Source organism: Trachypithecus francoisi, unplaced genomic scaffold (genome assembly GCF_009764315.1).
Source record: "Trachypithecus francoisi isolate TF-2019V2 unplaced genomic scaffold, Tfra_2.0 Lachesis_group21, whole genome shotgun sequence".
NCBI classification, from domain to species: Eukaryota; Metazoa; Chordata; class Mammalia; order Primates; family Cercopithecidae; genus Trachypithecus; species Trachypithecus francoisi.
In genome coordinates this window covers 22451674-22523037 of record NW_022681467.1, presented here as the reverse complement: position 1 = coordinate 22523037, position 71364 = coordinate 22451674, and the positions used below count along the sequence as shown (strand labels likewise).

General features: G+C 47.7%; 1 protein-coding gene across 1 annotated transcript; it reads right to left on the bottom strand.

The window, feature by feature from the left end:
- Positions 1-10926: 10926 nt before the first annotated feature.
- ADRA1D (adrenoceptor alpha 1D) lies at positions 10927-39679 on the bottom strand. Its single transcript, XM_033185733.1, has 2 exons — positions 37948-39679; positions 10927-12375 (listed from the first exon to the last, which is right to left on the bottom strand). Exons 1-2 carry the CDS (start codon positions 39056-39058, stop codon positions 11774-11776), a joined length of 1713 nt encoding a protein of 570 aa, XP_033041624.1. The 5' UTR covers positions 39059-39679; the 3' UTR covers positions 10927-11773.
- Positions 39680-71364: the final 31685 nt, after the last annotated feature.

Sequence of the window (71364 nt, the reverse complement as noted above, 5' to 3'; positions counted from 1 at the left end):
AGAAGGTGGATCCTAGAGTGAAAGCCAAGGGGCCCAGGCCCAGAGAAGTATATAGACTGAAGAGAAGAGGTTCAGGGCCAGGTGCGGTGGCTTACACCTGTAATCCCAGCACTTTGGGAGGCCGAGGCAGGTGGATCACCTGAGGTTGGGAGTTCGAGACCAGCCTGGCGGACAAAGTGAAACACTGTCACTACTAAAAATACAACAAAATAGCTGGGTGTGGTGGCGTGCGCCTGTAGTCCCAGCTACTCAGGAGGCTGAGGAAGGAGAATCGCTTGAACCCAGGAGATGGAGGTTGCAGTGAGCCGAGATCGTACCTCTGTGTTCCAGCCTAGGCAACAGAACGAGACTCCATGTCAACAAACAAACAAACAAACAAAAAAGAGATTTAGAGACTCAGAAATGTGATGTCCAGACTGCCTGCCAGTAGTGTATCCACCCTCAGAATGTGAATCCCGCCCTCCCAGTTATACCTTGCTTGTCTACATGGGGAAGTTATCCCAGATATTATAGCAACTGTCCCTGCCTGTGGTCCACCTTAATTTAGGAACCCTTGCTTGCTGAAAGGAGGCCAACACTCATCAGTTGTAGACTCCAGGTCCCTTAGGATATTCCTGGGCTGGTCATGAGTTGCACCCTGAGGTCTCCTGGTTGGTGGCTAGAGAAGGGTAGAAGGCAATTCTGCCAGAAGAACCAGTCCTCTTGTGATGAGTTGGAAAATTTTTAGCAAATATTCAGTCACTTTCCTCTCCTTGGAGCAGAGTATATTTTCCTGCCCCATTGGCTTTGGGCTTGGCCATATGACTTGCTTTGGCCAGTGAAATGTGGATAGATATGATGTGTTAGGAACAGAAGCTTTAAAGCTTCACGTATTTGTCATTAGTCATGGGAAGAATGTGCCCCAGACAGTGGATGGTACAAGGAGAATACAGAGAAAAGGGGAACGGATTTGAGCCATAAAAGCCTAGAACCAAACCTAGAATTTGCAGACAGACACCTAAGCAAGAAAAATAAATGCTTGCTATTGTAACCTGTGAATTAAGGGGTGACTTGTTTTGTAGCATTACTGTGGCTATAGCTGACTAATACACCTTTCTTTGGGGGGAGTCATCCAGGCCAAGAGGGAGCTTTCTGGGCACTGGTGATGGAGTGAGCAATGGAGCCACAGAATGGGAAGCTATGCTTATTGTGACTCAGGTCCAGCAAAGGGGCCTGGCAGGAGTAGGTCAAGGGCTTCAGGGCCCTGGGGAGGATGCATTTCATGACTTGATTCTAGCCCAAGGGGCTGTAGGGAATAGAAGCCAGTGGGCATTCTTTTAGTTCTAATCTATGAGATTGAGGAAAGATCTTCTGTCCCCACTGCCCAATTCTTGGCTGATGAGGCAAAACTTTATTCTAAATATTCAGAGCTAGCTGGGCGCGGTAGCACGCACCTGTAGTCTCAGCTACTCAGGAGGCTGAAACAAGAGGATTGCTTGAACCCAGGAGTCCAGCCTGGCAACATAGTAAGACATAGTCTCTAAAAAATAAATAAAAAAATTAAAAATAATTCAAAGCTACTGGCTACTTCTCTTCCATCAGATTAAGATCTGAAAAGCTATGGTGTCTTACCCCGCTCTCAAGATCCCTTTTGATTCCCAACCCACAAACTGGTACAGTCCAGTGGGCATGAAATCTTCACTGGATGTAGAAAGTTCCTGAAAGGGGCTGAGCTTGGTGGCTCACACCTGCAATCCCAGCACTTTGGGAGGCTGAGGTGAGAGGATCACTTGAGGCCAGGAGTTCAAGACCAGCCTGGGGAACATAGTAAGGCCCTGTCTCTACAAAAATTTAAAAATGAGCAGGGCATGGTGGCATGCACCTGTAGTCCCAGCTACTGGGGAGCCTGAGGTGGGAGAATCACTTGAGCCCAGGAGTTCAAGGCTACTGTGAGCTATGATCACACCACTGCACTCTAGCTTGGGCAACAGAGCAAGACCCTGTCTCCCACAAACAAATAAATAAACAAACAACAAAAAAGAAAGTTCCTGAAGGGGATCAGGAGAATGGAGGATCATAACTCTGTCCTCAGCTACTCAGAAAGCAATGTGTGGGCAACAGGACAGTGGCTGGAGGTTTGATGATTGGACGGACTCTTCTTGGAGTTAAGAGTGGGTTATATGCAGTGGAGAGGGCCGAGCCTTTTCCTTCCCCACCTCTGGCCAGGGGTGACTTTGATGCACAGGGTAACACTCTGGCAAGGGCTCTGAGTCTTTTAATTCCGCTTCCTCAGCTCTGGAGTCCTAACTGTTCGCAGATGGCTGGCTGATATCCTCATATTTTTAGACCTGTTTTGAATTTTTATCCTCTTTTTAGCTCTTCATTGGTATTTTAAGGGGAGGGGTCTTATAAAGGACTTAAATACCAAGATGAGTTGGTAGTATCTGTCTTTGATTAAAAAAAAAAAAATCGACCAGGTGTGGTGGCTCACGCCTGTAATCCCAGCACTTTGGAAGGCTGAGGCGGGTGGATCATCTGAAGTTAGGAGTTCAAGACCAGCCTGACCAACATGTAGAAACCCCGTTCCTACTAAAAATACAAAAAAAAAAAAAAAAAATTAGTCACACTTGGTGGCAGGCGCCTGTAATCCCAGCTACTTGGGAGGCTAAGGCAGGAGAATCGCTTGAACCTGGGAGGCAGAGGTTGTGGTGAGCCGAGATCATGCCATTGCACTCCAGCCTGGGTAACAAGAGCGAAACTCCGTCTCAAAAAAAAAAAAAAAAAAAAATCTTTCCTGAAGGCTCCTAATAAGGCAGGCAGTTCTAGAGGGTAGCTTGGGAAGGGTGTGCTAAGCATGGGTTGAGCGCATGGGAATGCTAGCTTAGCTCTAAAATCTTCGTCTCCAGAATCTCTCTGCCTGTTCTCTTCACTCCCACTCCAATTCCTCTGGCAAAGTCACCATCATCTCTTGCCTGGACGGTTGCAGCTGCCACAGTAACTGGCATCCTTGCTAATTTTTGACTATGCCAGTTATCCTCTTATGGCAGGACTTTTGCACTTGCTGTCTCCTCTGCCTTAGATGCTCTCCTCAGGGATCTGCATGGCTCACTCCCTTACCATCTTTACACATCACCTAGCTGAGAACTTCCCTGAGTGTTGGATCTAAAAGCACAATTTCCCCATCCCCAACATTTCCTGTTATATTTGCTTATCACCTTCTAACCTACCATATATGTTGTTTATTACCTATCACCCTGTCCTAGAACAAGAACTCCATGGTGGCAGGTTTCTTTTCTTTTGCACACTGATGTATCCCCATCTACTGTGCATATAGTAGGTATGCAGTAAATACTACCAAATACATGCATTTGATGACCTCACCTGGCCATTCGTTGATGGTTGGAGAGTACTGGCTGGTTGAAGGGTGTCAGAGGGCCCCTATGCCCCACCTGTGAAGGTGCAGTGCATAGCTGGAGTCAGGGGGACACCGACTACCTAACCTATATGAAGCCCACGCGTTCGGCATTCGTAGGCTTGTCCACTAGGGTGACTGTAAGATGCTTCCTAAGAGCTTGGAAAGAAAAGTTCTTAAGATTGTCTTCTGAGAGTTCTACTCCGAAATGGACCCGCAATGGAGGAGATTAGAGACAAGCAATGTGAACTTAAAGGCACAGAGCAAAATGAAAGGCTATGAATGAAGTGTGAGTCAGATGAGAGGATGGAGAGGGATGTATTGGAAACAGAGGCAGAATGCATCAGGAGGTGGAACCCTGGCCCAGGGACCAAGTCCTGTGCTTGGTGCACTAAATAAATAACTGTTCCCTAACTCCTCAGCTTTGCCTGTGAGCTCACGAAGCAGCTTTCAGACCACAGACTGGCTTCCCATCAAGCTCATTTATTGTCATAAATACATTGGCTTGTTGATGGTTAAGTTATATATCCCACTAAAAATTAGCACATTGGCTGTGGGCTTACAAATTTTACTTCCTAGTGAGTTAGGAAGTCCATGTCAGCTTATATGAGACTGGTCACCAGATCTGCTTTCTGGACCTGTAATACTGAAGAATAGATAAATGACTGGCTGGGGGAAAGTTCACTGAGCAAATAATACTGCACAGAGTCTTTTGGGATGCAGCTAGCCAGGGATTTCCTGGTGTCCCCCTTTCCTTTTCACAGCTGTCTTTCAAAATCCTAAACATTTGACCAGGGCTGTGGCTCATGCCTGTAATGCCAGCACTTTGGGAGGATGAGGCAGGTGGATCACCTGAGGTCAGGAGTTCGAGACCAGCCTGGCCAACATGGCGAAACCCTGTTTCCATCAAAAATACAAAATTAGCCAGGTATAGTCCCAGCTACTTGGAAGGCTGAGGCAGGAGAATTGCCTGAACCCTAGAGGGGGATGTTGCAGTGAGCCGAGATTGGGCCACTGCACTCCAGTCTGGGAGACAAAGCGAGACTCCGTCTCAAAAAAAGAAAAGCACAAGCTCAAACCCAAAAACCTAAACATTTGGTTAGTCTGGGAAGATATCCTTGAGGCAGATTGCTTCTGGGATAACTTGTTTTTGCTAGGTTCTTGGTGAGAGGGGGACCTCTTAGCTTATGTTGCTTGCAAATTAGATAACTGGATACAGGCTTGAAATGTGTGATGGCATGCGTAGCAGACACCAGGAATGCCTACCTGAAATCTATTCTCTGTTTCTTCTTGCTGTCAGAATCCTGATTTTGGCAATGATCCTCAATCATCCTAAAGCGAGGGTTGACAAACTTTTTCTGTAAAGGGCAAGAGAATAAAATTTAGGCTTTGTGAGCCAAGAGGCAAACTTGAGAATATTGTGTAGTAATGTTCATTTAATTTTCGTGTGTCATGAAATATTATTCTTTTGACTTTCCCCTCCAATCATTTAAAAATGTAAAATTCAGGCCAGGTGCAGTGGCTTACGCCTGTAATCCCAGCACTTTGGGAGGCCAAGGTGGGTGGATCACGAGGTCAGCAGATTGAGACCAGCCTGCACTTCAGCCTGAGTGACAGAGTGAGACTCCATCAAAAACAAAACAAAACAAAACAAAACAAAACATGTAAAACTCAGTTGGTAGTGGGCTGAGTTTGGCCTGCAACATTTTCGCACCCCTGCTCTAAGCCAACCACACCATCCTGTTTCTCACTTTACCAGTCTCCTGGGGAGAGTGGTCATGCCAGCCAGTTCTGGCTCGTAAGACCCTGGGTGGAGGTATGCAGAGAGATGGTTCTAGGCAAGCTTTTGCTATCTTGATAAAAGGAGGTGGATGCAACAGCCCAGATTCTTCTCCTCTCTCTGCCTTGAACAAGAACATGAGGATCACGATGGGGCAACGAAGAGGTCAGAAGCCAACACACCACAGAATAAGAAGCAGTTAGGAAGAATTTGGGTCCAGCCGGGTGCGGTGACTCACGCTTGTAATCCCAGCACTTTGGGAGGCCGAGGTGGGTGGGTCACTTGAGGTCAGAAGTTCGAGACCAGCCTGGCTAACATGGTGAAACCCTGTCTCTACTAAAAATACAAAATTGGCTTGGCGCAGTGGCTCACGCCTATAATCCCAGCACTTTGGGAGGCCGAGGAGGGCAGATCACAAGGTCAGGAGATCGAGACCATCCTGGCTAACACGGTGAAACCCTGTCTCTACTAAAAACACAAAAAATTAGCTGGGCGTGGTGGTGGGCGCCTGTAGTCCCAGCCACTTGGGAGGCTGAGGCAGGAGAATGGCATGAACCTGGGAGGTGGAGCTGGCAGTGAGCTGAGATCACGCCACTGCACTCCAGCCTGGGTGACAGAGCAAGACTCTGTCTAAAAAAAAAAAAAAAAAAAATTAGCCAGGTGTGGTGGTTCATGTCTGTAATCCCAGCTACTTGAAAGGCTGAGGCAAGAGAATCGCTTGAATTTGGGGGGCAGAGGTTGCGGTGAGCCGAGATGGCGCCACTGCACTCTAGCCTGCGCAACAGAGCAAGACTCTGTCTCAAAAAAAAAAAAAAAAAGCTTTGGTTCTTGACTGGCAATACCAGCAACCACCTGTCCTATAACTTGTCAAGTGAGAAAAATAATGTCCCAGGTTTATGCAGCTATTGATCCACTTCCTTATTGCCTGCAGCTGTGCTCTTAGCTGATCTGGTGTGCTAGGGATGTCATCATTATCTGCCCCGTCCCCACCCTCAGATGCTGGTGCCCAGACGGCTGTGTTTTGCCCCACATGATCCATCTCGCTCCCATGTGCCCGCTCTCACTGTTCAGACCTGACCCAAAGTTAGCCAATCCATAGGTTGGCCAGTGACCAATGACCTTTGTGGTTTGGCTCAGTGCATGAATGGGACCAAGCTGATTCCCTCTCTCAGGAAAAGGAACTGAGATTTCTTTTTTGGGTTCTGGCAGGACAGAAGGAGGTGGACCAAAACAAAATGGTGGAGTCACGTGAATGGTGAATCCTGGAAGAAAAATCCATAAATGTCATGGCTGAGGTGTCTGCAAATGCTTCTGATGCATCCTTACCTCCAACTCCTGGCTCTGAAAGTTCAGCCTGTTGTGGCCCTAGCTCCTGGATTTCTTCTTGGTTCCAAGCATATCCCGCAAGTTCCACTTAGTTCCTCCCCAGACCACAGCAATTTTAGAATGTAGGCTGGCGTCCTGCTCAGCATTCCCTTTGTTTCACTGCTTCCCCAAAGGGTTGGGGATTGGGGAAGGGAAGAAAGTCCTGGCCAGACCCTTGACAGCAGTGCAATGCTGCCCAAAGGCCCCAGCACCACTTGGGCCCAGTGAGCACAGGTCCACTGGGCTCCCCAGAGAGCCATTCTGAGCAGAGAGGCTGCGGGACCAGTTTACCCTTTATAAGCATCTGGTTTTATGCTTTCCTGAAGCCACAAAAAAAAAAAAAAAGGAAATTTTTTTCGAAGTGGATGGTGAACATGCAACCCCTGTGGGTGTAGTAGGATATGGGAATAGAAGCAGGGTCAGGAGGTCTCTGAGGAGTTAAAGCTCTGACAGGTCACTGAGGGAGGGTGACTGAGGTCCCAAAACTTTCTCCAGGACCTGTCAGCACCCATTGGAGGAGGGACTAAGGGTCTGGCTTGCAGCATGATAGTGAGGAGCCTTTGGGGGCAGGGTGGGGCTCCAGATGGGAGGGTTAGGTGACCTGGAGGGCGTGTGGAGCCCATGTTCCTGCCAAAGTCCAGGGCACAGCTGGTTCCTTGCAGCCTCTAGCCCCCAGAGGACTGGTGGGACTAGTGGGGGTGAGGGCCTTGCAAGGTTGGTGGTGGTGAGCCAGCCGCCAGACAGCAACAGGGCAGTGTCCCAGAGAAGGGTCAGTGGGCCAACTCCCCAGATCCAGTATTTAGTAAACACTTAAGCCCAACCCCAAGTAGCCCTGGGGACAGAGCCCTCTCCCCTGTGGCGGATGCAGGTGCAGATTCTGTCGCAACCCAGGATGACTGGGTGTGAGCTACGAGGGAGGCTGCAAGAAGTGCAGGGCTTGGCAGGGGATCTGTGTATGGCAGGAGGAAGATGAAGACTCTGGAAGATGGGGAGTGGAAAGGGCCAGCAGGGTCAGGGGCATCATCATGCCCAAAGAGAGTAGAGGAGATAGGAGATGCTACAATAGGCGAGTGGCCTTGGGGCTTGTATTTGGGGTGTGTGGGGGTCACCCAGGGGAAGGATGAGCACTAACATCTGGAGCTAGAGACAGCCTCTTGGGAGTCATTTCTGTACAAGTGGTCATTGAGGTGACATGGAGTGGATGAAATTGTGTGAAGAGTTGAGAAAAAGAGGAATAAAACCCCGGGGAGCATTTAAGAGTGGAGAGAGAAGCCTGTGGAGGAGGCAGAGAGAGAGTAGGGTCAGCAGCTCAGAAGAGATCCCAGAGGCATGGCTCAGAGGCAGGGAGGGAACATTCCAGGAATCAGGGGGTGGCCACCAGTGTGGACTGCAGCAGAGAAGGAGGGGAGGAGACCAGGGAAATGGAAGGTCCCAGGTGACTTGCAAAAGCAGCCCTGGGGATGCTGGGGACAGAGGTCCCGGGAAGAGTGTGGGAAGAAAGCAAGGTGGGCAGTGACAGCCCAGCTGGAGAGGGAGGGCAGACGGGAGCTGGGGTCCTTGAGTGGGAAGCAGGAATGGGGCTCTTTAAGGATGGGAGGTGGGCACTTGGGTGAATGCTAGTGTCCTTGGAGGCTTGCTTCTGTCCCTGTCACATCTCACAGGACCATCCCTTTCTCATTCACAAACTCCCTCAGACCTCACCCCATCCCTTGAGGATCATGTAAAGAAATTCCTACTCGCTGGAGACAATGGCCCCATTTTTTTCTTTTTTACCACAGGCGTCTCAGGAACAGTCTCTCTAATCAGATGTGTGGGCCCAGCTGGCGATCTGAGCTACCTGAGGACCCAGCAAATGGTACAGTGAATGCACTTCTTTCAGATGGTCCCCAAATCACTAGCAAGAGGCTGCCTCCTCCAGAAGGGCTGTTGTTATTTTTTCCCATCCCTATTTTTTCCCATAGGTGGCTCTTGGCCACCCTATGACCCTTTGCCATGTCCCACAACCAAATTCAGCAGCACAGTGCTAGAACAAGGTACCTGGATGCCCTTGCTGTGGCATGGTCTCTCTGGGGGCTCTGAAGCCCTCCTGCACCTCCTGTAGGCTCACAGCCTGGTGCGGGGATACAGGAGGAGGTAGCTGTATCTGGGGCCCCTGTGTCCCAGAGACAGGCTGAGGTTCAAACATCAGACATATTTTCCAGATTGATTACCATGCCTAGAGCAAGTACAGGGCAAGCTGCTGGCCTTCCTGCCTCCACTCCCACTTGGTTAACTGGGGCAGGGAGGCCCACAAATCCTCCTGATGAAAGTTCCATTCCCACCCTCCCCTTTTGCCCCACTGTTGACTTTCTGTGGGATCAGCTGCCCTGGCCTGTGGGACTGTCAGAGGTGCTGGAACCAAAGTGACTCCATCTTAAATAGGGGCTGGGTAAAATGAGGCTGAGACCTACTGGGCTGCATTCCCAGGAGATTAGGCATTCTTAGTCATAGGAAGAGACAGGAGGTCGACACAAAATACAAGTCATAAAGACCTTGCTGATAAAACAGGTTGCAGGAAAGAATTAGACCGAAACTCACCAAAACCACGATGGCGAAGAAAGTGACCTCTGATTGTCCTCACTGCTCATTACATGCTAATTATAATGTATTAGCTGGTTAAAATACACTCCCACCAGCACCATGAGAGTTTATAAATGCCATGGCAAGGCAAGGAAGTTACCCTATACGGTCTGTAAAGGGAAGGAACCATCAGTTCTGGGAATTACCCACCCCTTTCCTGGAAAACTCATGAATAGTCCACCACTTGTTTAGCATATAATCAAGAAGTAAAAATAAGTATGAGCCACTGAGCAGCCCATGCTGCTGCTCTGCCTATGGAGTAGCCACTTTTATTCCTTTTTTCTTTTTTTCTGAGATGGAGTTGACCAGGTTGGAGTGCAATGGTATGATCTTGGCTTACTGCAACCTCTGCCTCCTGGGTTCAAGTGATTTTTCTGCCTCAGTCTTCTGTGTAGCTGGGATTACAGGTGCCTGCCACCACACCCGGCTAATTTTTTATATTTTTAGTAGAGACAGGGTTTCACCATGTTGGCCAGGCTTGTCTCGAACTCCTGACCTCAGGTGATTCACCCACCTCGGCCTCTCAAAGTGCTGGGATTACAGGTATAAGACACCGTGCCCAGCCTATTCCTTTACTTTCTTAATAAACTTGCCTTCACTTTACTTTATGGACTTGCCCTGAATTCTTTCTTGTGCAAGACCCAAGAACCTGCTCTTGGGGTCTCGATAGGGACCCCTTTCTGGTAACATGACCAACTTTCACTCTGCTTAGAGACCCTCTGCAAACCCAAGGCTGCTGTTGAAAGAGGTCTTGCTCTTCCCTGTCCCAGAGGCCAATGTTCAATTCTTTGACACTGCGGTCTGCCCCCTTACTGACCACTGATTTGACAGATGGCCCCTACCTCTGCCAGAAGACAGTGAGGGCTGTCTCCTGGTGTCCCCAGCTTTGGGGCAGCCAGTGTGCTGCCAAGTGGACCCCTCTTTGGAGTATGCAACATTCTGTCAGCACCCAACATGCTCCCAGCCATAAACTTCCCTTCCTGTGCCTCCAGGGAGGCCAGGCCTGAAAGCCCAGAACCTGCTGTAGACTCACGGTGTGAAATGTCTGCTTCCAGGCTGTAATACTGGCTGCCTTTTTAACTCTGTAAAACTTGGGTGAGATGCCTGAAATTGTGGGTGACCTTTCAGATAGACTACCTGCCTAGTAAAGAATGGAAACTTTGGGCTCAAAATATTGGTCTATGTGGCCCCAGCAGCTGGGTCATCCAGTTCAGAGCACCCCAGACACCCCAGTGTATTGTCTAACTCACTGTCCTCCCAAGGGTCCAGTGGGCCACAACCATCACCCCCATGCTGGTTGGATGTATGTGGTTGATACTATCCAGCTGAAGACTGAAATGCCTGCAATCTCATGGGAATGTGACAAGTAGGAATATGACATTTTACTCAAAGCTAACAAGCATGGTTCCTAGGTATGGGTTCTTTTCCTAGCCATGTACAGCTATCTACTCGGGCTTGTATATCTTTTCATGTAAAGTTATGTTTCACCCATTTACCTGATGGCCGCCTTCCTCACTGAGGCCCTCAGAGCATCACATAAGCATCTGGGGAGACTGACAAAGGGACAATCTGTGCTTAGGATTACTATTTGGTTCACAAGATTGATCATGTGAGTTTTAAAACCTAACAACCCCCTCCAGGTCCTTTGGTCATGCTAAAACTCCCAGCAGACAGCAGCCATCAGTTAAGGAGTCAGTTAAGTTGAAACTAGAAAGGCGAATGTAGACCCAATCTATTCCGTTGCGGGTCTTTAGTTCTTGACAGACTTTAGGGGAAAAAAGTAGTTTTTTTTTTTTTTTTAATGGGTTATGAGCTAAAGAGGGACAGTTTGCACAGTTTGGACAAAATAGAAGTACTCTTACCAATAAATATGTCTCAAAATGACAAATAAAGCTCTCCAATTGGTGGCTCGGAACCCCAGCAAGAAGTGATGGGCACAGGCACGATGAGCTATGTACAGAGTGTAAACAGTAAGGCCCTTGAGGGGAAGTAATAAGGGCTAGGGCCAGGTGATGGGGTGTGCACGGAGGAGCCTGGGTGGCGGAGAGTGGGCCCATGGATAAATACAACAGGCTTGTATGACGGCCATACAATCTACCACCAAAGCTTGTGTGGTGGTGGTAGGTCCACTGGGTTCCTCCAGTCGGCAGTAAGAAGGAGAAATTTGTCCATTGAGGAGCCCTGGTCCCACTGACTTTTTCCCTAAGGGAGGCACTGGGGTAGCCGGCCAAAGCTTCTGTGCCCATTCCCCAGAAGGGGAGGGGCAGGCCTTCCTGGCCATGCTTGGGGCTGTCTACTCAGGGTTCAGGGCATGGAGGATGGGGCAGTGTTTCTCAAATAGGGATTGGGAGCGAATGGCCCCACGGAGCCCGCAGATCCTCCCTTCTAAGAAAAGAGTTCTGGGCACCTGAGACCAGCAGGGGGCTCCATTACTTTTCACCTTTCAAGGGCTCCAGCCTCAAGCTCCACCCAGTTCCTAAGGGATGCCACAGAGCAGCTGCCCTGATCAGTTTCCGGGTCTCCGATTTGCACGGAGTCTCTTGGAAAAACGCCAGCCTTCCTCTCTAGTCCCCCTTACCCACAAGCCCAGCACACTCCGCCGCCTAGCTCTGGGGTCCTTAAATATCAGTCTCCCGCAGGTTACTGTAGTCGACCAATTCGTAGGCCTGGCAGGCGGCGCCCTCGGCCACCTCGTGGGGGACGCCTAGGGACACGGCCTCCACCTCTGAGCGCTGGGAGCACGCTGCCTCTGCGCGCTGCCCGCCCCCGGCGCGGATCTTGTGCGACAGGCTGGAGACTTTGGCGCGCAGCTGGGTGGTGGGTCTCCGGAGAGGCCCCAGCAGCCTCCACTCGCGGAAGGCGCTGGGTGGCTTTCGACGACTGGCCACCGGAGCCTGCATCTCCGGCGTGCCTGGGGGGTCGGGGTCGGGGAGCGCGGTGAGGGCCAGCGGCGCTCCGGGAGGCGCGTCGCCCGAGCTCCGGGTGCAATCCTGGCGCAGGCCGCTGGTGGAGGCCCGCCAGTGGTGGCCGTAGACACGCCAGAGAGGGCGGCGGCGCCGGCGACGACGGCACTGGCAGCGCAGGAGACGGAGGAAGGCGCGCTTGAACTCGCGGCTGGAACAGGGGTAGATGAGAGGGTTCACGCAGCTGTTGAAGTAGCCGAGCCAGAAGATGACCTTGAAGACGCCCTCCGATGGCTTCAGCTGCGGGAACAAGGAGCCTGTAGGGAGCAGAGACCGATACTGGTTAGCTGCTTGGGGAGGGGGAGGCCAGGCGGCTCTGGGCGCAAAGGGGAGATCCTTCAGTAGCCTTGGCTGAGTCATTGTCTAGGAGTTCTCAAGGGATCCATGCTGTAAATCAGGAGGTCCATGAACTTGGATAGAGAAAAATAATAATTGTTTTCACTCACCTCTACCTGATATTGAAGATTACCTTCAATGAATGTAGGCAACAAACCAGAGTAGTTAGACAAAACCAAGTGCAATTGCTGTTTTTGTAGCTCAAAACCGGTTCAATATTGGCAGTTTCGTATTATGAGACAAAGTAACAAACATAGCCATGTTTGCTCATTTCTCCGTGCCAGCATAATTTCACAAAGTCTCCGACTCTGTGACAAAGTACGGCTCTCTGGAAAGATGCGTTGAAGATAAAATAGGATAGAACATATGCCCCCGCCTCCCTGCCACATCTCTTGTCTGAGTCACTATATTCCTGAAATGATAAATGACCCTAGTTCTTGCCTCTTCCTACACAGAAGATAACGTCTGACTAGGTTAGTAATTACGCTGCTATGAACAGATATACTCTTACACCCAAAACTCAATATAATTCTGCTTTAATAGAACTTCTGAACAAGTTCAATATAATTTTGTACATATGGAACCCCCACCACCTATATATAAACAGTAGATTAAAATACTGTGCTGGAGCAGTCTGATATAACCTTTCTGAAGGGCTGGGCTACAGGGCTTAGTCTATAGTCCTCAATAACACTTCTAAATAAAACTAATGTTAACTTTTAAAAGCTTTTTTTCTTTAACTGATAATATGATTCAAACGAATATTAGCAGTCCCCACAGATATTTTCCTATCACTTTCAGTTGTTGCAGATGTTTTGAAATACTCTCTATGCTCACTTTTGGGAAGTGACAGTCATTAGAATGCACCACAGATCTTGTTTTTTTTCTTTTAGACCCACAGAGTCAATTTATTTGTGATAAAGGTACAAAGATAATTCAGTAGAGAAAGGGTAGTCTTTTCATTTGTCTTTTCAACAAATGATCCTAGAACAATTGAACTAGATCTTGTTATGTAATACCTTAATGCAGAAGCATAGTCATTACCAAGTCACACATTTCCTGTAAAAATATTTTGACGGCTTTTCCAATAACATCAGTTTCATTTGTAATCTTTTGTATTTTGTTTTATGCTTTTGAAAGCGTGACTCTGAGAAGGGACCCATATGCTTCCCCAGGTGCTTAAGTAGTCTGCAACAAAAAGGGGTAAGAACCTTCGAATTAAATGTTGGCCAAGGTTTGCTCCCTGCCAGGTGCTGTGCTGGGTTCACACACACGAGGAGGCATTACACATGGCCCTTATTTCCTAGCTAGTATGTGAATCAATATCTTTGAGATGCAGGTGGGGTGATGCTGGTGGTGGTGCTCAGTGTAGACAGTCCCTGACTTTTGATGGTTTGACTTAAATTTTTGACTTTACAATGGTGCAGAAGTGATATGCGTTCAGTAGAAACCATAATTCAAGTACCCAAACAACCATCCTGTTTTTCACTTTCAACATAGTAGTTAATAAATTACATGAGATATGCAACACTTTATTCTAAAATAGGTTTTGTGCTAGATGATTTTGCCCAACTGTAGGTGACTATAAGTGTTCTGAGTGTGTTTAAGATAGACTAGGGTAAGCTATGATGTTCGGTAAGTTATATGTATTAAATGCATTTTGACCTATGATATTTTCAATTTATGACAGGTTTAACAGGACATAGCCCCCATTGTAGCTCCCCATTGCCGCTCTGTGTGCATGTAGGGTGGCAGCCACAGGCTCAGAGACAGCTTAGGGGTTTTAGAGGATGTACAAGAGTCAGCCAGGATGAGGCAGGGCAGAGGGTATTACAGGTGGAAGGGACAGGTGGGCAAGAAAATCCCAAGTTTGGGTCCTGGGAATATCCTATAGGATAAACTCAGAAAATCTCATTTGGGACAAATAGTGAAGGGGCTTACACGCTGTGAAGTTCAGCTTTGATTTTGTGGATGCTTAGAAGCCATGAATATTTGTAAGCAGGTGAGAGATAGAGCCTGGAATTAAGCCTCCATAAACACACTGCTCATGGGCTGTTGAAATGCAGGGCAATGGGGCTATTCCAGTGGAAGTGGTCAGGAAAGGCTCCTGGGATGGCTTTGATAAAGAATAGTGCCAGGCAGGATGGGGCAGGGACACTAGGATCTGAGTTGTGCCAGGAAGACCCTCCTTTCCACAAACATCTCCCCTGACATCCCTACCATGGACCCAGAAAAGGTCATTTTTCCAGAAAGGCACATGACCAAATGCAAAGGTACGAACCAGGCAGCAGAGGCCACTTTTTCATCCTCACCCTCAGCAGCAGTAGGGGCAAGAGAGCAGGGGGCCAGGGGTATTCCCTCCTGGATAGAGGCTGCAGATGCCTGTGAGACCAAGCAGGCCAGGGGTGGGGGGGTCCTTGACAAATTATGGGACCTTCTCTCTCTTCCCCTTGCCTTCAAAGAAAAAAGAACAGGGATCCCTACTGAGGAGGCAGAGGCACCATTCCCCTCTCTTCGACCTGGGGATTATTAACTTTACTGATCACTCCTCCTCCCACTATACAGGGACAGTTTCTGGTGCTAAGAGACACTGCAGGGGAAGAGGAGGGTCTCATAGCATCATGGCACAGGCTTCTCAAACCTTGGTCATGTGGCCCTGAGCAACTTATGTGGCCATCTAAGTTTTTTTGTTTTTTTGTTTTTTTTAGATGGAGTCTCACTCTCTCGCCCAGGCTGGAGGACACTGGTGCGATCTTGGCTCACTGCAATCTCCGCCTCCTGGGTTCAAGCAATCCTCCTGCCTCAGCCTCCTGAGTAGCTGGGACACGCCACCATGCCTGGGTAATTTTTGTATTTTTAGTAGAGTCGGGGTTTCACCATGTTGGTCAGGCTGGTCTCCAACTCCTGACCTTGTGATCTGCCTGCCTCAGCCTCCCAAAGTGCTGGGATTACAAGTGTGAGTCACTGTGCCCGGCCCATCTAAGTCTTACTTTCCTTTTAATATTATTTTTCTAGAAGGAATTTTGTGAAGATTCATATATTTTAGGTCCCAGCACTTAGCAGGTTCTTAAAAAGTATTGGTACCTATTACTTTTTTTTTTTTTTTTTTGAGACAGGGTTTCTCTCCTATCGCCCAGGCTGGACTTTGGTGGCACGCTCTTGACTCATTACAACCTCCTCCTCCTAGACTGAAGCGATCCCCCTGCCTCGGCCTCCTGAGTAGCTGGGACTACAGACGTGCACCATCACACCCGGCTAATTTTTGTATTTATAGTAGTGTTTTGCCATATTGGCCAGGCTGGTCTTGAACTACTGACCTCAAGTGATCTGCCTGCCTCAGCCTTCCAAAGTGCTGGGATTACAGGTGTGAGCCACTGTGCCTGGCCTATTAGTATCTATTACTTACCCCCATTTCTGTGGCTTTTGAGTGAAGAGACCTCAGATCTGGGAAGGGACCCAGTTTCTAGCTCTGGAGAGTGGCCAGAAACAGCAGCTGAGACCTAGTGGGTTTAGGGGCCACTGGTGCATCAGTCAGGATGTGTGAAGGAGATTATTTTCCCTGGGAGAGGGGTTGGGCCGTCCCTGGAATGTGGGGGCCACTAGTGTTGACCTTAGCCTCCAGGAAAGTGGCCCTCAAGAACAGCATTGCTCAATGGCTGCGAAGTAAGACAGAGTGCTGAAAATAGCCTTCTGACTCAGGCTACAATTCTTTTATATTTAGCCCAGGATGACAAATCAGTGGACTATGCTTTTTAATGGTGAGCCTGAAGCTGGCCAAAGAGCATTATTATTTGCATGGTTTTTATTCAGACTGGTGGGCAACATGGTATACTGTGGTATGGCGAGGTCACATAAACATTAATGTGGTAATTTATGCTCAATCAACCTGAAGTCTGCTGTGAGCAGGGAAGTCCTTACACGAGAAGGAGCTGTAATACAAACTCAGCCTTTAACCCTCAAGGTTTTCCCACTGTATCCTGTTGAGGTTTTGTCTTACTTTGGGCTCTCCCAGAGCAGACTGACAAGAATAGAAATACAAGTTGTTAATTTGGGAGGTAAATAAAACAGCTTGAGTGGAGTGGGAAAAAGAGACAGGGAAGAGAAGGAAGCCAATAAAATGCGTATTATCAAGTTATTGATCACTGTGGGCAATGGGGTAGCTCTGGGTAGCTATGAAGAGGACAAACCTCAGTGTTCTCACACCAGTAGGGTAAGGGAGGTGGGGTATTTATACGCCCATTCCCATCAGTCATTGTTTGGGCTGCTCCCTCTGGGTGTTAATTTTCCACACTTTCTGTCTGCCACATGAGTGTGCAGAGAAGTTCCTGGGCAAAGAAATGCAGGCAGGTGCTTCAACAGAATTTGGCCCTCATGCACTAAAGCTCTGGGGGAGATGGGTGGGGAACCAGTGGCATCTGCCACAACTTTGTTTTACGTGCTCTCTGCCCACTGCATGTAGACATGTTGCCTGGAAATACAAACAATCTGTGCGTTGGGCTCCGGATTCCACAGGCAGTGGCTCTCAAGAGACTTCTCCTGTTCCGCTTACAGATGGCAGGTCTGAACTTCACACCCGCCTCTGCCCACAGTGCTCCAATCCACCACCTACACCTCCCTGCACTTGCCCACTCTCTTGGCTGCACCCCTCAGCATTCTCTCATGGGCCCACAGCCTCATGCAGGGATCTCTGGGAGTCAGAAGGACAACTGGGCATTTCCTTCGCTGTGGCATACCGTGAGTGTGAAATGGGGAACTGCCCCAAGACCCCTGAGCATGGGCACGTGGCTCACGGGCCTTGTTCTCTTGTGGCTCCAATGTCTCTCTGCAGTCCTCTGTCTTCATGTGCAACAGCCAAGTGGCCATGCTGAGTCATGCTGCACTCTGGCCACAAGGGGCTCCCCAGTTTTGCCTCTGGGCTCTTGCACATGATTATCCTGGAATGCCCTTCCTCTATATCTGGTAGTTCCAGCTCCAGTGGCACCTCCTTCTGGAAGTCTCTCTTACGCCACCCGCTCCTGACCCAGCTGAGCTATTTTACTCCTCTCCCACCCACAGAACATCACACTCCCTTTTAAGTGCCTAGAGCATTGTAGGTAATGATCAATTTCCTGTCTATTTCACCTGTAAAGGCTAAGCTCCCCCTACCATGCTTGGCATCTAATAGGTACTTGATACATTCTTGGACTCTTTTCTGTGTATCGCATCTTGCAGCTCATCCATCACCAACTCCTGTTGGCTCCTAAGTCCCCTCTACTTTGTATCACCTTCGTGTTACTACCTTAGTCCAGGCTACCATCGTTGTCTACCTGCAGTGCCTCTTTCTTTTCCTTCCTTCCTTCCCTTCCTCCCTTCCTCCTTTCCTCCCTCCCTCCCTCCCTCCCTTCCTTCCTCCCTCCTTCCTTCCTTCCTTCCTCTCTTTTTTTTTTTTTTTTTGACATGGGGGTTTCACCATGTTGGCCAGGCTGGTCTCCAACTCTTGACCTCAGGTGATCCGCCTCAGCCTCGGCCTCCCAAAGTGCTGGGATTGCAGGCATGAGCCACTGCTCCGGGCCCCTGTAGTGCCTTTCTAAGCAGGCTTACTGCTCCTGCCTTGTGCCCCCAAAGCTTGCTCTCTATACACAGCTGGGGATCCTTTTAAAATACAAGCCTGAGCATTTCATTTCTTCACTTAAAACCCATTAGCCACTGAGTGCAACTTCCTGTCTTCTCTCTCTTCCTTATCTGTACTTTGACCTCCTGCCAACTCCTTGGATTCCTCCTGTCATCTCCTTCTCTGCTTAGCTGAGACTCCTACTCACCAGCACCTCAACTGTTCTCTTTTCCACCACCCCACCTCCTCATCCTTCTGGATGTAGGGAGACTCATCGAGCCAGATCCTGACTCTGGAGCAATTTAACCGCTCCCTGAACACGCTTGGGGTCTCTGACCTCAGCTCTATGTCCCATATTTCCAGTGATCTAGGCTCCTGTCCTCTGCCAGTTCTCTCCCTTTTCCTGTACCGGCTCTTTACTGCATTGCAGGTAGACAATGATGGGAGTGTTGATCAAGGTGGCATTAAGGAGGTGGCACAAAGTTGGGGGGATTTGGCAGCCAAAAGGAGTTGCTAATGGATGAGGTGCAAGGTGTGATACAAACAGAAGAGTCCAAGAATGTATGAGGTACCTACTACGTGGCAAGCAGGGTGTGGGGAGCTTAGTCTTAAAAGGTGAAATAGAGAGGAAACATAGAGTTACCTACAGTGGAGCCTTTCCTATACCAAATCCTTACCCCTCTCTCCAAGCCTTGCAGCCTGCCCCTTCCTTCTTCTCCGGAGCAGTTAATCTTACCTCCTGTTTCACAGGGAAAGCAGAGGCCACAAAGACTAGGCACTCGCCCCGCCTTCCTCACCTCTCATCTTCTTTGGTAAGGAAGGGATATCTCCTCCCACCCAAGGTTAGTGTCCCTACTTGTATGGTGGAGCCCTCGATCCTTAAGCCACCCATGAGCCTGCCTTGGTTATAGCTGCTGCCTCTCTGCTGGCTTCCTGGCTACCACCTTGTTCTCTCCACCTCTCCAGCCCTCACCTATAGTCTCCTCGTCCCCACCTGACCTCACTCTTTGCTCTGATGCTTTACCCCACCTGTTCCACCCCTCCCAGGCCTTCAGCCTGCGGACACTGCCCTCATTCTCCTGGGTGCCGCTCATCTCATCTGTGGCTTCCAGGATGACAGCCTCTTGGTTTTTCCTACTCCTCGTCAGTTTCCTTGCTGCTCCTTCCTCACATCCTCACTGCTAAAATGTAGGAGTGCCTCATTTTGTCTTGCAGTTTCCTGTCTTTGCATTCTCCTGTCAATGTCATCCAGGTTCACGGTGTTAAATATTGACTTTACAGCTCAGACCTCTCTCCTTAATTCCAGACTCATATATCTAGCTGTCTCCTAGACATCTCCATTTGGGTGTCTAGTGGATCTCACACTTATCCTGTCCTCATGAAGCTTACATTTCATTGGGGAAGACAGGAAATAAACAGGATAAACAAGGAAAATGTAAAGGTATCAAAGGGTAAAGGTATACTAGGAGAAAAAAATGAAGTGGGAAGGAAGATAGGAGGTGAATGTGCCTGTGATATGTGGCTGGGAGTGGTGGTATAAATTCTGGATAAGGTGGCCAGGAAAGTCCTGATGAGAATGTGATGTTTGAGTAAAGAGCTGAATGAAGTGAGTGAATGAGGTATATGGAGATCTGGGGAGGAACATTCCAACAGAGGAAACAGCAAGTGCAAAGGCCCTGAGGTGGCCCTGGTATGTTTGCAGAATGATGACAAGGTTGGTGTGAACAGAATGCAGTGACTGAGGGCAGAGAGGAAGCAGACGAGGTTAGAACTCAACCACCCACCCTCAATGTGCCCTCCCACCCTGTCTGAGACACCATCATCACTTCCCATGATGAATCCAGTAGCCCCCTCACTGCTTGTGCCCCTGCCCCCTGAATCTTTTCTCAACCTGGCAGTTAGAAAGATTTAAAAGACTGGTCATGTCACTCCTCTGCTCAGAACCCTCCAACAGCTCATCTGCCTTCTCCTGGCAAGAGCCTATGACCTACACAGCTCAACATGTGCCCCCAAATCTCTCCTCTCCTCTCCTTCCCCTGTCTACTCTGTTCCAGCCACACTGCCTTCCCTGTTGCTTTTCGGACATGCCAGATGCACACCCACCTTGGACCTCTGCACGTTTTCCCCAGAATTTTCTTCCTCCAATATGCACGTGATTCACACCCTCACCTTTGTGATGAGATCATGCTGAATTCATCTTTATAATTGCAATATCCCCCAACTCTGTGCTCCCTGCCTGGCTCAGCTTGCTCTGTTGTGCCTCATGGTACTTGTCACCCTGTGTCCTATTTGAGTCACGATTCATATGTCTGTTGTCTATCTCCCTGCAATGAACATCCCTGGGGTGGGGCTGGGGTCTGTTTTGCTTGGTGCTGCATTCCCATTGCCAAGAAGACCTCAGAGGCATATCAAGCACACAGAAGGTGCACAATACTTGCTGAGTTTGCTGAATGAATCCCTCCTCTGTATCCTACACATCCAACTGGTCACCACGTCCTGTGCGGTAGATGTCCTTTTTCGCAGGTCCCCCGCGCACTTCACCATGTTCGTTAAGCCTTGGCTTGCTCTGTCATTTCATTTTGCTTAGGTGGCGGCAGCAGCCCCTGACAGCCCCTGGTCTCACAGCCCCTGGCCTCAAACCATATCCTTTTCACTCTGCACACAGCTGCTGGGAGACTTTTCCTTAAAAGCTGGTTTCTCTCCTTTCCCTTCTGAAAACTGTCAGTGGCTTCCGGTGGCTCAGAGGAATCAATCGAAACATGTTGCTGCCCACAAGGAAACAACGTTTCTAGGGCTAGTGCTGTCTTTGTCCTGTCTTCCCCCAAATTCAGCCACGTTAAGCCCCAAGCAGATCCTCCCACACAGCTGGGCTCCTTCTGTCTTTCTGCCAGGACTTGCTGCTCCCAGGAGCCTCCTCCCCAAGTCCCTGCAGCCCCAGGTCAGATGTCTCCCCACCCAGCCTGGCTCAGCTGTCCTTTCCCATGCAACTACAGGTTCAATCAATTTGCTATTGCTCCATCTACTCTATGTGACTCTTGGTTTCTTGAAGGCAGGGATGGGATTACCCTTCCTTCCTTCCTTCCTTCCTTCCTTCCTTCCTTCCTTTTCTTTTTTAAGTTTTTAGAGACTGGGTCTTGCTGTCACCCAGGTTGGAGTGTAGTGGTGCAATCACGGCTCACTGAACTCCTGGGCTCAAGTGAGCCTCTTGCCTCAGCCTTCCAATTAGTTGGGACTACATGCACGTGCCACTGCACCTGGCTAATTGTTATTATTATTATTATTATTATTTTGTAAAGACAGGGTCTTGCTATGTTTCCTAGGCTAGTCTTGAAACCCTGACCTCAAGTGATCCTCCCGCCTCAGCCTCCCAAAGTGCTGGGATTCCAGGAGTAAGACACCGTGTCTGGCCTGAAAAATTTTCTAAAAGGCATGTTTTTGCACTGTTCAATATGTTTTTCTTTTTATCCCAGCCTCTAGCACAAGTGCCTGACTCAAACGAAGTAGGAACTCTGAAATATCTGTTGAATGAACAAGTAAATGGCACTTGAATAGGTGGCCTCTAATGTGCAGAGGAAGGAAAAGGGAGCTAATGCTTTCCGAGTATTCAGTACCTTCTAGGCACCGTCCTGGGCCTTTTATGTAGTTCTCAATGAATCCTCATGGCATCCGGCTTTGCAGAACGATTCTAGTTACCCAGAGAGCAAGTAGCCCTTAGGGTCAGGACATGTATCTGAGTTGGTCTAGTCCTGAAGCTCCTGGTCCTCTCCTGACATCACTTAAACATAGAAACAGAACTCCCCTTGGGCTTCCAGGGGCACTGGGGTCAGGAGGCATAGCCACTCCCTTTGTTCTTCCTGGCAGCTGCCCCACCAGCGGTGAGCCCATCCCACCTCTGGATTTTCTCTCTCTTTCTTCCTTTCTTCTTCCTTTCTTCTTCCTCCCCCCTCCTTCCTTCCTTCCTGTCTTTCTGTCTTTTTTTTTTTGTTTTTTGACAGAGTATTGCTCTCTTGCCCAGGCTAGAGTGCAATGGCGTGATCCCAGCTCACTGCAACCTCCGCCTCCCAGGTTCAAGCAACTCTCCTGCCTCAGCCTCCCAAGTAGCTGGGAAAACAGGTGCCCATTACCACACCCGGCTAATTTTTTGTATTTTCAGTAGAGATGGGGCTTTGCCATGTTGGCCGGGTTGGTCTTGAACTCCTGACTTCAGGTGATCCACCCGCCTCGGCCTCCTAAAATGCCGGGATTACAGGCATGAGCCACCGCGCCCGGCAGCCTCTGGGTTTTCACAAGGCTGGTCTATCGAGGAGGCTAGTCCTCCTCCTCTCTCTATAGAGGGCATTTCCCCTGGAGCTCAGCCTCCGCTCAGCCTAGAACCTTCTTCAAGGGTGTTCCTGTGGTTTCCTGCTCTGCTGGGGTTTGAGGGGGTGATAGCGGCTTCTGGAGCATGTGTGCTTGGAGCACGCTTCATTCTGCTTACACCAGGCCATGTGGCATTTGCTGGCCTGCATGTCCTCAAGGGCGCCTTGCAGGGCCTGCCACATCAGGTTCAGCTCCACGTCCATCCATCCAGACTGCTCAGAAGGGTTGGGGTGGTGCTTGCTAGCTGGAGAGAGTATCAGAATGACCCCAGACTCCTGGGAGGAACCCCAGAGAGCTACTTGGCCATCTCTTTCACCTCCTTCAAGTCTTTGCTCACAAAGTCTCTTTTATGCTTGAAGTCAGGTACTGTTGGTGCCCTGCCCAGGGCCCCCCAGGTGCAGTGTTTGCTGTCAGAGGCTGGCCGTTGTGCCTTCTCTGGACAACTGCCCTCAGTCAGTGGGAGCTGCTTCGACTGGATCCATGACACCTGCTTCCCAAGGGGACAGCCTGCAGCCAATGACAGCCAATGTGGTGATAGAGAAGGCTGGGTCCCTTGCCTCAGCACAGTCCTGTTCTGCCTTTCTTGCACCAGGGATCCCTGTGGGGTTGTGCTAAGGCCAAGCTTTGCCTCAACCACATCCTGGCTTTAGCTCTTCCCCTCTGGCTTCCTGTCCTCCCTCACAGGTGTCTCCTGAAATCCCTCTTTCAAAAAATTCCTAACTGGGCACAGTGGTGCATGTCTGTAGTCCCAGCTACTTGGGAGGCTGAGGCGAGAGGACTGCTTAAGCCCAGGAGTTCAAACCCAGCCTGGGCAATTTAGGGAAACCCTGATTCTAAAAAATAAAATAAAATATTTATTTTTAAAAAAATCATCCAGGCTGGATATGGTGGCTCATGCACATAAATCCCAGCACGTTGGGAGGCTGAAGTAGGTGAATCTCTTTAGCCCAAGAGTTCTAGACTAGCCTGTGCAACATGGCAAAACTCCATCTCTATAAAAAAATATAAAAATTAGCCAGGTGTGGTGGTGCACACCTGTAGCCCCAGCTACTTGGGAGACTGAGGTGGGAGGATCACTTGAATGTGGGAGGTTGAGGCTGCAATGAGCTATGATTGCACCACTGCACTCCAGTCTGGGCAACAGAGGTGGGTACATGCAGCCACCATGCAGGTGGCTGCATGTACCTGCCTTTTTTTGAGACCATGTCTCAAAAAGAAAAAAGATCACCCAGCACCGTGAGATATGTTAGAAAAAAACAAAATCCTTCAAGAAGAACCCCCATCTCAAATTCTGCTTCTAGGGAACCCGACCCAAGACATTCTTTGTCAGTGCATGGACACGTCTTCAAGTGTTTTTGCTTGATCCCCAAAACCTTGGGACCAGGGATTAGCCCTTAATGGCCATCATCACTCTTCTGCCCCCTGCTGGGGAAAGGTGGGGCCTGAGTGTACACGTTTGTGTTCATTTCTCCCCACTCAACAGGAGACTTGCAGTGGGGTGGGGGTGAGCATGGCTGCATGAACCCACCTCTGAGGAGACCCAGTAAGGACGCAGGGAGGAGATGGCAAAAAATAGCACTCCCACCTGCTCCTCTCTGTTTCTTGTTCTTGTTCTCCCATGTGGCAAGTCACCATCCAGCTGGCTGGGCTGCTCCAGCCTGCCTTCCCCATTCCCTGTATTGGGGTGCCCATGCCAGGAGTCTAACCTAATGTTTGGGGGACTGGGCATCCTCTGGTCAGAAGAAGTGGGGCCTCTCCTGTGTCAGCAAGAAAAGCCACTCTCTGGTGTATTGGCGGGGCTGACCTGGCCCACATATTGTTGGGGAAACTGAAGCAGGCGGTTGTTTACAGCCCAGATTATCATAAGCCAGTCAGTTTTCCTAAGGAACAGGAATGGCCAGGCCTGCAGGAGCTGCTGAGATGCTGCTAAGGCAGGGAGGGACATGGCTGGAGCCGAGCAACTGACTGGCCAAGGCTTGCTGAGGACAGACGGCGCTGAAGTCAAGGGGCGGACTGTGTGATTAATAGCACTCTTTTGGCATCACCAGAAGGAACTTGTTCTTGGCAGATTGACAGAATTCACAGCCAGCCTTGCTCCATAACTTGTAGATGACCATGAAATATCAGGCTGCACCTCAGCCTCCCCCATCTTCCTGCCCTCTCCTCCACTGGGACTTTTCTATCCATAGTAAGCCATTCCCCTGGCCACAGAGATACAGAGGAGTAAAAACACCCTATCCTTCTAGATATTCAGTTTCCTCCCACCCTGCCAGCAGGGCTAGGAGAGAAGGAATTCCCAGCCCCAGACTCCCTTCCTCTCCCACAGTTTGCTCAGCTGCTCACGCAATGGCCCTAATCTTGGAGCTCAGTAGCAGCCCTCCCCAGGAGAGGCTGGGACCTCTGTCCTTCATGGTCCTCTTTGCTACATTATAAAGGGACAGCAAACCTCTCTAATACAGTACACTTGAGCTGAGACCTGAAGACCCTGTGAAGGAGTGAGCCATGCATCTATTTGAGGAAAGAAAATTCCAGGCAGAGGGAAAAGCATGTGCAAAGGCCCTGAGGCAGCAGGGTGCCTGACAAGTTGGAGAGACACCCAGGAAGTTAGGACTGCCAAAGTGGAGAAGGGGAGGAGGAGAGTGGTAAGAGATAAGGCCGTTTTGAAGGGGACACAATCATGGAAACCTGTTAGGAGGAGGTGATCTGGATATGGTCCAGATCTCAGATGGATTGTGAAGACTTGAAGGGGTGAGTCGAGGGCACCATGGGGCCTGCTGTGCCAAGCCAAGTCTCTTGCCTTCCTTGCATCACCAATTTTCTGTGGTGAGAAGTAACTGACAGGGTCCTCTCACTTGAGATGCACCAGGCGTAGGTCAGAAGTCCTTCTGTGCCCTTGTGTTTGCCTTGGGATCCTTGAGCTACCTGGGGCTGGCCCCTGACTCCCTTCTGTAGCTGAGGGGCAGGTGAAGGGAGGGCAGCTCCTAGAGCAATGGAGGCTGCCTGATGGAGCCCAAGTTAGGGAGATGAGCCACAGGCCTGTCCTGCATCCTCTTGCCTCCTGTAGGCCTCCACCACGTCCCACCCATTTCTCTTTGACTCTTTGTTTGCCTCCTCTTCTTCCTTCTCTCTTCCCACATTCCATCTTTCTCCCCCTTCTTTCTCCTCTTTGTTGTCACTTCTTAACTCACTTATTTCCTGATTTGTGGTTTTGGAATGGCCACAACCCAAGCTCTGAGTGACCAAGGCTGCAGTTCTGCCCCATGGCCAGGCTGGACCCTGATCCAGGCATGAGCCTCTCGGCTCTGGGGCCACACTGACAAATGGCTCCTGGGTGTGAGCAGAGCAGCACTAATAGCAGGGGAGAGAAGGTTCCCAGGCAGTGGCCGTGCTGTCCAGGAGTCCCAGCACTGAGCCGCCTGGGCTTTGCCTACTGGGCTGCACACTGACTTTCAGAGACTCAAGACCCTGTTCTCCTAGGTGACCAGTTGCAAAGTGAGGGAAGTCCTACCCTCCAGCGTGCACAGGGTGCATGGCAGGGCTGGGGGGTGCACAGCAGGCCTGGGCTCAGGTTGGGGCAGAGATGGGCTTAGGGACTCAGAGACTTCCTCAGGGACTCTGGGGGTCTGCCAGGGCCTGGGAGAGGATCGGGCCATGCAGGAAGGGGCCACGTCCCATGGCAGTCCTCAAGATCTCCTCGTGGCCAGTATCCAAGACATGGAAGTGAGCCTGGGGGATGTGTGTAGGGGCTGAGGGCTTCAGTGAGATGGAAAGCTGAATACGTGGCTTCTGACTACGGCCCTTAACCCTGGCCCCAGCCCGACCTCTGACCCAGGCAAGAAATAACATGGACTCTGGGGCCACAGTAGTTGGGTTACAATGCCGGATCTGACACTTATAAGCTGGGGGGACTTTGGTCATATTACTCAACCTCTCTGGTGCCTCAGTTTTCTCATCTGTAAATGGGGCTGCTAATAGCATCTACCTCATAGGACTGTTGGGGGATAAAATGATTCGAACAGCACCTGGCATGCAGGATATATGTGTTTGTGATTAGTTAATTAAGGTGGGAGAGTGGGAATGGGAAAAACAAAACAGACTGAGGGATGTTTGGGAGATTGGAGTGTCTGAGTGGGGCATGAGGAGGAGCTGAGGCTGATGCTCAGGTTCCTGACTTGGACTCCAGAGGACAGACAGAGATGCCATTTGCCAAGATGAAGAATTTGCTGGGAGTGGCAGGCTTGAGGGGAGAAGCAGAAAGGTGGGCCTAGAAGAGGAGGACAGTGTGGCTGGCGTGTGGGAGTGTGGTAGATGGAATAATGCCCCCAAGACGTCCAGACCTGTGAATGTCACCTTCCATGGCACAGGGATCCTGAGATGGGCTGATTGTCCTGGAGAATCCAGGTGGGCACAAAAGAATGACAAGACTCCTCAGACGGGAAGGAAGGAGGCAGGAGGCTCAGAGCCAGAGAGGGAGAGGTGGCAACAGAAGCGGCAGTCGGACCATTCTGCGGATGGATGGAGGCAAGGCCACGAGCCGAGGCATCCAGTGGCCTCTAGAAGGTGTAAGGGGACAGGGAGAGAATTCTCCCCATGTCTCCAGAGGAAACGCGACTTGCTGAGGCTTGGATGTTAGGACTTCTGGCCTTCAGAACTGGGAGGTAATATATTCTTTGAAGCCACTCAGTTTATGGTAATTTGTTACAGCAGCAACAGGAAATGAATACAGGCCGTCTGAGGGGCTGCTGGGACCTTAGCAGCTGGACTTGGGGCTGGAGCTGAAGAGGGCTTGTCTGGAAATGTGGATCTGAAGGGCAGAGGGGTCTCCGAGGAAGGCTGAGAAGGAGCAGCCAGAGGACCAGGATGGGGATGGGAGAGATATATTAAGGATCATAAGAAGAAAGGGGAGAGGGACAAACTGACATATAGGAGTGAATGAAAGGACTTAAAAGAGACCCCTAGCCAGATGTGGTCTCAGCTACTGGGGAGGCTGAGATGTGGGAGATTGCTTGAGCCCAGGAGTTGGAGGCTGCAATGAGCTGTGATCATATGACTGCACCCCAGCCTGGGCAACAGAAGACCCCATCTCTTTCTTTAAAAACAATTAAAACAAAATTTTCACTCCATTATTCTGCTCTGAGAGACTCTGTCTCTCGAAAAAAAGAAAGAAAGAAAGAAAGTAAAAAGAGCCCTCTGAATGTGAGGATCTGGCAGCCTCCAGTGACAGTGCCAAGGCAGATCCAGGGAAGTGTGTGCCCTTAGCCCTGGGGCAGGTGTGAGAATGGCAGGAGCTACCCTGAGTGGGGCTGATGCACGTGGCAGGTGGAAGAAGGTGTTCTAATCAAGACAATGTCGGGACTTTTATTTATTTATTCATTTTTTTGAGATGGAGTCTTGCTCTGTCACCCGGGTTGGAGTGCAATGGCTCCATCTCCGCTCCCTGCAACCTCCGCCTCCCAGGTTCAAACGATTCTCCTGCCTCAGCCTTGCAAGTAGCTGGGACTACAGGCGCATGCGACCATGCCTGGCTAATTTTTGTATGTATGTATGTATGTATGTATGAATGTATTTTAGTAGAGATGGGGTTTCGCCATGTTGGCCAGGCTGGTCTCAAAATCCTGACCTCAGGTGATCCACCCACCTCAGCCTCCCAAAGTGCTGGGATTACAGGTGTGAGCCACCACGCCCAGCTGACGGGATATTCTTTTAAGAGTTAAGAGGGTCGGCTGGGTGCAGTGGCTCAAGCTTGTAATCCCAGCACTTTGGGAGGCCAAGGTGGGCAGATCACTTGAGGTCAGGAGTTTGAGACCAGCCTGGCCAACATGGTGAAACTCCATCTCTACTAAAAATTTAAAACATTAGCCGGGCATGGTGGTGGGCGCCTGTAGTCCCAGCTACTTGGGAGGTTGAGGCAGGAGAATCACTTGAACCTGGGAGGCGGAGGTTGCAGTGAGCAGAGATCATGCCACTGCACTCCAACCTGGGTGACAGAGCAAGACTCTGTCTCAAAAAATAAAAAACAAATAAAATAAAATAAAGCAGCTACTAATCTTTAAAAAAAAAGATTAAGAGGGTAAGTAGCAAAGAATATGAAAGACTACAGCACTAAGTGGGGGAAGGCTGAGGACAAAGGGGTCCACGTGATTGAGGGAGAATCTTTAAGAAAGCTCTGGACATGTTGATGTGCTCTGTGTGTGGACAGGAGACAGGTGGGAGACAAAGACGATTGAGGAGTAACTGAAAGAGTAAGGCTCCTTAGAAAGGAAAAAGGGTTGAGAGAGAGTCAGAGCTCACAGAGAATCTGCAGGACTTTTGGGGAGACCCTGAGAGCTGCGTCAAGGCAGCAGCCTGACTATGGAAAGTGTGACTTTTCTCCAGCAAGTGCTCAGCTAGACCTTGGTTTGTACTAGTTTGCTACAATTTCAGAAATGCTGTGATCTCTCTTTGGAATATTTACACCATGAAAATAGGCAGACACTATAAATCAGCCTCCATCTCAGAGCCAATTGTTAAAAATTTACCAGGACATCATAGGGAAGAATGGTGTAATTCAGGATCTGGGGCTCACAGAATTACGAGGAAGTGAGGGAATTAAAGACAGCAAGAGAGGATGAGGCGACAGATCATGCGAGCTGGCTAAGGAAGGGATGCGTAATCGACTGGGAGGCAAGGTGAGGGCAGGGAGTTGAAGGCCTGGTCAAGGCTGGAGTTGATAAGCAGGTGTAATGGGAGCCAAGCAGGGAGGACAGGAGCAGATGGACTCAGGAGGAAGAGCTTCGCTGAGAATTCTGGGGGAGGGAGATTAAAATGGGCACATGGACCAGGGCATAGGCCTTGGAGGAGGGGAGGAGGGGAAGGTCACTGTAGTCTCAAGGCCAGAGTGTCATCATGGGTCATCCTCAGTACAGTGGAGTCACACTGATGACCAGGGTAGGGGGGGGAGTGGGGAGAAAACAGTGTGATTCCGATGCCCAGATCTTTAATGAATGGAGCAGGGTGATCAACAGTTCGTCAGATGTTTGGGACAAACATATCAGCAGGAGCTGGGCAGAGGACAAGATCTTCAGGGGAGGCAGAGGAGGAATATATGCCCAAGGACAGAAGCCCCCAACAGTGTTGTGTTTTTCTTCTACCGAAAATAAAATGTATTTCCTAGATCTATCCATTGAATCAGTGACCAACTCAGTACCAATGAACAGCTCAGACAGTCATCTTCCATTTAAAGAGACTAGGGCTCTTTAGAGAAATGGCTAATTCCAGGTCTAGGGCAGAAAAAATGCAAGCTGAACCTGAAGCATCTTATCAGACCAGAAAGTAAAGAAGAGCTCAAGATGCTCCAGGTTCTGCCAAAGATCTCAGAAGCCAACTGGAAGGAGTACCCACTGGCCAAGCCCAAAACAATGATGTCTGTGATGTGCTGGAACAGCAAGGATGTCTAAAAATAATGACATTACCATGGTACTAAAGCAGCCTCAGTGGTCACATCTGGAAAGAATGCTAGAGAACTGACTCTTCCTCTGATAAATAAAGAGGAATATGGAACATCTTCCCTGCCTTTGCTGTACAGATTCTATTTAAACCAAACAGTTAGTGGTGAAATCATTTTAGAATGCTAGTGAATAAATGCAGAAGGAATGACAGGATTAGAACATCCCTACTTCAAGCCCCAGTGATATAATGGGTCCAGGCCATGGTCAGTGGCTGCCAAAACCAGCGGGTGAAAGGCTGATGGGTCACTTTGTAATGGACAGAGCAGGCTGATAGCACATGAACTCTGGTCAATCTTGACATCACAAAAGAGAAGAATTCTTACCAGACCAAACCTGCACCCAGGAAGTACAGGGAACAGAGGGACATGTTAAATGGCACTGTGGAGATGCAAACTCCAGACTGTGGGATACACCTGGGGACAATCTGGTTTTGTCACTAAATAAATGGAAAGAAAAAAAAAGCAGTGGAGGCTTACCAAGTAAAGAAACCTAGTAGGCAAATCGACCACATGTGATGTGTGCTCCTTCTGTGTATTCTGCTTCAAACCAACCAATCAAAAATTTACGAGGCAGACAGCAACATTTCAACACTAAGTAGATATTTGATGATATTAAATGATTTTATTTTATGTTTTATAATGAATTGTGGCCTCTTTTTTTTACAGTTATTATCTTCTAGAACTATACATTGAAGGATTTACAGATGAAGGGATACTGTATCTGGATGTTCTTCAAAATAATCTACAGTGGCTGGGCGCAGTGGCTCATGCCTGTGATCCCAGCACTTTGGTAGGCCAAGGCGGGTGGATCACCTGAGGTCAGGAGTTAGATATCAGCCTGGTCAACATGGTGAAACCCCATCTCTACTAAAAATACAAAAGTTAGCTGGGCATGGTGGTGCATGCCTATAATCCCAGCTACCTGGGAGGTTGAGGCAGGAGAATCACTTGAATCCGGGAGGCGAAGGTTGCAATAAGCTGAGATTGCGCCACTGCACTCCATACTGGGAGACAGAGAGACTCCATCTCAAAAAAAAAAAAAAAAAAAAAAAAAAATCCAAAATAATCTGGAGTGACGGGAAAGTGGGTGAGGATGGAAAGAATCGAGGTTAGCTTTGGGTTGAAGATGGGTCACAGGTACACAGGGGTTCATTATACTAACAGGGGTTCTTTCTACCAATGTATCTGTTTGAAACTTTCCATGATAAAAACATGAAAAAACCCCAACCCTAGCTCATTGTTTACTCATAATAATCACTCAATAAATATTAACTGTTCTGTTAAAGATTTTTTTTTTAGGTCACAAAAATGGGGAATCACCCCCAACCCATGACAGATAAGAAGAGTTGTCTTTAAATAGAGGGCTGTTACGCTAAGCGAAATAAGCCAGTCACAGAAGGAGAAATACTGCATGATTCCACTTATATGGGAGTCTCTAAAATACTCAAATTCATAGACTCAAAGAGTGGGATGGTGGTTTCCAGGGGAGAAAGCGGGCCAGGATATTGGGAATTGCTATTCAATGGGCATAAGGTTTCAGTATGGCAAGATAGATAAGTTCTAGGGATCTGATATGCAACAGTGTGCTGTAGTTAATGATATGATATTTACACTTAAAAGTGTGTTAAGAGGGTAGTTTTCATGCTACATGCTCTTGCCACAATAAAAGAAAATTAAAATAATAAATAAATGGAGGGCTGTGCTTTGCCACCCAGATCCTTGACATGGCAGGATGGGAACAGAACATGGATTCTACCGTTTCCTTCTTCTGCACACATTTACTGAGCACCTATTATGTGCCAGGTGCCACAAAAGCACAGACAGGAGATGTAATGCCAGCCCTTTCTTCAGGCTTTTGGGCCAGGAGACAATGATTCCATTACTGAGGACCTACCACAAAGCACCCCTCGCCTCTCCCCTTCATCCACAGACCCCTGCACAACCTCAGGCAGCCTGTGGAGATGAGTCCTTTAGCACCTGGCCGATTCTCAGATGTATGCATAATCCACTCTCTACACGGGGCTACCAAAATATGCCTTCCAGCTTGGACACCAATCACTAAGCATGGCTCACAGTCTCCCTCCTGCCTCTTCCTGCCTTCTCTCTAGCTGTAACGAAGGCATAACATGTAGACAGTTAAATTTAGAAAGCATGTGTATCTGAAGCACACAGCCTGATGGCCTTGTATATGCATGCACCAATGTCATCACTGCCCAGGTCAAGGTTTGGAGCTGTCCCAGCCCTTCAGAAAGTTTTCTAGCATTCTCTTCCAGTTAGTACACTCACTGCACACACACAGGTGGGTAACCGCTATCCTGGATTTTATCACCATTGATAAGTTTCCCGTTTTTGAACTTCATCTACACAGAATCATAAGGTGTGTGCACTTTTAGTTTCAGATCTGGCTTATTTTGCCCGGTGTAAACATCCATGAAATTCATCCATGTGTGCATCAGTAGTTTGCTATTTTTCCTTGTACAGTGGTCCAGTCTATGAATATGCGATTTATTTATCCATTCTCCTGCAGCCGGCAACTGGCCTCATCTCTTGACCCCTCTTCTCATAGGCTACACATTTTAGGTCTCCTAAATCACATAGCAACCCAGCAATACTGCTTGCTACTCCTGTGCCTACATATGTGTAGTCCCCTTTGCCCTCACACTTCATGATACATATCTGAATATTGACAATTACAGTGCATTGTGATAAAAGTTCATGCAGAGTGTTTCAGGAGTACATGGGACATCTAAGTCTGGGGGTGATGAGGGACACAGGCACTGTCACAGAGCACAGACTGACAAGATAGGAGAGAGGCTCAGGTGTGGCTCACGGATGGCTGGAGTGGGACATTGGCTGGGCTGTCCTGGGACTTCTGATATCAGAGCCTCTGCCCAGCTTGTATGCCTTGAGGTGCATTTGAAGGGGGGCCCTTTGCTCTGAGTCTCTGGGCTGCTTTGAGTGGATGGCATTTGGAGGGCGGAGGTCAGTGATGCTCGGTGACCTGCCCAACAGGAGAGAGTTGGGATTGAAAGCCCGAGGTCTGTGAGTGGTCACTAGGAATGACAGGGGTGGGGCTGGTGTGTGTGTGTGTTTGTGTGTGTATGTAGGTTTCGGCAGACAGTCCACCTCTGGGCATGGCTGGGGGACGCTTGCCAGGCAGCCCAAAGCCAAATGCAGTGAGATGCTGCCGCCATGAAATCAGGCAGGAGGGACACGGCCTCTGGAGGCTCCTGGGAGAGGAGGAAGCTTTTCTGCAGGTGGGTGCTTGCCTGGGGCAGGGTTTCCCCAGCCCCTCCGTTACCCCTCACACCCACAGGGAGGATAATCTGCATTCTACGCCAAACAACTGGCCTAAACCTGTAGGGTCAGGGGATTCTCGCACGAAGTGTCTCGGCGCAGAGGCTGCAGAGGCTTTTATCAGGGACTTTTCCAACCGGCCCACCTGTCCCAACGACGCAGCCCCGCCCCAGCCACGCCCCCTCTCTCTGGGTCCTCCCTGGAAGCCCGCAGGCAGCAGGCTCTCACTGCGGCCCCTCCCACACTCACTCTGCAAGTCTGGGCTCCTCAGGGCATCCGGCTGAAGGATCCCGTTGAGGAGGGCAGATTTAGACAATTCCCTGTGATTTTCCATGGCACCCAGCCCTGCACCAGCTTGCTGCGGTGAGGGTAGGGGATTGTACCTGGCATGGGTGTGGCTGCCAAGAGCGCCTCCTCCACAGACCCCAGGGATTGGTGTCCTTACGTTCCATCTCCAAAGTGGAGCACCTCTGACTGAAAGTGGAGCACCTCTGACTGAAAGCGGAGCACTACTAGCTATCCTCCCGGTCACAGGCAGGGAACAGGACTGTCGTGGGTCACTATGCACGGCGCAGATGGCTCAACTGGACATCACCACGGAACGCGGCAGGAGGGTGCCCTCCCCTCTCTCTAGGCGAGGGGCGTTCTACATGCACCTCCGCACCTCCCGCACCAGCAGCTTCCTGGGGGTCCCAGAGGAGCCGGTGCTGCCCTCCCTGGCCTTGCTCCCTGAAATCGTAGCATCGGGGCACTTGAGGTCTAAGGTGCTCGTTGACCCTCTGCCTGCCTTGGGGACATGCCCTGCAGTTTGTCCTCACAGGGAAAGTGGGGCAGCTGGAAGTGTGGGGGATGATCCCCAGCTACTCTCTGGGATTCTCTGGATTTTAGGTGCCACATCTGTGTCCCAGTCTCTCCCAGCCAGTGACTTGGGTCCTTAGATGCCCCCACAGTTCAGGACAGCCCGCCTGTGGTGCTGCCTCTCTGGCCTGACCACAGCATTCCAGGTTTACAGGTGACAGCCCATGGCTCACAGTGCCAATGTTCCTCTGGGACTCCAGGCCCTTCCCTGAGGCTCTTGATGCCCTCCAGGCCACTGCGGCTGCTGCTACCACCTGGCTTCATGTGCGGAAGTGTGAGTGAGGGCACCCCAGGCCTGCTGCGGCCCTACTGGGTGCCTTTACTTCCAGGGCCTATGTGGGCCCATTTCTTGCTGGCACACACATTGTTTCTCAATCTCTCCGTCTCTGGTGCTTGTCACAGCTGGTGTGGTGATCACGACGTGGGAGAAGGTAGGTACCACCTCACCAGCCATCCTGCTCCTCCTGGCTGCCTCTTTTTCTACCTCCTTTGGGTCTTTCAACATCAATGCTCTCCGAAGCTCTGTCCTGAGATCCTTTCTTCTTTTCTCTCCCCTCCTCCTTCTGGGAGACTGCACCCCATGCTCCTGCAACCATCCCAATCTTTGATCCCTGCATCCAAGTTTCCAATGTTCTCTATCCCCTACCACGTACCTGGTATCTCCATACCAACAAATGCCAGCCCCTGGGGGTCCACATTTCCCCCAAAAGTTGCTGCTCCATGTTCCCTGTTCCTTTAAAGGTGTATCCCTCCTCCCAGGCCTGGGCCTCATGCTGGGGGTGTCAGGACCTCCTGGCCCCCTCTCCTTCCTGCACAACCTCAGACCCCTCCTGCTCCAAATGGGCTCTGCCCTCCCTCTCTGCTGCTTCTGCCCTCTAAGCCATACTGGGGCTGATTGTAATATTTTGTTTCCTTGTTTGGCCTCTGTCCTGTTTGCTCATCATTGCCAGATTCAGCTCAATTCAGCTCCACCAGTGTCCCTGGGCTCTGCTCTGAGGCACTCGGAAAGGTGCCCTGAGAAGCCTGGTGCAGCACAGATCATTAGGAAGGAGGAGGTAGGGCCTCCTCCACCCCCCAATTCCCTACATTACATGTGAGGCACAGCAGAAATGTAAGGATTGAGAAAGAGCTGTGCGTGCCAGCAAGGAGCAAAGGTCATGGAAACTAAGGGATGACTTCCTGGAAGAGGGAGTCATGTGATGTGGACCTCAAAGAAAACAGTGGCCTTTTGCAGTGTTGATTGGAATAAGGAAGAGGTAGAAAAACCTAACATTCAGCAGGATCAATGCACTGTGGAATACTCTCAAATGTACTGCTGTGAAAATGGCCCAGCGTGGATAAATCTCAGCCACATAGTGTTGGGTGAAATGGCAAATTGAAGAATGATGATATGCATGGCATGGTGCCATTCATATAAATCTCAAAGACACCCAAAACAATATATTATTATGGATACAGATGTTTGTAGCAAGAGTATAAACATCTGTATAAGAGTGATAAACTCCAGATTTATCTCTGGGGAGGCAGGGAAAGAGGAAGGGACAGGAGGAGGGGATCTAGTTATGGCTTGTTCTATTTATTTGAAAAGAGAGAGGAAGGGGTCTGAGGCAAATATGGCAAAATATTAACATCTGTTCAATATACGTGATTACAGGTATGTGGATTCTTGTGTTATTGTTTTCTCCTTATTTGTGCATTAAACTAAAATTTTAAAGGAAGTTAAAAGGAAAAAAAACAGGGAGCTGGTATTCTACACAGGTTGGGCATTCCCTACAGGGGCCCAGTGTGAACCAAGGGACAGGGGTTGAATGAGGGTACCCAGGAGCCCAGCACAGCTGGGCAAGGCTGGAGCAGGGGTTGGGGCGATGGGCCTGGGGGATGGGCTTGGATGTCTAAAGGGGTGGGCACCAACTTTCTCCTCCCTGCTTACTTACCTCCTTCTCCTAGTGTGTTGCTTAGGTTTAGCTGCTTGCCCCATCCCTGCAACAACCTTTGGCTGGATGATTTTCAAGGGTTACTTATTCATTTCTTACCCTGTATCGAGTATCCACTACAAAAGCTACAGTTCCACGATGGCCCTATAGATAGGCATTATTACCATCACCTCTTCTCTATTTTATAGATAAAAAAGCAAGCAGAGAGGGATTAAGGGATTTGCCCACGGTTACGCAGCTAGCAGGAGAGAGGCAGAGCTGGGATTGGCGCCAGAGCCTGTAGTCCCCACTGCTGTGCTCTCTATTGCTCCCCACATACCAGGCACCATGCTGAGTGCCGTGGACTCAGTGATGACCCAGGTGACACTGCCCTGCCCTCACACAGCTTCTGGGCCAGTTCCAGAAATACACCAAGCACAGATGTAATTACAACCGATGATCTAGTGAAGGAAGAGAACCTTGTGCTTCAAGGGAGAAAACAAGGACACGACTGAGGGTCAAGGGTCCAAGAAGGTCCCTCTGAAGAGGGAACATTTAAGACCTAAAGGATAGAGTTGGCCAGGAGGGATTGGGAAGGGCAGTGAAGACAGAGAGAACAGCAAGTGCAAAGGCCTGAGGACAGGCATGGGCTCCGGCAAGAAACCCGGAAAGGGTCAGAGGGGAGGAACCCAGAGCAGAGGGAAGCGGCAAGGCCGTGAGGGCAGAGGGGGAGACAGCTCTCTTTGAGATCTCCATTGTAGGAAGGGGGACCACATGTCTGCACGGCCCCAGTTCTAGCCTGTGGTCCTGGTGTAAATATTCATAGTGTCCTATTTTGGTTTGGACAACAACACATTTGAAGGTCACCCTCTCATAGGTGATGATAGAGTTTGGATTTTGTTCTCAGGACAGTCGGAAAGCACTGAGGGCTTTTAATAGGAGAGTGACACATCTAATTTATAATATATAAAGTTCACTGTGGCTGCAGTGTGGAAAGGGCTTTCGGGGGCACAGGAAGGAGGCCATTGTCTCTTTCCTGACTCAGCCTGGCAGTGTGAAAGGGTCCAGGCCTAGGAAAGGCAGAGAAGGCCCAGCTTGGGCCTACGGAGGTTGCAGCCATGGGTGGATCTGACTCCCGGCAAATTCGTCCCCAGAGATGCTCTTACCCCTCTACTCCTTGCACTGGTCCAGCCTCCAGTCACCGACCCGGGGCTTCCAAGAGAGGCCTCAAGGGGTAGGAGGCGGCCTCTGAAAACAGCTGCCCACCTCCCAGGACTGCAGGGCAGCTTGTGAAAGAAGCAGGAAAGTTCCCCGGAAGAGCTCAAGGACTCAGTAAGCTCAACAAATAACGATTAACAATATGAACTTTCCGTTTGATAATTTATCCCTATCCCTGCGCTTCTCATCGCTACACAACCTCCTTCCTTTCCAAGAGGGGATTTCAGAAATGAGAGCCCAGGGCCCTCAGAAACACAGCTGGGGAGGGTCTCAAAATGGGGCCAGCTTCCAAACTGAATGAGTGCTGGGGAAAAGCGGGTGGCTTCCGGTATCTGCTAATGTACCTGTTGACTGGCCAGGGCTTGCTGCCCATGAATGAACACATGTAGGCCCACCCACTCTGTGCACCCACCTCCCGGGAGGGGGATCTGTAGGGGGACACATATACTGCCGACCACATATGGGCAGATGCCCGCCCAGATTGTCACAGACGTTTTATTTTTAGAGGGGCCAGTAGCATAAGCCCAAGGCTTGGAAGAGAAGAAGGGCAGGATAGAAAAGTTAGAAGCCTGGGAAACAAACCTGGCGAGGATGAAGCCCCTCTCCTTGGCACTCCACAAAACGGTGATGCACACCTGCCTCTTAGGAGACTCAGGACTTGCTAAGCCAACCTTCCAGGTTCAGGTGGGGGTCGCCCAAGTCTGGGTGCCATGAGGACACCGCCATAGGCTCAGGGAGAACAGGAGGGGCCAGTGGGAGAGGGGTCACTCACCGAGCGGCAGGACAAAGAAGAAAGGGAACCAGCAGAGCACGAAGACGCCCACGACGATGGCCAGCGTCTTGGCCGCTTTCTTCTCACGGGAGAACTTGAGCAGGCGCACGGAGAGCGAGCTGCGGAAGGTGTGGCCCTTGGCACTGCGCATGCCGTGCGCCCCGTCGGCGCCCGTGGCAGCGCCGCGACAGTGGATGCGCAGCACCACCTCGGAGGCCTTGCCTCGCTCACGCTTGACGCCCGCCTCGAGGCTGCGCGTGGTGCTGCGCGCGACCACGTACACGCGGCAATACATGACCACGATGACCGCCATGGGCAGGTAGAAGGAGCACACGGAGGAGAAGACAGCGTAGCCTGCCTCCTCGGTGATACCGCAGAAGCGCTCGTCAGGGGGCACAGGCTCCTTCCAGCCCAGCAGGGGCCCTACGGACACCACCAGGGCTACGACCCAAAGCAGCGCCAGGATGGCGGCCGCCTTGCGCTCGGTCATGATGGCTGGGTACTTGAGTGAGTGGCGCACGCCCACGTACCGGTCCACGGAGATGGTGCAGAGGCTGAGGATGGAGGCCGTGCAGCACAGCACGTCCACGGCGGCCCACACGTCGCAGAAGGCCCGGCCAAAGGCCCAGAAGCCCAGAACCTCCATGGTGGCCGAGAAGGGCAGTACCGTGGCACTCAGCAGCAGGTCGGCCACGGCCAGGTTCACGATGAAATAGTTGGTGACAGTCTGCAGGTGTCGGTTGCAGGCCACTGAGAGGATGACAAGCAAGTTACCTGCCACGGCCATAAGGATGAAGGCTGCCAGGAAGACGCCCACGCCCACGCCCTGCGCGCTCACCACCAGTCCCCCGACGGCCGCCGTGCCATTCACGTCGCTGCCCGGGCCAGCGCTCCCCGGCTCCCCCGCGGAGCTCCGGTTGTCCTCGCCGCTGCCTGCGTCCACCACGCCGCCTCCGCCGCCCGCGCCCCCCGGCACGCCGCCCACCGCCGGGCCCTCCGAGGGGGCCGCGCCGCCCGCGCTGCCCCCGCCGCCTCCCGCGCTGGAGCCCCCTGCACTGCTGTCCGGGCGGGGTCCCTCGAAACTGACGCTCAGGAGATCGCGGAAAGTCATCTCAACGCGCGGCCGTCGGTGGCCGGGCCGGGACGCAGAACCAGCGGCCGGCAGGGAGGGGAGCACAGGGCATAGCCGCGGGGCTCCAGATGCAGCTCCGCACGCGGGTCTTGTCGGGGTCCTGCCTAAGTTCCTGTGACCCGGAGCGCCGCTGTCCGAGAGCGGAGCCGCCTGGCCCGGGTGGCGGCCGGGCTCCCCGAGGCCGGCCGTGGACTAGCACTGAAGAGCTGGCGCGGACGACGCGCGCGGCGCTCTGATCGTGCCCAGCAAGCGGGCAAAGCGGCGGCTCCGGGGCCGGGTGGTGCAGGCAGCGGCCACTGCGGCGCTCCCAACTCGGCGCGGGGGGCGGGACCGAGGAGGGGCAGCGCCAGGAAGGAGGAGGGGGCGACCCGGGCAGAGAGAGGGGCGCCACACTCCAGAGGAGAAGGGACCCTTCGCTCAGGACAAGCGAGTGTGTCGGGGTCTAGGGGGGCTGCGGCGCTGCCGAGCGCTCGGGTCCCGCAGCAGCCACCCACGCCCCTCCGCAAGTGCCCAAGCCCGCCCTCTCCCCTCGCGGTGCCCTTTGCGTTCCCTCCCGCTCCTCTCCCGGACCCCCTCCCGCTTGGTCCTCAGCGGCGTCCCTGTTCCTCCCGCCCTCTCCCCCGAGTCTCTCGGTCACTCGCTGGTGCCCTTGGGCGCGCGGTGCGTTGAAGGCGCGAGTCCCGGGTCTTCGGGATACCGGTTTTGGCCGCCAGAGAGCAGCAAGCGCCTGGGATCTGGGGACTGCGGACCGGACGGCGCAGTGCCGCTGCGGGTTGCTTCCTGGGACTGCCCACATGGATCTGCCGCACCTCCTTTTTCTCAGGCCACTGGCCAAGGCAGGGTTTCAGACACCTCTGCCCAGTGCGATGTCATGAAGAGAGCCCAGGAAGGGTCGGAAACCTGTTCTGGGCTGAGGCTGGGTACGATGGGCTCAGGAACAGGATGCTGTGGCTACAGCCCTCGGACCCTGCCCAAGACACGCTGGTCTACATACACTGTTACATTCTCTGTATCAGATGCGGGAATAAATCTTTCTATAGCTACCCTAAATAAGGGGCCGTGTTCTTGTTCTGGCCTTGTTAAGAGGGAGGGTGTAAGTGCCGGAGGGTGGGAAAGGGCACTTGGCAGGATGGTTAAATGGGGCTGGTGTGAGACAGTCTGGCTCCGCATCTGAATCCAGGCTCCGCCCCATATTAACTGCGAGACCTCTTTGTGCCTCAGTTCCTCATCTGTAAAATGAGAATAAGAAGTGATGTCTACCTCCTGGCCTGAGGATTAACTGAGTAAATATGGGTGAGGGCCCCAGAGAAGTGCCTGGGTATGTCAGCGGAGTAGGGCTTGTTCAGGGCAGGCTTTTAACAGGGAGGATGGAAGGCAGAGTAGGTGTGGGGCTGGTATGGACCCCGGATGCAGGTGTGGGAGAGGGTATGAGAAGCTTCTTGCGCAGCAGCAGGACTGGGTAGGGAGAGGCGCAAAGAAATCATACCGTTAGCCAACATAAAAATACCGGCTGCTGGCACATGGCAGGCACCATGCTGGATACACTAACTGTAAGGAGCGTAATGCCATCTTGTAGTTGCAGAATGAAGAGGGCTTGAGCCCTACCAGGGAGATGAGGGCCTGTTTGCAGAAGTGTCTGGGAGGGGACAGAGAACTCATTAGCCCTAGTGTCCACTGGTTGTGGTTGACACAGGGGCAGGATGTCTGAGTTTTAGATGAGAAGCTGCTTTAGAGAAAAAGTAAAAAACTGGAGAAATGTTGAGAGATGGGTGACCTCCCTCCTCTCCATTGCCCAGTCCAGGAAGATAAGGCTTTTATAATCATGGCTTGGAAACAGCTCTTCCATGGCCTTCCCCATTAAATCTTTTATTTTGGTTTTTGGAAACTTGCTATAGTGAGTTGAAATGAAAGCAACGTGACTTCTAGGGATTAGCCAGCAGCTGACCAAAAGTAAAATCTTGCGTTTGGGCTTCCTCTCTGAGAGGGGAGGGACAGTGGGAACTGAAAGGGGAGGCCAGGAGCTCCTCTCTGGGGAGAGGTAGATGGCAGGTCAGTGTCCATGGGTGGCTGCTGTCACATAGTGTGGGATAGGTTCAACCCTGGTGGAATCCATTCGATTCTGGGATTGGCCAGTTTTCAAAGACTGGGAAGAGGAGACATAGTTAAACCTAGAGCTGGGGCTGGGGTATTGGGGACTACTTGACTGGTGTCACATAGAGATGTGTGCCTGATTCTGGTGTGGAGAGCCAGCAGAAGGCTGGCTGGAGGTGTTCTTGCCAGGAGGGTAGGAAGAGTTGTGAGATAGAATGCCTGGAAGAAGATGGGGAAGTCTTTCTCCATTTCAGGACTTGGTGGTCCTCAGAAGTTCTGCAAGATGATTCCAGAGGTTCTGGAGCTCTTGGGAAATGAATATGGAAGGACAGTGGTTGTGAGATCTTTGTGAGTTTCCTGTACCTGCTTATCAGACGCTGAAATCCGGGAAGGGGCCGGCACAATGTGCTGGTGGCAGGGGCAACAAGAGAAAAAGCTGTCTCTCTCTGAAAGGAGGTCTTAGCAGTGGAGGGCTGGGATAAAGCTCAATATCATCCCAAGCACACCATTCACACCCTTTGCTTGGATGCCTCATGAGCACCTCGAATTAAGCATGTTCCTAAGTTAAACTCACCATCTCTGACACTAAAATCTTCAACTTACTGTATTCACTTATGAAAATGGAACCAGCATCTATGCAATTGCTGCAGTTGGAAACCTAAACTCCTCCTTCTGTTTTACTGTCCACCCCAAATCTAGCCAGTCCTAGAGTGGTGTTGATTGTGTTTGCCTACTTGACTTTGTGAACCCATCCCCTTCTCTCCAACGTCTCTGCCTAAGGTCAGGCCCTAATCATGCCTCACTCTGATTTTCACTCATACTCCAATAATGCCTCCTAGTCTGTTGCCATATGGGTCTTCCCAAATCTGATCATTTTACTCTTTCAAAAATATTTCTTTGATAACTCACCACTGCTTTTAAGTTCATAGCACACTTAGTCTAGTGGGACTGGACTCTTTCCTGTTTCTTACCATTTTTTTGTTTTTTGGTGGGGGAATGCTCAAAGTAAGTTGTTTGGAAGGCGATTTGTAGGAAGCATGTTGAGGTAGTTGTTTCTTTAAAATGGATGCTGCTTTGAAACTGGGCCACATGGGACCCTGGGATTTATTTGGATTATAAATGAATGAATGTGAATCAGAGGCTTTTGTTCCTGAAATGATTCTTACGTGAGATTTGTGTTCTAGCATCTCATACATGAATAGAATGCTGTCCAGAGGGACATCCTCTGGAAAAATGGCTAGAACCTTTCCTATCTGAACTCAGGGTCCAGAAACTGAGACTCTCAGGCACATAGCTACAGCATTTTGTTTGTTTGTTTATTTATTTACTTATGTAGTTAGTTTTTGTAGTGACAGGATCTCATTATGTTGCCCACACTGGTCTCAAACTCCTGGGCTCAAGCGATCCTCCTACCTTGACTTCCCAAAGTGCTGGGATTACAGGCATGAGCCACCATGGCACCTGGCCTCCAAAGCATTTTGATATGGTGTCTGTCACCTCCAGATTATCCTTAAGGATGATTATCCTTAAGGGCTTCCTGGAGGAAGTGAATTTCAGAGAGAGCTTAAATGCCCTTTGGGTCAAGAATTAACTTCCTTCCTTCATCATTCCTTACTTTGATTTGGTCTGTGAAAGTGGGACCATCTTTCTCTACAGAAATGTTGGGGCCGGGCGCAGTGGCTCACACCTGTAATCCCAGCACTTTGGGAGGCCGAGGTGGGAGGATCACGAGGTCAAGAGATTGAGACCATCTGGGCAACATGGTGAAACCCCGTCTCTACTAAAAATACAAAAATTAGCTGGGTGTGGTGGCGCGTACCTGTAGTCCCAGCTACTTGGGAGGCTGAGGCAGGAGAATTGCTTGAACCCGGGAGGCAGAGGTTGCAGTGAGCTGAGATCACGCCACTGCACTCCAACCTGGCAACAGAGCAAGACTCTGTCTCAAAAAAAAAAAAAAAAAAAAGGAAAGAAATGTTGGCGGGCTTTCCGAAACTACCATGTGTATGACCCGTCAGTGTTCTCGGCTGAAGGATACTGCTGGGTTTATTCCTTTGGGTAAAATATTTGCCATATTTGCCACAGGTGATAGAAGAAGAATGGTTGGGGCTGGTGGTAGCATCATTTGTGATATTGTGATATGATGTGAACTCCTCTCCCTTATTCCATCAACTATCCTCTCAGCTGTCCCCATTAGAGTCAAGTTCCTAGCAGGCCATATGTTTTCTAAATGCAGAGCCTTTCCTGGGGCAGCAAGGGAAGTCATCAGCAGTTTTGGCAGGAACTCTTACCAAAGAGCCAAACATTGGTGTTCTGTGCTTCCTCCCTATATGGTCTTTGGCAAATATTTGGACCTGGTTGTGTCCTTTATAAAATGGGGCAAATGGGATTGAACTAGATCAGAGATCAAAGCAAGGTAATTCTTTAAGTGAAGCCTTCATAGAAACCCAGTATAGGCCGGAGTATGGTAGCTCACGTCTGGAATCTCAGCACTTTGGGAGGCCAAGGCAAGAGGATTGCTTGAGCCCAGGAGTTTAAGACCAGCCCAGGAAATATAGTGAGACTTTGTCTCTACCAGAAAAACAGAAAAAGAAAAAAAAATAAAAAGCTGACTGTGGTGGTGTGCAGCTGACGTCCCAGCAACTCTGGAGGCTGAGGTGGGAGGATCGCTTGAGCTTGGGAGGTTGAGGCTGCAGTGAGCCGTGATGGCAGCACTGAACTCTGAACTCAGCCTGGGTGACAGAGTGAGACCCTGTCTCAAAAAAAAAAAAAAAAAAAAGAAAAGAAAAAAAAAAGAAGCCCAATATAAACAAGCAGATATTTGTGGAGAAGTTTTGATTGGATCATAGGCAAAGTCCTGAGAACCTAGAGGACTCCCTCTCACGCTGCATCCTGTTCCCTGAGGCATTCTCATGGCCTTGTGAGTCCAGGAGCCTTGCGGGCAAATTGCTGGCCCAGTGAGCCTGGAGACCCTGTTGGTCTATGGGTTCTGTGTGATTTGGCAGTATGGCGCCCAGTTTACGTGGAAGACTAAGCACCTCCATTTATCTCTTCTCCCTTGTGAGACGTCTTTAGAGTGACAGCAAATAAAAAGGAGCAGTTTGTCTCACAACTGAGAAGTTAACTCCTGTACTGACAAACCCTGGACTCTAGCCCCTAAAGAGGAGGCTTGACGGAACCCTGCAAGGGGTCATGAAGGCATTGAGGAGTTCTGGACCACCTCCTTGCTTGTGAAGATGATACAGATTGGTCGGCACTGTCAGAGTCAGGATGCCAAATGGGAGACAATGGTGATGGAGAAGAAATCATGACAGATGTATCCTGTTTGCGGGAACCAGCTGGTCAACCCCCAGTTTCCTCCCACCTCATCAAGGCTGGGCAGCCTTTATTCATTCATTCAATACAAGTTAACTAAGCACCAGCTATATGCCAAAGAACTGTTCTGGGCATTGGGTATATATATATATATTTTTTTTTTTTTTTCTTTTTTTGAGAGAGAGAGGGTCCCACTCTGTTTACCCAGGCTGGAGTGCAGTGGCATGATCATAGCTCATTGTGAACTCAACCTCCCAGGCTCAAGCCATCCTCTTGCCTCTGTCTCCTGAGTAACTGGGACAACAGGCACGTGCCACCATGCTCGGTTAATTAAATTTTTTTTTTTTTTTGTAGAGACAGGGCCTTGCTATGTTGCCCAGGCTGGTCTCAAACTCCTGGGCTCAAGCTATCCTCCTGCTTCAGCCTTCCAAAGTGCTGGGATTACAGGCATGAGCCACCTCGCTCAGCTCATGATGTTAAATAAAGCAAATTCCCTGCTATCCTGGGGCTTGCATTCAAATGGCAGAGAGTGCTACCCAGAAGAGTTAGGAGGAGAGTTTCGCATTGCCATGGACAAAAGTTTTCTCTGGGTTTGATATCTGGGTCTTAAAGATTCTTTGCAATGAAATCGCCAAAGAAAATCTAAATCTAAAAGAACCCTTTTCCAGTACCTCCCCATCCTAGAATAGCAGTGGGAACTGATTGCCAGAGCAAAGGGTGCAAATTCATGCATGTCACTGGAAGACTTCGTTAAAGCTGCCAGTTCCTGGGATCAGCTCCTGTGAAGAATATGGACATCCATTCCATTCTTCAGCTGCACATTGATCTCTGGCCCTGGCTTGACCTTTTACCTTACCATGCCTGATCCTTACCCTGGCTACATCCTAACCCATAATACTGACTGACTCAAAACCTTCCTGATCCCCTTAATTAGGCCATTCTTCCCTAGATCCATGCTGTGGAAGGGAAGGGCACTGGGTGAAAGGGTAAGGTCTCAGTGCGACCCTCCCATACCTTCAGGACAGCAGAGTTTGGTGCTTAGGTCATGGGTCGGAGTATCTGGAGAAAGAATGTGGTTTCTGCGGGAAGGAATTTCTGAGTAGTCCATCCTCTCAGCCCCATCCCTATGTCAGCAGAGGCTGGAGGGAACTTGAGCCAGTTATGATTTGATAATTTGTGCTAATATTTGCCTAAAATTAATAGAGTTGGAAATTAATAGAAATGGTAGCGGGTGGCAATGAAATGAAATTCCCACTCAGAACCTGGCTAGCAGCCCACTGCTCTAGGGACCCTTGGAATGGCTCTTTGCTTTGCAGCTGCGTTTGCTTCTGCTTCTAAAAGATATTCTTTTGTTTCTTTTTACTTTCTTCGGGAGAGGAGATACGCTGGGAAGCAGGATAGTGAACAAAGTTGGAAGACACACTAGAGTGGAAAACTCTCAGGGCAGAGATTAGTCAGGATATGTTAAAGCCCATAATGAGCAACGCCCACATTTCACTGACTTAACACAATACAACTTCATTTCTCGTTTACTCAAAGGCCAATGTGAAAGTACCTGATTGAACAGCTGTCCTGGACAGATCTCCTCTATGGGACCACTCAGGGATCTAGGCTCCTTTTGACGTGTGAATTCATTGTTTTCTAGAGGCTTGGAATGCTCCAGAACCCTGGAGATCTCTTCTGGATTGTCTATAAAAGATATCCAAAGAAGAAAGGGAGACTGTGGAGAATTACATGGATATTTTAGAAACCAAAAACAACAGTTGTGTCTAAACCCATTAGTCCCATGCCCTCACTTACTTGCAAGGGGGAAATGTGGTTTAGTCAGGTGCCTAGGAATAGGGAATGGGTTTGGCAACTGTCCAGCCTGTCTATACTGCAGGACAACAAGAGTCCCAGGAATACTCAATTTGGGTCTTGGCTAGGAAATGCCTTATGAGATGCATAGTGAAAAGATCAGAGAGATCGACTGCCCTGAACCCCCCACCCCCACTAGAACTCTACCCAGGCCCAGTGGACTCTTCCATGACTTTTCATGTTTGCTGTTTCTTCCAGACCAGGCCCAACATGTACATTTCCAGCATGGCTTGCTAAAAAGGGCTAGAATTGGAAATGCCATTTGGGAATGTGCTGCTGACAGTTGGTGACAATTCCAACTCACTCAGCTCTGGGAATGCAATAGGAAAGTTAAGGTGGGCATCAGGGGCTCAGCTAACATTGTTCTAACCTTCACAGAGAGTAAGCAATCAATCCCTCCCTATAGAATCTACCTCATGGGATTCTCTTACCTTCCTTTATCAGGAATTTTACCTGAAATTCCACCCCTATAATCTGGGTTTACTAACTCCAAAAGCAAGTGTGTTTCTCATTATATTAAATTCGTCTCCTAGTAGACATGACATACAAGGTCACTATCTCCTCCAGCCCCTTAGATCTGCTTAGCCATTGTGGGATGGTGAACTAGGAGGAGTAGGGAACCTATCCAATGGGGATATTCGGTGGTGATGGAAAGAAAGGTGAGAAAGTTCCAGGGATAAACTTTACTAACCTGACAAGTGCTCTGGCTCCCAAATGGAGCAGCAAGTGCTAATGAGGCAGATTTCCTAACGCAGAATTAAAATAGGCAGTCCATTCAGAGGAAGTGACCTATAATCAGGTTGAGAGGCCAGGCAGGGTTGCCTGAATCCAATCCCAATTAGGGAGGCTGAGATAACTCCTGCTGGGATGTCAACCCTCCAGCTCATGAATAAGATGGCCCAGAGCCATTTTCCATTTCCTTTCTCCTGGGCCAAGATTCAATATCTGGAGAAGACAGTGAAGAAGGACTTCCCTTGATAATGATTCCCTGGAGAAATGGAAGAATGGAGAAAGCAAAAAATTCCAACTGTCCCAGGAAAATTATTAGGAAGTGAGGCTGGCCTTTCCTTCTTTGGAGTTCTCCATGCCTGATCCTTTGGGCTCCTACAACTCTCCCTTCCTCTCCTCTCTGTGAGTTAGTCACTTAATCTTTCTGATCTTCTATTTTCCCATTTGTAAAATGGTGATAATAACCCTGCCTCCTTTGGGGATTAAGTGTCTGCGAGCTCCCACTTATCTTCTCCGTTGTGTCCCTATTGTCTTTGATTTATTCCTCTGTAGAGTACTATTTGGTAATTTAGTTGCTTACCTGTCCTATTCCTATCTGGAGATAGTGAACTTCTTGGGTTTTTCAGTGATTATAACATATTTATCTTTTTATGCTCAGCAGCCAGTGAAGTGCTCGCTTCTTGAAGTGGCTCAGTGAATGTTTGTTGAGTCAGTGGATGAAAACATGCATCAACAAATGAGTAAACAAATGAATGCATGAAGGACTGTGCACCTCTGAGTATCACTCAGGGTTACAGTATATGTCTGTGTCCCAAGGTGTCAGCTCTTCTACAAGAGATGGTTGGAGAGGGCTTTCATTCATCCCAAGGAGCATAGTCTGTCTAGGGTGGGACTGGGGACCTTTCTCCTAGGAGGAACACTTTGAGAGGCACGAACACAGAGCTGGATCAGAGGAGTACATGCCCCTGGTGTCAACGTGGGGGTGACTGTTCCATGGAATAGAACTTATCTCTGATGTAAGCCATGAGCCCTACCTAGGAATCCCTTCCTTAGGAGTGGTCCCTACATCCATGTAGATAGACCTGTGTAGGAATAGTGTTGCCTGGCAGTGGGTGGATAAATCTGCTTAAACATGGGGCTCTTGTCTCATCAGGCTTGGGATTTAGCAGAGAGGTTGGAGCTTAGCACACTGGATTTTCACCTCAAGGAAGATGCTGCTGCATACTATGTGGGTGGATTTTTTCCCCAAAGCAATTGTGGCTGAGGCAAAGATTGGTCTATAAGTGCATGAAGATGGAATAATTAGTGACCACGTTTCACTCCCCTGTAGTAATATTATACATCCGTACCCCTCCATGGCCTCATGGTGGGAACAATAATTGTCTCTGCCCCTTGACATTGAGGTTGGCCATATGACTTGCTTTGGCCAAGGGGATGTTGGCAGATGTGACAAAAGCAGGAGCTTGGATTTGCTTGTGTGATTGGGTTTGTGTTCTTGTGCTTCTGCTATCACCACAAAAATACCATATTTCAGGTTGCCATTGCATCTTCATGTCAGACACCAAAATGAGACATCTGGAGTGAAGCTATGCCAACCAATCTGCGGACATATGAACGAGAAATAAATGTTTCTAGCCACATGTTATGGAGATGTCAAGGGAGTTTGTTATGTAGCAAAAGTTGACTGATACAAGGCGAAATGAGTTTTTTAAATTTCAGGCTTTTTGACATTGACAGTTGAGGAAATTATTTACTGCCTTTAATTTGCAAGGCAGCAGTTACTAAAGCTTAATATACATATAGCCTGTGATCTAGAAATGCCTATGGGGGAGATAATCAGCTTATGTCCCCCCCATAGACACGTATAAAAATATTCATAGCAACTTTGGCCATAATACTAAACCTGGAAATAACTCAGATGTCCTCCAGTACAGCACAGAAGGCCAAGAAGGGTATGGGAGTGAGAAAGTAGAGGCAGGAAGTTGTGGGGGATGCAAAAAGAGATGAAAGAATAAATGGGAGTGGAATCTTTCTGATGGAAGAGGTTTGAGTGTGTTTATAAGCATTGAGGAAAGATTCAATAAGGGATAGAAGTTGAAGGTTCAGGAGGAGGTGCAGAGGGATGGAGTCAGATGTTTGATAGGTAGCAGGGCGTGGTATTCTAAGCCCAGATGCAGGAGTTTACTTCAAAGAGAAAACTGGAACAGAAGGTAGGAAGATGAAGGTGTTTGTAGGTTGCTGGGGTCAGAAATCCAGAAGTGTCCTTCCTGATGTGGGTGGTGGGGAGTTAGGGAAATTAAAAAGAATAACAAGAATTTGTAATAACCATTGTGGGAAATGAGAAAGGGGCCAGTAAGATTGTCCAGGGGCAAATATGATTGCTAATCAGTTCCAAAAGTCCAGCTGAGAGGCTGGAGACCAGGAAATTGTGATGCTTTCTAACAAGATTCAGTGACCTGGATATGGGAACCAAGAAATTGAGAGACTGGCCTGCTCTATGTCTGGGATTTTAGGGTATAGAGAAGCCTAAGGAGCTAGTGATTCTGTGGGAGGAATACATGTTGGACTCAACAGTCCTACTCTTTTATTTTTATTTTTCGAGACGGAATCTCACTCTGTCACCCAGACTAGAGTGCGGTGGCATGATCTTGGTTCATTACAACCTCCACCTCCTTGAGTTAAAGTCATTCTCCTGCCTCAGCCTCCCGAGCAGCTGGGATTACAGGTGCCCACCACCACATCTGGCTAATTTTTGTATTTTTAATAAAGGTGGGGTTTCACTGTGTTGGCCAGGCTGGTCTTGAACTCCTGACCTCAAGTGATCCGCCCTCCTCAGCCTCCCAAAGTGCTGGGATTACAGGTATGAGTCATTGCACCCGGCAACAGTCCTACTCTTTTTAGTGATATAAGGAGATTGGTGCCTTAGAACCTGGTGAGTCTGAGGGTCTGAGAAGTCATTTAAGGCAGTGGATGAGGCCTTGGAGGTCTCTCCCTCTATTGCTCCAAGCAGAGTGGCTCAGCTGTTATCTTTTGGGTAAGATTGACTTTTTTTTTCAGACAACTCATGAAAGATAATGGGCATCCAGTTAATCGTGAACATTTAAAGTGTACAATTTGATTAGTTTTACCTTATATGTACAACTGTGAAACCGTCACCATAATTAAGATAATCAACATAAACATAATCCCTCAGATTTCCTTATGCCCTTTTGTAATCCTTCACTGATCTGCTTTTTTCACTATAAATTGGTGTGTATTTTAAAGAATTTTATGCAAATGAAATCATAGCGTATGTACTCTTTTATTGTCTGGCTTCTTTCGTTCAGCTTAATTATTTTGAGATATTGTTTCATGTGTCAATAATTCATCTTTTGTTGCTGAGTAGTATACCATAGTGTGTAGATGCCACTATGCGTTCACCCATTCACCTGTTGATGGACATAGCCAATATTTGGCTATTACAAACAAAGCTGCTGTGAACATTCAAGTACAAGTCTTGGTAGGGACACAGGCTTTCATTTCTCTTGGGTAAATATCTGGGAGTAGCATGGTCATGTGGTAGGTGTTTGACTTTTGAAGAAACTACCAAACATTTTTCCAAAATGCCATACCACTTTAAATTTCCACTAGCCCTGTATGAGTGTTCTAGTTGCTCTATATCTTCTCTGATGTTTTAAATTTAGCTCCTCTAATAGGTGTGTGATAATATCTTATAGTGGTTTTAATTTGCATTTCCTAATGACGGTGAGTTATTTTAAGGAGCTTATTTGCCGTCCATGTATATTTGGTGAAGTATCAGTTCAAACTGTTCCCCATTTTTAAAAATTGGGTTGTAGGCCGGGCGTGGTGACTCAAGCCTGTAATCCCAGCACTTTGGGAGGCCGAGACGGGCGGATCACGAGGTCAGGAGATCGAGACCATCCTGGCTAACACTGTGAAACCCCGTCTCTACTAAAAAATACAAAAAACTAGCCAGGCGAGGTGGCGGGCGCCTGTAGTCCCAGCTACTCAGGAGGCTGAGGCAGGAGAATGGCGTGAACCCGGGAGGCGGAGCTTGCAGTGAGCTGAGATCCGGCCACTGCACTCCAGCCCCGGCGACAGAGTGAGACTCCATCTCAAAAAAAAAAAAAAAAAAAAAAAAAAATTGGGTTGTTCGTTTTCTTCTTATTGGCTGTTGAGAGTTCTTAATATGTTCTGAATACAGGCCACTTAACAGATATATGATTTGCAGATGTTTCTCCTGGTCTGTGGCTTGTCTTTTCTTTCTCTTGACAGTGTCTTTTGAAGAGCAGACGTTTTTAATTTAGTTGAAGTTCAAATGATCAAATTTTCTTTTATGAATCATGTACTTGACGTTGTAACTAATAAATCTTTGTCTAACTCTGATTCACAAAGGTTTCCTCCTATGTTTTCTTCTCACTGGAAACAATGCAGGAAAGAATGCAGTGAAGCAATATCTTTAAAATACTGAAAGAAAAAAATGGCAACCTAGATTTTATGCCCAGCAAAAATTTATTTCAAACACGAAGAACAAATTAAAAACGAGATGACAGATCTAAACTTAACTATATAAATAATTACATAAAGTATATATTTCCCTATCCTTTTGCTTTAACCTATTTTTGTCTTTATAGGTAAAGTATTGAAAGTCATGGTGAAAACTGCAATTACTTTTGAATCAACCTAATACATTTGTTGTAGCCAGCCTGTAATTTAGTGTGCTGCCATACTTATCTTTGTTCCTCTATATGCCATACATCTTCTCCCTCAGTCTACTTTTAAGATTTTCTCTTTTACACTTAAAAAATTTGGTTATGATGTGTGTTGGATTGCTAGGTTTATAGTTTGCATTAAATTTGGGAAATCTGCAGCCATTATATCTTCAAATATTTTTTCTCATCCTTCCTGCCTGCTTTAGGGACTCCAATTACCCATATATTATACCACTTGAAGTTGTCTCATACCTCACTCATGGTATATTTTCCCAATCTTCTTTCTCTTCCTTCTCTTTGTCCTCCTCATCCTCTAATTATTATTTTTTTTCTCTGTGTGTTTTATTTTGGACAGTTTATCTTGCCATGTCTTCATGTTACTAATCTTTTTGTCTGCAATGTCTAATCTGTTGTTAATTTCCTGTAGTATATCTTTTATCTCAGATATTTTAGTTTTCCTTTATACAAGTTTGACTTGGGTCTTTTAAATACTTTCCATGAATCTATTTAACTTTTTGAATATGTGAAATACTGTTACAGATGTTTTAATGTCTTTTCTCACTTAACATCTATGTCAGCTGTGGTGTGATTTTGATGCACTGATTTTTCTCCTTATTACAGATGATATTTTTCTACTTCTTTGAAGATCTGGTAAATTTTAGTTGTGTATTGAATTTATAGACAATGTGGATTTTGCCTGTTTGAGTGCTGGATATTTTTTGTGTCATTATAAATATTCTTGAACTTTGTTCTGGGATGCAGTTAAGTTACTTGGAAATAGTTTGGTCCTTTTAGATATTGTTTTTATGTTTTTCTCTTAGATGGGACCACCACAATGCTTGATATAGGGGTAATTTTGCCCTGCTACTAAGTCAAAACCCTTTTCAGTACTATTCCTAGTGGTCTGTGAATTGTGAGCTTTTCCAGTCTGGTTGGTGGAAACAGGTACTATTCAGGGCCATATGTGAGTGTCAGGAATCATAGGTCTAATCCTTTAGAGTGTTTCTTCCCCCAGCTTGGGTAGTTTCCTCACATTCATGCACAGATCATTGCTTCACTGAGTGTTGAAGGGGGACTTGGTGCACATCTCAAAAGCTCTCTTTCCATGCAGCTTTCTCCTCTTTGGTGCTCTATTTTACACATTCTAGCTTCCCTGGCTCCCTGAGTTTCTTGCCCCATCTTCTCACCTCAGGAGTTTCAGGACTCCACCTGGGTGCCCCTTCTCTTTGGCTCGGCCTGGAAAATCTCTCAAGGGAGTAATGTGAGGCAATTTTAGGACTCATTTGTTTTTCATCTCTCAGGGATCACTGTTCCTACTTATTAATGTTCAATGCCTTGAAAGCCATTTTATTATACTTTTTGTCCAGTTTTTTGTTTGCTTCCAGTGGAAAGTAAATCTGATCTTTGTTAAGCAGTCTTGGCTAGAAGTGGAATTCTGATAAGGCCAACTTAGAAAAAAGCTCCCTGCATATCTTCAGCTCTCCAGAAACAGATCCTGACCCATGCATAATGATTCTCCCAGGAGAAATAGGTAACGTTTGGGACACAAGGAAAGGGAGAAAGCCAAGCAAGGGTATTGTCTCCTGCAATGTCCCACAGAGGAAGCTTTAACCCAATCCTGCAGGGAAGCTCTGAAATATATGTTATGCCTCAGAAATGTCTCCAGAAGAGCGAAGGAGCTGGATTCTTAGTTCCACCCCCACTTGGCAGTCATTAATTCAGGGCCATCATTTAAGAAGGGCCCAAGGGTTACATTTAAGGGCTAAGACATCGGGAAATTTTGTGGGCTATTTGACATATCTGCCACCTATGTGGTGTGTTTAAGGAAGAGGTTGAACGAAGGTGGCAGCATTCATTGTAGAAATAATAGCACCCGTATCTACCAGGAGTCAATGAGGTTGACCATCTATATTTACAATAGTTAATTTGCCTTAGATGTTTAAGGGTAAGGCAGGATATTGAGTACTTTTTCTTTCCTTAGAGAACCCTCATCCCTCATTCATCTAAATTGAGAGACTTTTTTTTTTTTTAAATGGGATGATTTTTCCAGTGTCCCTTCTGTTTATGATATCTAAATATATCGTCATTAGTACAGGTGACCAGTTTGGAAGTGAGCCATCTAGAGCTCTTTGATCTGTAGGGCTGTAACAGTTGGGTTCTCCCACTGTCCCTCTCCTGGCAGAACAGAACCAACAGGATATATATATGTGTGTGTATATATATATACCTATTTGGTCTGGGTCTGTTTCTCTGGGATATATATATATATATGTATATGTATATATGTGTGTGTGTGTGTGTATAACATTTTTTTCTTTATTTTTCTTTATTTTAAGGAATTGACTCACTCAATTGTGGGGGCTGACAAGTCTGAAATCTGTAGGGCAGGCTACAGGCTGGAAACTCAGGAGGCATTTCTGTTACAGTTTTGAGGCAGAATTCCTTCCTCTATGGAAAATCTCAGTATGTGTTCTTAGGGCCTCTTAAGCTGATTGGATGAGGCCCACTCACATAATGGAGGGTAATCTCTTTTACTTAAGGTCAGCTGATTAGAGATGTCAGTCACATCTATTAATACAAAATACCTTCACAGCAACATCTAGACTAGTGTTTGAGCAAACGATGGGGTATCATAGCCTAGGTTTTCTTTTTTTGCATGATGAGATTATAGTCCAATAGATTTTTATTGGAAATATTTCAGGTAGGGCTTTTAGGAGATTTTGCCCTACTTTTTGGGCCTGTTTTTTCACCTTGAGGTTTGTTGTGGAAAGAGGGATCCAGGTCGGTCCAATCACCTTTAGTAGGATTTAGCATCTGATCAAATTTTCTTTTATGGATCATGTACTTGATGTTGTAACTAATGAATCTTTGTCTAACTCTGATTCACAAAGGTGTGTAATGTATCACAAAGGTGAGCAATGTGTGTAAAATTGATAGAGGTCTGGTAACCCTGGGTCACATGCACCCCAAATAATTCTAAATTCATCTGTGAATAGTTTCTGGTCTTATCTGGGTTTAGGAAAATCTGTTCTTATGGTTATTAATTCAATTCTGTCCCAAGGTTTAAATTCCACAGTTGCTTGCCTATCTGGCTCATGAGAGGGGATGTATCTTTGAGGCACCTGGCATTTAAGGATCTTAGGAATTGTTGACAAAGGATTGGGAAATGGGTAAGGGAAGAGGAGGGCGGAGTCAGCAGAAGTGCAGAGGGAGAGCAATAAGAGGGGAGAGGGAGGACTGGATCCAGGGAAGGAACTTGAGGACAAGGAGCTGCAGATTGACTAGGAAAATGTGTCTAGTCTGCTGTTAAGTTTTTCAACTTGCTCATTACCTTTGGGTAGATAACATTTCAGTGAAGCAATTTTAAAATCAGAATTGTATCTGCAGGCCTCTGCACCCTGATCAAAGTATCTTATTCTCTTTGCTTTTTAAGGTGCCTCTGAAATGAACAATTTTGTTCAAGTCACACATTCTCCACAGTGGCCATTGGAGATCCAAATGATTCTTGATGGAGTTAGGCTATTTAGAGAGATGAGGCACAATAATTAGAATTCTAATGAAGGTTTATGTAAGAATCAGGAGTTTTTCCTGGAAAAGGAGAGGATTTTTATTTAGATGACCCCATGACAGCCCTTGGGTACCCTGTGTCTTGGGTCCCCAGCCTGATGGCTAATGGTCTCCAAAGGGAGACCTAACAATTTGCACTTCTTGCAGAAAACCAGAGAGAACATTCTCTTTGGACAAAAGATGGCAGACAAACCTTACCCAAGTTTATTGGAGACTCACAGCAAAGTTTGTCTGAATGGATTCTGATCCAGTAAGAACCACAAACTCACCAGTCTAGGAGGTTGACTTGATCAACAGGCCTGTGGGATGTATGTCTGTGTTCCACCCTGTGATTCTTGTTCTGTGACAAACAATAATTTTGACAGCACAGCAGAAAATGGAAGAACAAAAGAAAAGAAAAAGAATGGTCTGATTGTACCAAAGACGCAAACAAATGGGAAGAATAATAAAAATCAGGGGCAAAACTAATAATAAATAGCTGAGAACTCACTGCAAAGAGAATGGAGTTCAAACCTAGCGCTGACTTCCCACGCTGGTGTGGATTTGACAAGCCACAGGTGGCAAGGCCCAAGAAACCTCTGCAAGTACTGCATGTGGCCAGAGGCTGAGGTCCGTGGTGATGGGCAGTGCAGACCGTATCTCAGCAGGACCTCCAGGAAAACCGTGGAAATAAATGGAGACCACCCACATGAGAAAAGACAGAAGCCATTTACTCAGAACTTGCAAAGGAGTCAGCCATCATTTGCATTTGGAAGTGACTCAAAAGCAGGCAGAGACTGGGAAACTTCACAGTGGAAAAAAAAAAAAGGGAAGACTGCAGGTATGCTGTGATTGGAGGTTGCTGGCATGGGGACACCAGAGGTGGGCGAACTGGAGGAGGGCCATCTTATTTGGTTGACTGGGGAGCATATTTGACTTTTTCTAATTGGTCTTGAGTTGGAAGCAGGGGCAAAAAACAGGGAAGCTGAAAGTCATTGACCAATTCCTGGCCAGGTGCAGTGGCTCACGCCTGTAATCCCAGCACTTTGGGAGCCTGAGGCCAGTGGATTGCTTCGAGACCAGCCCTGGGCAATGTGGTGAAACTCCATCTCTATGAAAAATACAAAAATTAGCTGGGCGTGGTGGTGCATGCCTGTAGTTCCAGCTACTTGGGAGGCTGAAGTGGGAGGATTGCTTGAGCCTGGGAGGCAGAGGTTGCAGCGAGCCGAGATTGTGCCACTGTAGTCCAGCCTGAGTAACAGAGGGAAACTCTGTCTCAAAAAAAAAAAAAAAAAGAAAAAAAAAGAAAAGAAAGTCATTAACCAATTTCTGCCCACCATTCTGGGTTGATTACTGCAGGGATTTGGCTTCCTGGGCTGGTTGCTGCAGACTCTATTGTTGTGTACAGTCTGGCCATTGTGGATTTGTATGTTAAGTCCCTGAGGAGGTATTGTTGCGTTGTTCCAAAAAGTTCACAGTCAGGGTGAGAAAATTAGATGTACATTCAAAAATAAGATTATCTGTTCCTGGGATCAGGCATCTGCATGAGGCCAGGCTGAAGGTCAGGCTGCAGGTAGAGGGACGGCTGCAGGTAGAGGGAGGGCTGGGTTGTATTCAGGTGAGGGTTTGGGCTGTGGATAGGTGAGTGGTCAGAGTAGGGCAAGGGGGTTGGCCAGAAGCTTCTTTCAGAGGGTAGGTCACCAATGTAGGACTGACTCAGTGACCCTGGCCCAATTAGCCCTGTCTCTGACCAGCTCTGATTTAAGGTCATGCTCTTCCTACTTTCCTAACATTTCATTGGCATGAAGAAACTTCCTCCAGCTGCACCTGGTCCCTTGAGGGAATTCTTTTAGGCATAGTCTAAGGTTGGGGAGGAAGTGGCATGGCTTTGATAACAGGCAACTAGGGTGAAACTGCAGCCTGCAGTCTCTCCCTGCTGTGTGGTGAAAGCATCATCTCACCTGCACAGGAAAGTGCTCTTAGACCCCGCTCCTCTGACAAGCCGGAACTGCCCCCATGCCATTGTGTTAAGAATCGAGATGCTGTGACTGGCTGATCTCTCAGGTTGGTAGGGGTGTGAGGAGATGGTGGGAATGAAAGGACGCTTTGTTCCTTTCGTTGTGCTGTTTAATGCATTTCCTTCTCCATGAAACATTGGCTGTTGGAGTAACTATCATCCGTAATTTTCACTCATTGCGTATCTAGGGTGATTGAATTGAGGGGTAACCTCACTTACTGTCTTATCACAGTGCCTACAAGGCTATATTATTGCTCTGCTCTTTTAGGTTGAACATTGCTTTCCTTTTTTGTTTTTTGTTTTTGTGCCTCAGCCTCCTGAATAGCTGGGATTACAGGCATGTGCCACCATGCTGGCTATTATTTATTTATTTATTTGTTTGTTTGTTTTTGTATTTTTAGTAGAGATGGAGTTTTGCCATCTTGGCCAGGCTGGTCTTGAACTCCTGACCTCAAGTGATCCACCCACCTTGGCCTCCCAAAGTGTGGGATTACGGGTGTGAGCCACCACACCTGGCCAACGTTGCTTTCTACATCTTCATTAATTCATGCCACACATATTTATTACAGGTGTAAACTATGTATCAAGTACTTTGCTGGTTATTGGGGATAAAATGTTGAGTAGGACAAAGCCTTGACTTTCATGGATCTCACGGTCTGTTATAGGAAACAGGTGATAAGAATAAAAGTGCAATGAGGAATACATCCAGGGTACCGGGCAGGATAATGGGAGAGGATGGGTTATTTAGGTGGAGGGGAGAGGGCAAGCCTATCTGAGGGTGGGACGTCAAATGAGATTGGATATTGAGGAAATGCCAGGTTCTGAAGAGCAGATGAAAGCACCTCAAGCAGAAGAAAAACGTGGAAAAGCCTTGGCATTCCTGGCACCAAATGAAGGCTGGTGAATTTAGAGCACAGAGGATGACATTGAGGGTACGAGGTGCAGCTGGAGAGGAAGCTGGGGGCCACTTGGAGATGCAGAAAGGTGCAAATATAAGAGGAGGCCCAGGAGGAGTTTAGGTAGGAATGTTACAATATGATTGGGTTTAGGCTTTATAATAGTTTCATTTTATGGCCAGGCACAGTGGCTCATGCCTGTAATTCCAGCACTTTGGAAGGTTCAGGCAAGTGAATCACTTAAGGCCAGGAGTTCAAGACCAGCCTGGGCAACATGGTGAAACCCCATCTCTACAAAAATACAAACATTGGCTGCACTCTGATGGTGTGGGCTTTGTGGCACACACCTGTAGTTCCTGCTTTTTGGGAGGCTGAGGAGGGAGGGTTTCTTGGGTTTTTTATTTTTTATTTTTTTGAGATGTAGTCTTGCTCTGTCACCCAGGCTGGAAGTGCAGTGGCGCAATCTTGGCTCACTGCAACCTCTGCCTCCCGGGTTCAAGCAATTCTCCTGCCTCTGCCTCCTGAGGGAAGATGTCTTGAGCCCAGAGGTTGAGGCTGCCATGAGCCATGATTGCACCACTGCATTCCAGACTGGGCAACAGAGACCCTGTCTTAAAATAAATAAATGAATAGTCTCATCTATAAAACAAAGTCATGATTGTTGCTTTTATAAAAATGACCATGTGCATTACAAACATTTCACAAAATAAGGAAAAGTATACTAAGAGGAGCAATGATTCACCGTGATATCTATTTTTAACCCATTCCTTTGGGTGCCAGGCTACGAATGGCAAGAATAGGAGTGGGAACTCATTCATTAGTCACTTATTGATTAAACAAATACCTGTGAAGCACCTACTCTGTCACACATCTTTTCAGCTGTGAGATGTGGTGAACACAGCCAAGCAGGTTCCTGCATTCTTGGGGAGGTACAAGAAAACGAACAAGTTGGATGCAGCTGATTAGTGATATGCAGACAGCCCAACAGGCTAACACAACGTAGAGGCAGTGTCTCGAGATTCCTAATGAGAGGATCTCTCTTTGGAGGGGTGACATCTGAGCTATGATATGAGTGACAAGAAGGAGCCAGGAGAAGAAGCCAAGGCTGTGGGCAGGAACGAGTGTGGGGGCCGGGCTATGGTGGGCTTTGTGGGTGGTAATGAACTGCCTGGGCTTTGTTTTAGATGTGATGGGAAGCTACAGAAATTCACTCAGAACTTTGTACACCACCAGGCAGGAGCTGATGGTGGCTCTGAGAGGGAGAGGAGTCAGTGTTGAGATATATTATGGAGGTGAACCGACTTCTGAAGAACTGGATGTGGAGGGGGATTGAGGGAATGGAAGGCGTCAGGGATGACTCCCAGATTTCTGACTTACATAACTGGCTGAATGGTGGGAGGTACTATTTACTGACATGGGGAAGAATGGAGAGGGGGAAGAAGGACATTTTTAGTGAACATTGAGAGTTAATGTTGGGACAAATTAAATTTGAGACGTTGTGAGACAGCCAAGTGGAGTATGGAAGCATTTTTTTTTTCTTGAGACAGGGTCTTACTCTGTTGCCCAGGCCAGTGAGTGATCTCAGCTCACTGCAGCCTTGACCCCCTAGGTTTAAGTGATCCTTCTGCCTTAGTCTCCTGAGTAGCTGGAACCTCAGGTATGCACCACCACAACTGGCTAATCTTTTTTTTTTTTTTTTTTTTTTGGTAGAGACGAGTTCTCTCTATGTTGCCCAGGCTTGTTTCAAACTCCTGGGCTCAAGTGAACCTCTCGCCTCAGCCTCCCAAAGTGCTGAGATTACAGGTGTGAGCCACTGCACCTAGCCCTCAAGAGGCATTTTGTTACTAGATTAGAGTCCTGAGAAGAGGTCTAAGGGAAGTTAATCTGGGAGTGGAGGGCACACAGATGGCCTTGGAAATGACTAAAGTCACCTGGGAAAATAATGCAGGTAGAGAGCAAAAAAAAATGCCTCTGGAGGTACAAGATAAAGGAGGAAGAGCTGGCAGTAGAGCAGAGGAAGAAGTGCTAGGGAGGTTGTTGGAAACCTGGAGAGTGGCGACATGAAAGCAGGAGGGAACGAAGCTTTAAAAGGAAAGATGTGGTCGAAAATACTGAATGATGCTGAGAAAAGAAAATTATCTGTTGGTTTGGTAACATGGAAGTCCCTGGGGACCTTGACAAGAACATCTCCGGTGTCATGTTGAAGGAGGAGCCAGGTTGAAGTGGACTGAAGAAGGAACACGCAGGCAGAAGAGGAAGCTTGAAGAGCCAACACATATGTGAAAAGATGCACAGTGCTACCACTAATTAAAGAAATGCAAGGGAGGCAACAATGAGACACCATTTCTTACCCATCTCATTGGCCAACAATCAAAATGTCTTAATGTGGGTGTTAAAACTGAAGTTTTGACTGGGACTCCCAGTGACACGGATGAGACATCCCAGAGACAGATCCCTGTAAGTACAGTTTAAAAAGGAAATGGTCCCCAAGGCTGTGACTCTTGGGCCCCAGAATCAGAGCAAGGAGACAAGAAGGGCCAGACAGTGAAGAAGAGAGGACTGGGTGAGGAGATTCCTCTGGAATGTGTCAGTGCTCTGTGGTGAGACCTCACCATGGATGCCAGGTGGAGAGGGGTGCAGGATGTAGCCTCCTCACTTCAAGGTTAGTGACTTGGTCAGCTCATGCTGCTGTAACAAGTACCATAGACTGGGTGGCTTAAACAACATTTATTTCTCACAGTGATGGAGGCTGGGAAGTTGAAGGTCAAGGTTCTGGCTGATGGAGTGCCTCCTGAGAACCCGCCTCCTGACTTGTAGACAGCCGCCTTCTCACTGTATCTTCGCATGATGAGGAGAGAGATATCTCTCATCTCTTCTTATTTTTTATAATATTTTATTTATTTATTTTTTTGAGACAGGGTCTCACTCTGTCAGCCAGACTGGAGTGCAGTGGTGCAATCACAGCTGACTGCAGCCTGAAACTCCTGGGATCAAGTAGTCCTTCCGACTCAGCCTCCTGAGTAGCTGAGACCACAGGCACATACCACCATGCCAGGCTAATTTTTGTATTTTTGATAGAGATGGGTTTTCACCATGTTGCCCACACTGGTCCTGAACTCCTGGGCTCAAGTGATCCTCCTGCCTTGGCCTCCTAAAGTGCTGGGATTACAGGGGCAAGCCACCATGCCCAGCTCACGTCTCTTCTTATTAGGGCGCTAAATCCCATAATGAGGGCTCTATCCTTTGGAATAATTACCTCCCAAAGGCTCCATCTCAAAATACTATCACGTTGTGGACTAGGGCTTCAACATATGCATTTTGGAGGGACACAAAAAGTCAGTCCCTAGCAATTAGCCAGCCTTCTGGGGAGGTTTGCTGTGTGTTCACTACAGTTAGAGGCACAGAGAAAACTCACACTGAAGAAAGCTAAAGTGATAACCAGCAGTGGGAACTTTGTCTCATTTCTAATCTCAGGAGGGACATGTCTTAGTCAGTTTGGACTGCCATACCAACATACCATAGACTGGGGTCCTGAAGCAACAGAAATTGATTTCTCACAGTTCTGGAGCCTGGGAAGTTCAAGATCAAGGCACCAGCGGACTCAGTGTCTGGTGAGTGCTCCCTTCCTGGTTCATAGACAGCCATCTTTTCACTGTGTTCTCACACGGCAAAAGAGGCCAAGGATCTCTCTGGGGTCTTTTCTTTTTTTTTTTTTTCATAAGGTTACTAATTTCATTCGTGAGGGCTCCACCTTTGTGGCCTAATCACCTCCCAAAGGCTCTACCTCCTAATACTATGACATAGGGGATTAGGTTTCAAAAACATGAATTTGAAGGGGATACAACACTCAGTCTATGGTAGAAAGGTTTAAATTTGTCGTTTTTTTCTTTTTTCTTTTCTTTTTTTTTTTTGAGATGGAGTCTCTGTCTGCCACCCAGGCTGGAGTGCAGTGATATAATCTTGGCTCACGGCAACCTCTGCTGCCTGGGTTCAAGCGATTCTCCTGCCTCAGCCTCTTGAGTAGCTGGGATTACAGGCACCTGCCACCGCGCCTGGCTAATTTTTGTAGTTTTTTAGTAGAGACGGGGCTTCACCATCTTGGCCAGGCTGGTCTTGAACTCCTGACCTTGTGATCCACCCGCCTTGGCCTCCCAAAGTGCTGGGATTACAGGCGCGAGCTTTGTACTTTATGTAGGGCTTTTGTTGATATTATTTTTTAGCTTAAGGAAATTATACTATTAGTTTGCTAACTGTGTTTTCAAAAATAATGAACAGGTGTTGAGTTTTATCAAATGCTTTTTCTGCATCTATTGAGAATCCAACTCTGAAACTAAGTAGAGCCTTTGGAATTCTCGTGGTGCTGAGGAGGCAAAAATAAATGTTCAAATCCTTCCAACAGGGACGGACATCAGTGAACATCCAGACTTTCAGGTTAGACCCGTGAAGATACCTGGAAGCATCTCCATCCCTGGGTAGATTAAGGCAATTTTCTCTCCTGTGTGCCATAAACAAAGGCTTATAACAGAATCCTAAACTGTCTATAATTTTTCTTAAAAAATGTCTGATATTCAATCAGACATTACCAGGGATATCAAGAGGTCAAAGCAATTGACTTGAAATCAAAGGAATAAAAAAAGCCCACAGGAAATCCAGATACTGGATGTATCAGAGTTTTAAATAATCATGGTTAGCATGCTTAAGAATATAAGTGATAAGATGGAGCATTTCACCAGAGAACTAGAATCTAATTTAATAAAAAATAAGAGAAATTATTCTCTAAACTTATCTGGAAATTTCATTTATACTTTCTACCACCCTCTTTTGCCAAAGTATTTTAACGAAAATCTGTGAATATCGATTCATCTATAAACACTTGGTGATGTCCTATATTTTTTCCTTGCACAAACACATGGGTGCTTTATGATCATTTGAAACCTGTACATATATGCTTTCACATTTTTGGGTATATTTTTGTACAGTTTACAATTAAATAAAGAGTGGTCCATATTCACTGTCATCATTTCTTGTAAACACCCCATCCCTACCAGTTCCATCCCTCCACCCTCTTCAAATATTCCTTGCAATGGAATACATATTTTTTTCTTCAGAGACAGAGTCTTGCTATGTTGCCCAGGCTGGAGTACAGTGACTATTCATAGTGCACTGCAGTCTCTAATTCCTGGGCCCAAGCAGTTCTCCTGCCTCAGCCTTTCAAGCATGTACCACCACACCTGGCTGGAATATTGTTAAAGTAAACTTTGTATTAAAGTATAACATATATAGAGAAATGTGCACATATCACAGGCAAACAGCTTGCTGAATTTTCATAAAATAAACACACCTGTGTAACCATCACCCAAATGAAGAAACAGAATGTTTTCTCGCTCCTTTCCTGTTGGAGACTTCCAGGGGCATCTGGACCTTCTCAATTGCAAGTGTCCGGCAAATATTTATTCAAGTAATTAATAAAGGAATACTGGCTGGTTTTCATTTTAGTTCCACGCTGAAACTTGAACCAGCGAGCGACCCGCTCTCAGTGGACCTCCATCAAAGGCATGAAGGCTGACTCTGAATGGGAGCAAGGAGTTGTTATGGCCACCTGTTTGTTCTTCACAAACAAAGTTAAAGTAGACATAGGCTTATAATTACAAATTCTTGCAGAGTCACTTTGAGTGTGAAGAAGCTAGGTAGGCAGCATTTGGCAAAGGAATTATTCTTTTTTTGTACAGTCATTCTTTGGCTGCTCTTCTTTGCTTAGGCCTAGTCTTATTTATTTAAAGATGACAGCTTTGTTGGTATAGTTCATATACCACACAATTCACCTATTTAAAGTATACACTTCAGTGGTTTTTAGTAAATTCACAGATGTGTAACCATCATTAAAGTCATTTTTAGAACATTTTTATCATCTCTTTATAAAACCTGCTATCCATTAGCAGTCACTCCCCGTCCTTCCACAGCCATTTTCCCTCATTCTAGGCAATCATGAATCTATTTTTTATCCCTGTAAATTTGTCTATTTTGGATATTTTATATAAATAGGATCATATGATCTTTTGTGACTAGCTTTTTTCACTTAGCATAATGTTTTCAAAGTTCATCCATGTTTTAGCATGTATCATCACTTCATTCTTTGTATGGCTGAATATTATTCCATTCCATTTAAAATAGCTGATTTGACTGGGCATGATGGCTTATGCCTATAATTCCAGCACTTTGGGAGACTGAGGCAGGAGGACTGCCCAGGAGTTTGAGATTAGCCTGGGCAACATAGCGAGACCCCATCTCTAAACAAACAAACAAAATAAAATTGCTGAGTTGAAGTCTTTGTCTAGTAAATTTGCCATCTGGATTTCTTTAGGAACTGTGTCTGTTGATTACTTTATTCCCTGTGTATGGATCATATTTTCTTATTTATTTGCGTATCTCCTTTTTTGTTTAAATCTATATGTATAAAATAATATAGTGTGGCAACTTCAGAAATCAGATTACTGATTAGCTTAAGGAAGTTACCTTATGCTACTAGTTGACTAGCTGTGTTTTTAAACATCATGAGTTTGTTGTTGTTGCTTGTGGTGTAGATCTTGTTGCTGTCTGTTTAATGACTTTTCTGAACTTATAATCTGTATTCTTTGTCATGTGTGGTCACTGAAGTCTCTGCTTGGTGAGTTTAGTGGTCAGATGATGACTGGGCAGAGATTCCTTACATGCCTGAAACCAGTAAGTCTCCCAGTCTTTGCCAAGGGGTCTCTATGTGAGTGTTGGGAAACACTTTCAACACTCAGCCAGGCAAGTGACATGCCTTTCTCAGCCTTCATTTGCTTGTACAGGTCCTCAAATTCAGCCAGAAGTGAGGGCCGGCCTCCTCAGGCCTTTCCTGAGCATGTGCACAGCCCTGAGCATGCATGTGGCCTTTTAGGTTCCTGGAAATATGTCAGAGATTTTCAAAGCCCCCATGGACATCCCATTCCCCAGCTCCTCCTTTTTGGTTAGTCTAATGTTTGCTCCAACTGTTATCCACCACCTTACATAGTGTGAAGTTAAACATTTGTCTTTAATTGTTTTCAATGTCCCCAAGGGGAAAAAGCCTTTTCACCCTGAGAAAGTACTGAGTCAGGTTAAAAAAAAATTGAAATAAAGAGAGTCTTGCAAATGGGATCTTCCAGGGAATTACCACACATGTCAAATAATGACAATTCTTTAGGATTGAGACTTTGAAAGTGTTCCAGCTCTGTCTTGCTCTGTCTAGTGGCTGCCAGGATGCCGCTTCGCTCTGTGAGTGCTGGCTGTTCTTTTTCTTTTTTCTTTTGAGATGGAGTCTTGCTCTGTCACACAGGCTGGAATGCAGTGGCACGATCTCAGCTCACTGCAACTTCCACTTCCCAGGTTCAAGTGATTTTTCTCCCTCAGCCTCCCGAGTAGTGGAGTTACAGGCATGTGCCACCATGCCTGGCTAATTTTTCTATGTTTAGTAGAGATGGGGTTTCACCATGTTGGCCAGGCTGGTCTCGAACTCCTAACCTCAAGTGATCCACCCGCCTTGGCCTCCCAAAGTTCTGAGATTACAGTTATGAGCCACCGTGACTGGCCTAGGCTGTTATTATTATTTTTTTCCTTTTAGGCTGTTCTTTTTTAAGGCAATTAAGGAGTGAGGGAGTGGAAAATAGGAAGGGGCAAGTTAAAATGCCACAAAGCTTGCTGTTTTTAATGAGATTCGGTCATTTTTCTTGAATAAATGCTCTGTTAAGAATGAACTCTGGTTAAATTTCAGAGTTCTAAAAAAGTTGATTCTGACCATTTTTTCTCAGCCAGTTTTTCATTGCTTTTGTGGAGGAGAGAATTTTCAGAGGTCTTTCCTCTCCCATTTTTGCTGACGTCACCTCTTGTATTAATCTGTTCTCATGCTGCTAATAGTGACATACCTGAGACTGGGTAATTTATAAAGGAAAGAGGTTTAATTGACTCACAGTTCAGCATGACTGGGGAGGCCTCAGGAAAATTACGATCATGGCAGAAGGGGAAACAAACACATCCGTCTTCACATGGTGGCAAGAAGTGCCGAGTGAAGTGGGGAAGAGATCATCAGAGCTCATGAGAACTCACTCACTATCATGAGAACAGCATGGGGGAAACCACCCCCATGTCTTCTGGGGACTTCTGGGAATTTTTTATCATTCTTAAAAAAAGACACAGGGAAAAGACGGTAAGTTGTAGAAATGATTGTTTCTGATGTAATGCTTGGAACACGTGCAGCCATCTTGGGACCATGAGGCAACTCAGATTGAAAGGTTAAGGTGCCGGGGCTGGCAGAATAAAAAGATGGAAGGATTCTGGGTTCTTGATGATTGTGTTGAAGTACTTAATCAATGGCAGCCCTGGAGCTGCCATTTTGTCATGGAAAACAATACATGTCCTTATACACTATTTTGAGTTGGACTTTCTGTTATTTGGATCCATAAGTGTCATAACTGACATCATGAGGCTGGCGGAGGTTGGAAAATGTACATATATCTTCAGACATGTTGCCATCCCCAACTACAGAAGGATTTGCCACTAAATACATATAAAGAGATACATATGTAGATGTGTGTGTGTTCATGTGTGCCTGTGTGTGTGCATACATTTGTGTATAGATTATCTCTAGAAAGATTCTAAGAGACTGGTAACAATTCTTACCTACAGGGGCAAGTTTGGAAGACAGACATACTTTTCACCGTTTGCCTATGTGTTTCAATATGTGTTGAAAGTGGTTAAGAACCTGACACTGTGGAATATAAAATCAGTTATGGAGGGAGTGAATGCAGGAAAAGCTTCTAGGATGCCATGCAACAGGCCAAAGAGATGAAATTAATAAAAGGAAGGATGACAGTTTCTGAAGAGCAAACCAGAAAGCCACCATAAAAATGGAAAGGAAGTAACAATCAAAGGCATAAAATAATATTTTTCTGAGATGAGAAAGGATGATCAAAAGAGCTGAACTGTGTTTCAACAACACATATTGAAAAATATAAAAAATATTAACGCACTTTGGGAGGCCGAGACGGGCAGATCACGAGGTCAGGAGATCGAGACCATCCTGGCTAACACGGTGAAACCCCGTCTCTACTAAAAAATACCAAAAACTAGCCGGGCGAGGTGGCGGGCGCTTGTAGACCCAGCTACTCTGGAGGCTGAGGCAAGAGAATGGCGTGAACCCGAGAGGTGGAGCTTGCAGTGAGCTGAGATCCGGCCACTGCACTCCAGCCTGGGTGACAGAGCGAGACTCCGTCTCAAAAAAAAAAAAAAAAAAAAATTAACAGAGTCTGATATTTCAATGCATCCTGGTGAAGATTTTATGATTTGGGTAAATGGGAAAAGAAATTCAGTCTGAACTTGGATCTCTCCTTTATCAAGAAAATGGGGTGAATAGTACAGCATCAGTTCTTAAGTAGATGTTATGCCCATCATTGTTTTGGGAGACCAGGAGGTATGGTCTGAAAGGAAGATATCTTAATCAATCAAACATGCTTGAGAAATGCTATAGGCTTCCTTTGGAAATTTACTTATTAACTCAGTAAAAAATGATTTATCTTTGTTTATCCATATTTTCAAATAAAGTTTTTTAATTTTTAATTTTATTTTATGCAGAGATGGGGTCTCACTATGTTGCCCAGGCTGGTCTCAAACCTGGGCTCAAGAGATCCTCCCACCTCAGGGTCCCAAAGTACTGAGATTATAGGCATGAACCACTGTGCATGCCCTTCCAAGAAAAAATTTTGTACTTTTATTAATGTCCATATAAAAGTGTCTCAGAAACTGCTACTTTGGGAATTATTCAGCAGCAGAGTTCCAGGATTGTGACCCAAAAATTCTTGGCTCCACTAAGTTGTTCATATGTAAAGGTAACAGGACTTGGTGTATTTATATTTAGTTATAGCCAAGATATGCAAAGTTTTAGGAAATGTATAATTCTATGCACCCCTCCTTTAAGGTTGCTGCCAACATGAGCTCTAGGGCTGAATTAGCATGCAGTGTTCATTTAGAGATGGGAATGACCAGAGGTGGTAGGTTGTGGTGGAGACGGTACCAGGCTAGAATCAGCGAAGCCGATGTAAAACACAATGCAAAATCCACTGGCTACTAGTCATGTGATTTCAGCTGGATATCTTAACTTTGTGGGTATCAATTCCAAACCCTAACAATGAGAATAATTCCTTCTTCTTTAGACTGCTGGAAGATTAAATAGGATAAAAGATATGAAATTATACTCAAAGGGATAAGATATGTATTATTTCAATTTGAGTTCCCCAAGAAGCAGACAATGAGATAAGATTTTCAAGTACAGGTAGTTTATCTGGGAGATGATCCGAGGAAACACTGGTTGGGAGTGGGGAAGGGAGACAGAGAAGGGAAGGCAGTCAACAAAGATGTGCTCTCAAGCCAGTTACCACTGTGGGCACCTAGGGCTCTGTCCACTGCAGAACTCTGGGACCTAGCATGGTACGCACACCTTAGAGTTATCCCCATAGTGGGGTCAGGGAGGTGGGGTATGTACATGCCCATTCCCATCATGTGGGCTGCTGGGGGTGGGCATTAATTCCCTGTTGCTCCTAGCCTGCCCCCAGCTCATGCAGGGAGAGCTCCAGCAGCCCTACGGGAGCCCCTAGGAAAGGAGTTGCAGGTGCAGGCAGTTGGAAGTCATGGAAATTGTTGGTTCTGATGGGATACAGGTGGAGCACTGATGGTATCTACTACTGTAACTATCCTTCAAATTCCATTACAGCATATTAATTATCATAATCAAAATAGAGGTGCTTGTGTTAGTGTTTCCCCAAATCTCTTTACAATTACTGTCTCAAAACCTACCTTGTCCATGGGAACAGCTCCAGCCCACACTCAAGTCTAAACTCCTATGACCAGTGGCATGGCCTCATTTAGCCCTTCTCATACTTGTTGGTCTTGTCCTCTTTGACACTGTCTCCTGCCCCTCTCCCACCTCCCACCTAGCAAGGGATTAGGAACACGCAGATGCTCAGGAAGGACTTGTTAACCTAGAGAATTAAATTCAGGATGCAACATGAGTTTTCACTCGTGTGTATTCCCATTTCCATCCAGAAATTTCATTTTTGAGCCAGATACCTCCTGATGAGAATGATGTGTCAGGGAGGCCTGCATAAATAAAAGTCATGAATGATAGCCAAACCTTTTCTTAAAAATTAGATTCCATCTTTTCCCCCAGCAAAATGTTCAGTGGAACTGCTCACATGGAGGAAAATCAACTGGCTTGAGTTTCTCCTCTGCCACTCTGGAGCAACCCTCTTGGGACATTTATGTTTTAAAAACATCTTCTTATCTCAAAATCTTCTCTATCCCCTGTTGCCAACCCCTCATACCACTGGTCCTCAGCTCCTGGGTGCTTGCCTCTTTCAGTAAAGACCAGGGCTCCTGCAGCCTTTGTGGGCTTGGCAGACTGTTCAGGTGTCTCATTCCCACCCCGCTGCCCACCACCCCCATGCCAATCCCAAAACTCATGTGGGGAGCTTTCAAAATTGCTTCTTAACTGACCTTCCCAACGGAAGGTCCACTGGCCTGAGACCAGCTGTGAGTGAGGGGTCAAGAGAGAGACAGGCCCTCCTCTGCAAGAATATCTGTCTTCTTCCCTCGTAAGCTTGACGTCTCGAAGCCATATTTACTCCTGGGAAACAATTGAGGGCCTTGGTTTTCCCATTGCCATCTTTTTAAAAAAATTGGTTCATGAGAGGTGAAAACCTTAGATAGAAAAACTCAAAACAGTGCCTAGAACAACTCACTGCACGTTCTCAAAAACACTAGTGATCTGCCTGCAGCTTAATTTTTTTGATAATACACAACAGAGCTGTCTGCATTTTTTCCCACTCAATTGAGTGACTTTTTGATGGATTTGACTGGTTGTTTTGGCATCGCATAGGCACAAACTCGAGCTGGGGCTCCACAGAGGCGGCGAAATCAGACATGAATAATACTCATAATAAACCTTCAAAACATTTGAAAGTTTCCAAAGTGCTTTCCTGCACATTTACCTCGTTCCATCCTAAAGCGCTCTGTGACATAGACAGAATTGGTGTTACGGCACCCGTTGTGCCAGTGGGGAACAGAGAGGACCAGAGATGGGTGCTGGCTTTTCCTGGCCCTGATCAGAACTAGACTCCTCATCCAGGGCCCTTTCCACACTGGCAGAGACTGAGAGAGAGGATATCTGGTGGGGCCTGCAGGGCAGGAGGCTGGGGCAGAGACTCTTTAGAATGTTAGCTTGGGTAGGGTCAGCGGGGTTCAGGGAATCAGGTTCTGAAGAGGAAAGCAAACAGTAGGCGTTGGACACCAGCCTGGGACCAAGACCTGAATGAGATGTGTGAACCAGCATTAGGGCTTGCAGAGCACCATATGTGAAGAGGTCTGCAGGGCACCTTATCTCCTCTTCTCCTAGGGCTAGTGCCAGGCATAGCTGTGAGGTGGGCACACTTCATCTCCAGTGCCCCTTCTGGGCTCCCTGCTCTTGTGGGCTGGCCTTTCTACCACCTCCATTGGCCCCAGGCACATCTCCTGTTCATTCTTGGCCCCAGGCTCCCTTGCTCTGGCCCACTGTTTCCATCTGCCTCATCCCCAGGGGAGCTCCCTATCCCATCTCCCCCTTCCTGGGATCCAGCTCTCTTTGCTTGTGGATGTAACAAACTGCTTGCCAGAGAACATCTCCCCAGTCCCCTGGGTAAAATTTATCCGTTTTTATAGGAGCCTTCTCAGGATGGTACTGCCTCTCAGCTTGGCCCAAGCTATCATCCTGCGATATGAACTTCCCATTGACCTTTCCTTGGAGGACTTGCTCAAATACTGCTTCCTCCAGGAAGCCTTGTTGATTGCTCTGGTCCACACTGATCTTGGGCTTTTGTGATCTACTGAGAAGGGGTTGTGGTCCCCAGCTTCTTCTTATTCTTTTTCTTTTTTTTGAGATGGAATCTTGCTCTGTTGCCCAGGCTGGAATGCAGTGCACGATCTTGGCTCGCTGCAAACTCTGCCTCCTGGGTTCACACCATTCTCCTGCCTTAGCCTCCTGAGTAGCTGGGACTACAGGTGCTCACCACCACGCCTGGCTAATTTTTATTTGTACTTTTG

Bases quoted from the DNA above. Each gene is read 5' to 3' on its own strand.
- ADRA1D (XM_033185733.1), bottom strand. From the start codon at position 39,058: ATGACTTTCCGCGATCTCCTGAGCGTCAGTTTCGAGGGACCCCGCCCG. The intron at 12,376-37,947 runs GTGAGTGACCCC...TGCTCCCTACAG, and splicing joins CTTCTTTGTCCTGCCGCTCG to GCTCCTTGTTCCCGCAGCTG.